Source organism: Pituophis catenifer, unplaced genomic scaffold (genome assembly GCF_029215685.1).
Source record: "Pituophis catenifer annectens isolate HBS135680 unplaced genomic scaffold, rPitCat1.0.hap2 SCAF_8, whole genome shotgun sequence".
NCBI classification, from domain to species: domain Eukaryota; kingdom Metazoa; phylum Chordata; class Lepidosauria; order Squamata; family Colubridae; genus Pituophis; species Pituophis catenifer.
In genome coordinates this window covers 66,379,710-66,451,798 of record NW_027256888.1, presented here as the reverse complement: position 1 = coordinate 66,451,798, position 72,089 = coordinate 66,379,710, and the positions used below count along the sequence as shown (strand labels likewise).

General features: G+C 38.9%; 1 protein-coding gene across 2 annotated transcripts; it reads left to right on the top strand.

The window, feature by feature from the left end:
* Nucleotides 1-22,699: 22,699 nt before the first annotated feature.
* SMARCAD1 (SNF2 related chromatin remodeling ATPase with DExD box 1) lies at nt 22,700-64,283 on the top strand. 2 transcript variants are annotated; one of them, XM_070949191.1, is made up of 24 exons: nt 22,700-22,785; nt 28,923-29,252; nt 31,340-31,514; nt 34,062-34,236; nt 34,915-34,978; nt 37,232-37,323; nt 38,369-38,452; nt 38,886-38,970; nt 41,265-41,653; nt 46,642-46,844; nt 47,619-47,709; nt 48,356-48,455; nt 51,221-51,280; nt 51,453-51,528; nt 52,462-52,597; nt 53,416-53,553; nt 53,953-54,048; nt 54,184-54,301; nt 54,498-54,619; nt 56,994-57,182; nt 61,143-61,261; nt 61,715-61,897; nt 62,641-62,750; nt 63,827-64,283. In XM_070949191.1, exons 2-24 carry the CDS (start codon nt 29,012-29,014, stop codon nt 63,886-63,888), a joined length of 3,108 nt encoding a protein of 1,035 aa, XP_070805292.1. In that variant the 5' UTR covers nt 22,700-22,785; nt 28,923-29,011; the 3' UTR covers nt 63,889-64,283. The 2 variants fall into 2 exon arrangements, with proteins under 2 accessions (XP_070805292.1, XP_070805293.1); XM_070949192.1 differs by lacking the exons at nt 61,143-61,261; nt 61,715-61,897; nt 62,641-62,750; nt 63,827-64,283 and adding an exon at nt 59,295-59,479.
* The last annotated feature ends 7,806 nt before the right edge of the window (nt 64,284-72,089 follow it).

The window sequence follows — 72,089 nt, the reverse complement described above, 5'->3', positions numbered from 1 at the left end:
ATGATTGTTGGTCAAATAAATAGAAGTGTTTTCTTTCAAACCCCAGCATAGTGGAATCTTCTCTCCCCAGAGATAGGGTTGGCCTCATCATGCCTGAGCTTTTGAAGGTCCCCCTAGACCTGGTTATACCAATAGGCCTGGGAGTCCCAGGAGATGGGTGAACTAGTGAAGTGACTCATTATTAATATTCCTATTCCTAATACCTAATACCTATGCATGGCGTGCTGTTGTGGATAGCTATAAACACAAACCAGGCAGGCAGAAAAGTAAAGTTCTAAGGGTTTCAACCTGTCAGAACTTTCATGAGAATGGAGAAGAGGAGGTTATTACAAGTTTGCATAGATCCAGAGATTATCCTTGGACATGCTAAATCTTTTCATGATCGAGGGGTCTAGAGCCACGTGGAAGTAAAGTGAGTTTGGTCCAGTGAAACCAGCTAGAGAGCTTCATGGAGGATGCAGAACTTCTCTGACACTGGCCTTTCCAATTGGCAAAAGAAAATGGTATTGGATGCCTCAAAAAACAGGTTTTGATACACTAGAAAGCAACAAACTGTCAATTATTTGATTTATTGCCAAAGTTTTAGGCCAAGGTCAATACTACAGTATTTAGATATATATCTACTTTAAAAAATAAGAGCGAATTTCCAATTAATTGCTAAGACTAGGCATGGTGCCAACTACCAATAATTTCATGACAGGAGATTTGTAACATTATCTATTATCTCATAAAATGCATGTCACATCTTAAAAGGTTTCTGATGCCATTTAATTTAAAAGATGTTAATACCGTTGGCTAGATTAACAATTCCACTGATTATTCTGACCTTTATGTGCCAAATTTTCAGGAGCAAACTGGTATAGTTTTGGCTTTGTTATGCTTACTTAAACTGAATGTCATTTCTAATTCTATCCTCATTCTGAAATTACAAAGGCTGTGTTCACACAATACAGTTACCCATGAGTTAGTCTACAATTAGATCAGTTGACTTAGCTTAACATGGAACTAGAAATAATTTACATTGGCTGGGTTTGCACATTCTAGGTTTTAAAGTGGTTGGCTAGTTAGCTGTTCAATGTGTGATACATAAACACAGCATATGCCTTTTATATGTAGCTTGCCTCTGTTCAAAACATTTGTGTTCATTAGCACACACTTTCAAGTCAGTATATGGAGTACTGCAGCCTTAGCCAGTTTTCCCCTACTTGATTCCTCATATTTTCAGGATACCAAGGAGAAATCAACTCCTAAGCCAGTAACCAATTCTTCTGAGGTATGGAAGGAACTGAATGAAATTATTATTGATCTCACATATTCGCACAACCTTTGAAATAAGAAGCCCAAATGTCATATTCTTGTAAATCACTGGAAAATTGCTTTGAAGAATATGAAATTCATCTCTTTTGATTTCAAAATGAGGTTAGTACAACAGCACTTTTGGTGTGGTGTATTGATTCTCTGAGAGAACGTTTAATAATATTTGGTTGCAATCATCCTGCTGTTGGATATGCAATTATGAATGGGAAAGTTAGCTAGTATATTTTGACCTTGTCTTATTACTGACAGATTCAGGGACGAAATATACAGGTTTATCGAATACACATGACTTTAGACTAATAGTTGCATTGTCAAGGATGTCCTTCTTGATATTATAGTATTTGAAATCTGTCAAGGAATGTAAATGTTTGTATTTGTCTGGATCTGCCTTTCCCAGCCTTCTACTGCCCTAGTCTTGGGACTCTAATGGCCCAGCAGGAGGTGAACAATAATTCTGGAAGTTCGAATCCCAAGAATTTGTAGAAGCAAGGCAGACTGGCCAACCTTGATTAGGAATGGCTGTCTAGGATTTCAGGTGAGAAATTTTCTAAGCAACTGTTAGGGATTCCAGGTGTTTCTTTTACCTGCATAGCAATATGCTCTGCTCTAGCAGTTTCACTGTGTATTCCAGTAGATACGATAAGTGGGGAGGAAACGAAAACATATTAACCCACCACTTGTACCTTCAGCGCTTGCAATCAGTAGACTACCTTGAAGGCTTCAGCAATTGAGATAAGAAAGACAAAAATGCCTATTGTAAGCACGCACAGGTGTGCTTTCCCAGATATCTGATTTAAAGGCCATCTATGTGCTGCAAGGAAGCATGTGGTCAATCCATTCTGGGCCCAAATCCATATGGAATGCAGGCAAGAATCACATCTTTAAATTATACTTATGATTTTTTTTTTAGAAAAAGCCCTTACATTTCATTAAGCATGTATACGTGGCTAGTTCCAACACATCAATTTCACTTTCACTAGATTTTCTTTTGTAATTATTTACTTCAAATTAGACCCTATTATTATTATTATTTTTTGTAAACCCATAACTACTAGTAGGAGTTTTCAAGAAAAAAAATCGCAGTGAATTGTTAATTCCTTAAGTTTAAAATATATAAATTTATTTGTTTTTTCCAATGATACTCTAGAATTTTCACATGTTGATTGTTACAGGCTATTTTATTACATTCATTGTAGAATTTCTCACCCGAAATCCTAGACAGCCATTCCTTAGCCAGTCTGCCTTGCCTCTACAAATTCCTGGGTTTTGTATTCTAAATATGAATAAGTGTAGATCTGACCTAATTACTAATTAATTCAACATTTTAATTAAGTCTAGCTGATTTACATAAATGTTCTCTACTTTGTTAAAGGGCAACTGTGTGTTGGTCTCTAACCATGACTGAGGCTTGTAGAATCAGTACGACGTAATTGCCTTTATGCTTAGAATGGCTTCTCTTTAATAGAGTTACCAGCTATAACACTAAATTTTCTCACACATGAGGAGAAAGTTCAGGATATACAGGGGAGCTATAACACATTCCTACAGATAATATTGGGAGGGGAAAAAAAGCTGGAGATCTCACTCAGGTTTGAAAAGAGTTATGTGAGCAGCTTTAAAAAAAAAAACACAGTCAGCAGTTCGATATATTGTCCGCTTTAGGAGAAACCTCAAAAATCCATTGCTTTTGGCTTGCAGAAAGACTTAACTCAGCCTCCTTTTCTCTAATATACATTAGGTTGCGTTTCCAAATGCATTGAACCATACGATATTTTGTACTGGTGCATTTATATCAGATGAACTGTGACTGGAAATAAAGCTCTGGGAATTAAAAAAAAAGAAAGAAAGAAAGAGACCTGTCCCTGATCTAAATTCCAAAAACAAAAAACAGACAGACGTATTATATTTTTTTACTGCCAGTGGTTTAGAATGACCGTTCTTTTTCTTCCTCTTCTTCTTCCTAAGTGAAGGCTAGCATAAGGACAATTGCTGAAGCAGCCATCATAATATCCCACTACTAGAGAAATCCAGACTTACGGCTGCTCAAAGGAGAAATACATGACAGATCCATTGTTCTCTAGTAGCAGGATATTGGCCTAGCATAAAAACGCATGCAAACTTTGAAGGCTTTGAATATTTAAGGCAGGACACTAGTGGCTCATCTCAGTGGGAACTACCGAAAAGGGGAACCTGATTAAATTTAATGTCATTGTCACACTTTTTTTTTCCATTGCGAAGAATTATATAGGTAGCCATAGCTACGGCACTGTTCAGACACCATGACCACAATATTCTCCCTCAGAGGTTGGCGTCACGGGCCGAATTGTTCCCTCAAAGAATGTAAATTCATTGTGGGATATGATTCCGATCATTTAAAAAGATTTGTTGGTACCTGATCTGTGTTTGTTGGGTGGTTGGGAGACACTGAAGTTGAGAAATGAGTGCAATAGCTGGCTTAAAAAAAAACACCTTATGCAAAAGATTCCAAGTAACTCAGCATAAATTTGTGTTTTCCTTGGAATCAACTATCACGTCACATGCCAAATTATTTTTTCTGTCAATAGCACCTCTTGTGAAAGAAATCACATTTTGGAAAAGCAAAATGCATTTATTGCTGAATTAGTACCTTGGAAGAAAAAAATTCTCAAGCTAAAACTAAAGCAATAAATAAAAGTGAAAACCACGTAGCCGAATTCAGTGCCACAAATAAGTTGATCACAACTCTAGGACCTGAAAACGTAAGACAGATTCTGCATTTTCTTTGGATAAAAGTGAATTTATAATGGGAACTTAGTTCCACCTAGTGTGAAATCATCACAAAACAAACTTTTCTTCCAACTTTGGTTTATGTGATAAATGCTGATTTACTTGCTTGTGCATTTTCACTTCATGAAACCTTGCTACAGAGGGGATTTCTGGTTCCAGAAGAACAATAGAATGGCTGTAACATATCAGCTATAGCAAATTTGCTCCATTCTGGAATATAACAACTATTCTTTAGCCGGCCGGACTAATTAGACTCATTTCCATCCGAAATAAGTTGGGCAAGCATGCCTCATTTACCACTCACTGAGATGCATGAATAAAGAAATGTCTCTATCTCTCAGGAATGGCACTAGACAATAAATGAAGGGGCTGAAAGTAAGACCTCTATGCCTTTCTTTCTAATGGTTTGGAATGGTTAAAACACTAGTTCATATTTTCTGTGACATACAAGTTGTTTCAGAGCAACTATGCTTCACTGATCACAAGGTTCTTAGTAAACAAAACCCAATACACTGAAAATGAAATCGATGTCTTTAAATGGTTGACACAAGTCTAGGAGCTATAGCAATAACTGTTCCATAGGATAAATACATTCTGGATCTGCATAAGCGTAGCATGAATTGTGCAGAAAAATTCTAAGAGGGGATAACCTCTAAAGAAGAGGGCGTAGTTACTCATTCGCAGCTTTACAACCGTATCTGTGCCATCATGACCCTCTTTCATAAGTAGTAATTAGTGAATGTGGACCACAAAGAAATCACTTACTTTAGTCATAATACCCCAATCTTCCAGTAAAAGTTGGCAAGATAGCAGAAATGCACCATCTTTATCTCCTTTAGATTGTTTGATGGGTTAGGTCTTAAGGTGAAGAGCCTGTAGTACAGTGGACTAAGCACTGTTATTAACATCTGCTGCTTGCAATTACTGCAAGTTCAAATCTCACCAGGCTCAAGGTTGACTCAGCCTTCCATCCTTTCAAAGGTAGGTAAAATGAGGACCCAGATTGTGGGGGCAATAAACTGACTTTGTATAAATATACAAAAGTATGAAGGCTATTGCTTAACGCATTGTAAGCCGCCCTGAGTCTCCGGAGAAGGGTGGCATATAAATTAAAGCAAAAAAAAAAAAAGATCTTGTGGTTCCAGCCCCTCTTTTTTCAAGTCACATTTGGAAAGTCTAGTTTGTAACTATTTTTGGAATCACGGTCTTTGGGGCCATGTTAACCTCTATTTTACTCAACATTTATAGCACACCAGGGAGAGAGGTCATTCAGAATTTCAAGGGAGTTTTCATCAATCTCTCTGATAATGGTTTCATCCTTGTTGCCACCTAACTCAAAAGAAGAAGCAATAATTTTCATGGCGGTCTGAGACTGATAATGGAACTGCATTTCTTTTTAACCTCTTCTTTAAGAGCTTAAGGCTAGATATATAGAGGGAAGTATTCTCGCTTTTCCCTAACAAGAAATTTGTAGGATAATTTGGACTGAGAGAGAACAGGTCCACAATTACTGTACTCCATGAATTCCATAATCAAATGGGGTTCTCTAGTCCCAATACAAAATATACAGTAATCCCTTACCTTATCCTACTATGTACCTGGCTGTTCCTTCTCCTAAATAATGATGGTGGAAGGGGAACTACAAGTAGAATTTTAAATTCTATACTCATTCTATCTTTGTTCACTGGAAACTGACCATTCAAAGCTACCACCAGTCCTAACAGGATGACTATGTTACTTGGAATACTTGGTCAGCATTCTGTGCTTCCCTTTGTGTTTCAAAATGTAATTCCTGCACACAGTAGAAGTAGCCCTATTTCCAAAATATTCTTTAAGTATTTAGTCATTTAATCCGAAGCCATACATAAAACTTATTTGTGGATTTGTTCCTGAACTGAAGACTCTGAAAAAAGAAATTCTCTCCATTGCTTGTTACAGGTGTGGTGAAAAGAAACTCTTTTGAATTTTTCCTTATCAATTCTTAAGCGAGAATTTGGTTTTTTTAGCTTTCATTCAAAGAAAACGATTTAATCTATAGGGGTTGGTGGATAGAGTGCTGAGTTCTTACTCTTTAAAAAGAAAAAGAAAAAGAAAAAGAACTCAGAACTAGTGGCTACCTGAAAATAAATTCTTCTTATTTCAGCGTGACCTTAAATTTGAGATGGATTGGATAACCCTTCAAGTGAAGGACTGCCATGTCTGAGCTCTATTCCCCAGGGAAGTGTGGACAAATCTGCCAAGTTCTACTCACATTCCCACACAGAGAGACACAAAACGATGTGCAAAAATAAATGTAGAAAAAGACAGCTGTTATTTGAAAAGCAATATTATTTTTATGTGTTGATCTTTTCTGAACTGATTTCAAAAAGAGAATATCTCAATGGTAGGCATTATGGCAACAAATCTCCCTTTATAAATTTCCTGCATTCCTTTTTTAATTTAATTAATTAGTTAAAAGTGACAGCCATTAGGAAGCTACCATAGTGCAATACAAAGCATCTACCTCCACCTGTATTTTCAAGAATGTATCTGGCCTCCTATTGCCACTATACGTGTTCTTAGAAGTGAAAAAGCAAAAGTTAGAATATTTTGGACATGTACTATCACACCCGGAAAAATACATCATATTTCACTTAATCCTCCAGGGAAAGACTGAAGGCAAACGAGGTCCAGACAGAAGAAGAAGAACATCATGGCTTCAAAATCTAAGGGACTGGTTTGGACAAAACTGAGCAGCACTTTTTTGTGTGACTGTTGATAAAAATAGGATCGCCAACATGATCGCCAATGTCCAATGACCGATTTGGAAGAAGAAGAAGAAGAAGAAGAAGAAGAAGAAGAAGAAGAAGAAGAAGAAGAAGAAGAAGAAGAAGAAGAAGAAGAAGAAGAAGAAGAAGAAGAGGAGGAGGAGGAGGAGGAGGAGGAGGAGGAGGAGGAGGAGGAGGAGGAGGAGGAGGAGGAGGGGGAGGAGGAGGAGGAGGAGGAGGAGGGGGAGGAGGAGGAGGAGGAGGAAGAAAAAGGATGTTCTTAGAAATAAAAATAATGGTAGACTGCAGGGACAGCAAAAGATACTTGCCTTGTGTGTGACAGGACAATCAGTGCTCTTTTTTTCAGATACGCTGCATGCATTGCACATACATAAAAAGAGGCAAATCTTCAGTAGCCTGGTTGCACCCATTATTTTTAAACCAACTCTGCCACTGTGGACATCCTGGGCAGCCGAAGTTCAGAGCTATGTTTATAGGTGGCAACCATTCAGAGTTAAGATGGACCTCCCAAAAAGGTACTTACAACCTCGTTCCAAAATCCTGATGGTGGCACTCCCCCTGCTGTTGCATAGCCACATTTCGGGTGCTTTGTAATTGACTCGCTATTGCAACTGTGACCACATTCTGTGATCATATGACCACAATTTATAAAAAATTGTTTTGCCAGTTTCCCTTGTTTGGGGCTGGTTTTCCACCAAAAAAGAAAAAAGAAAGAAATGTGCATAAGAATGAATGGACTTGCTTTATGATTACCCTGATCGCTTTACAATTGGCATGTTCTCTTTACAGCTGCTGCAAAAAAAGGCTGCAAAATCAAGTTGCTCACACAGGTGCCTCAACATATAACCATCACGACTTTCAGTGGAAATTCCAGGCTCCATTACAGTTCTTATTAGAGAACTACCTATTCAAGTATACCCAACTGGACAGAAGGAAAATTAAAGCAGAAGAGGAAACAGAGAGGGTAAAAGAAATGATAGGACAGTGATTGCTAACCTTTTCCAGACCAAGCGGCGAAAGTGCCCACATATTCGTGCGAATGCATGTGCGTGCACCCAAACCCCCAAAATGCAATGTGTGCATGGCCCTCATGCATGCGCCCGACCCCCTGTGCATGCACACATGTGCTCACGAACCCCCAAAATGCAAACCATGTGCGGCCCCCCGCACGCCCCTGCCTCGCTCATGCACGTGTGCCCTCCCACATGCCCCCGTGCATGCGCGGCAGAGACCTGAAGACCACCTGGTCGACAGGAGGCGCGCACACATGTGCAGCACAGCTGAACTGGGGCAACAGCTCACGTGCCATCAGAGAGGGCTCTACATGCCACCTCTGGCACGTGTGCCAAAGGTTTGCCATCACTGAGATAGGATATTATAATCTCACTACTTTCCCTTTAGAAATTGATGCACTGTCACAGGACATGACCATCATGGCTGCCATTTTATAGGACAACAACATTGTTGTTGCCTCAACATCGTCTCGAAAATTCCACGTTGGATTACCTGCCTAACCAATTTCGTATGGATGGCTGTATAATTTTCAGTTCTATTTCTACAGTTGCCGGACTCTTTCGGAACACAAATGTGGTCATGTTGCTCAACAACTGATATAGGGAGCCCTTTTCTTCCTTTCCAAGCATCCCCAAATCTTGGAAGTGAAACATAATTCTAGTTGTAAAGGCCTGCTTTAAAGCTCTCCTGCATCAGTCTAAAGACGCATTCCTTCCAACCACTGCATAAAGCTCTCTGGTCTAAAACCCCCTAGGACAGTGTTTCTCAACCTTGGTAGCTTGAAGATGGGTGGACTTCAACTCCCAGAATCCCCCAGCGCTGGCTGGGGGATTCTGGGAGTTGAAGTCCACCCATCTTCAAGCTTCCAAGGTTGAGAAACACTGCTCTAGGGCTCCCATTCTCTGCAAAGGAAGTCTGGCATCTAGTGGACATTCTGTGTCAAAAAGAAAATTATGGACACCTGCGACACAATGAAAGAAAAACCACACAAACTCTCAAACTAATAAAACAGTCCATTTCTGGCCATGCGTTCTAATGCAAAAAAGAATCAGAATATGAATAATGGTAGGCAAATGAAGTTCTGATCCCTGAATGAGTTTAATGGTATACTTTCTTATACGATAAGTAAGAGAATATGTACATCTGTCTGTGTTGATAGAGGCAGTCTCTTTTTTTATTTGAAAATATTTTAAAATGCCTTTAAAAAAGAAAAATAGAAAAGAATAGAATTCTTTATTGGCCAAGTGTGATTGGACACACAAGGAATTTATCTTGGTGTATATGTTCTCAGGGTACATAAAAGAAAAGATACATTTGTCAAGAATCATAAGGTACAACACTTAATGATAGTCATAGGGTACAAATAAGCAATCAGGAAACAATATCAATATAAATCGTAAGGGTATAAGCAACAAAATTACAGTCATACAGTCATAAGTGGAAGGAGATGGGTGGTGGGAACAATGAGAAGATTAATAGTAATGCAGACTTAGTAAATAGTTTGACAGTGTTGAGGGAATTATTTGTTTAGCAGAGTGATGGCATTCAGGAAAAAACTGTTCTTGTGTCTAGTTGTTCTGGTGTGCAGTGCTCTATAGCATCGTTTTGAGGGTAGGAATTGAAACAGTTTATGTCCAGGATGCAATGTAAATATTTTCACAGCCCTCTTTTTGGCTCGTGCAATATACAGGTCTTCAATGGAAGGCAGGTTGGTAGCAATTGTTTTTTCTGCAGTTCTCCTCATATTAGAATTTAAAGCTCTAGGGAGGATTACCACTGACTAGATATAACTTTTGCATGCAAATGATAGAAGCATCATTGGAAGAAAGCAGTTCAGCTAAGTTTAACTTGGCATAGCTGCCAATAATTCATTAGTTGAGTTATAAAAGATTAAAATTTGTTACCAAATCATAAAAATCAAAACGATCAATAAATAAAATGTAATAATAGTTCTCTTAAGTTTAAGATAATGCAGTGTTTCTTCACTTCTTAAATTACTTCATGTCTTGCTTAGCTTCCCATACAGTATTCTTGAAACTAGTGAATATGATGCCAAAATCTTTTTTGAAACTTTCCAATAGCTTTCTTGCCCATTCTTTTGATCTTTTGAAGTTTTTTTTTTTAAATAAAATTTCTGGTAGTATTTTGAGTTATTTATCATTGGCGGTGGCAGGTGGATTACTTTTAAAAATCTTTCCATCCTTCTGAAACCAATCACTTCTTAATCTGAAAAAGACCCATTTGAGGATAATTTAATGCTTTATATATTATTTACTTATTAAGTCTGATCCTGCCTTGGAGAGATTTAAGGCTACTATCCCATTAAGTTTTCCTTTCAAATGGGAAAACTATTGATTGCTGGCAACAATTGTATAATCAAAAAAGTACATTCCTAAATATATCCTGCCAGCTGATAATTAAACAGAAGAAAACCAAATTTCAGCTGTGCAAAGTTCAATGCAATTCCTTAATGAAAGTTTAACTATTGCTCTAGAGAATAAAGAAATCAATTCATAAGTGTGTTCTGAGTAACTGGAAAACATGTGGCAGTATAAAAATAATCCTTGTTTTCTATCTATCAAAGCTTAGTTGAGAAAGAAACTTACTGCAGATCAGAAAACTCTGCCAGAACTATGTATAAACTTGTTAATAAATTAGTTGCTATTACTCATTAAAACTTTTATGTTAGGGATAAGCAACCAGTTGCTTCCAAACAATTCAAGGTTGTAGGTCCCATAAAGGTAAAGGTTTCCCCGCACATGCGTGCTAGTCGTTCCCAACTTTGGGGGTGGTGCTCATCTCCGTTTCTAAGCCGAAGAGCCAGCGCTGTCCGAAGATGTCTCCATGGTCATGTGGCCGGCATGGCTCAGCACCGAAGGTGCAAGGAGCGCTGTTACCTTCCCATTACAGTGGTCTCTATTTTTCTACTTGCATTTTTTTTACGTGCTTTCAAACTGCTAGGTTGGCAGAAGCTGGGCCAAGTAACGGGAGCTCACTCCATTACATGACACTAGGGATTCGAACCGCTGAACTGCCGACCTTCTGATCGACAAGCTTAGCATCTTAGCCACTGAGCCACCGCATCCCTTGTAGGTCCCATAATCTCCGGCTATTAGCCATATCAGTGACCACAGAGACTTGGAATTCTGAAACTCCTGGAAGAATCAGGTTCCTTAGCCAGTTCTAATTCATATCTTGAACATATGCTTAGTATAAAGTTAAGTACCAGTCTTCTGAGAATGCCCATAATAATTTAAGGAGAGATCTGAAACAGAACTAGATTAAAGTTTCTGTGATCCCAGAGAGTAGCAACTGCACGCAGTTATTTTTTTTAACACATTAGATATACCAACATGATTAAACAACATATTTTGGTGATTTCAGCTAATCCTCAATTTACAACCATAATTGGAACAATATTTCTGCTTCTAAGCTAGGCAATTGTTAAGTGAGTCATCCCAATTTTATGACTTTTGTTCTCATGGTTGTTAAGTGAATCACCGCAGTTATTAAGTGAAACACACATTTCTTTCACCACTGATTTACTTGTCAGAAGTCAGCTGGAAAAATACCCAAATGGCGATCATGGGTTATGCGGTAACCATTGTAAATGCATGCTGGTTGCCAAGCACCAAAATTTTGATCACAACTATGGGCACAGTACGACAATCATAAGCACAAGGACCATTCATAAGTCACTTTTTTCAGTGCTGTTGAAACTTTAAATGGTTGCTAAATAAACAATTATAAGTCAAAGACTACCTATAGTATACATGCCTCTCAATAATGAATGTTTGTCCCCTTAATACAGTAATGGCTAACCTTTTTGTCATCACGTGCCGAAAGTGAACGCATGTGCGACTGCGTGTGCGCGCATGTGCCAGCACCCATAATGCAATGCATGTGTGACCCTCCCCTGTGCTCCCCCTGACTCCCCTGCACATGTGCATGCTCCCCCCTGCTCCTTCATCCCCCCCACATGCGCGTGCGACCCTCTCACGTCCTGTTTTGGGTCTAGCAGGCCTCCCTGCAGCCTCCTGGAACAAAAAATGGGGCACTGCACTCCCCCATGCTCCCCGCACCGTGTGTGCAGGCATGACCCCCCCCCGTACATGCACACGCACCTCCCGCATGTGCTGCATGTATAGCAAGTGACCAAAAAATATTTGCGGTCACAGTAACTACTGAACAAGGTACTACTGTTATGATTATATTCAAATAGTTCATGTGATGCATTGGATTCCAAATTTCAAAGTGCAGAGGTGGGAATCAAAATGAAGGTTCATACCATAGAATTAGAGAACTGGGAAAAACTGTGGGGGAAAAATTATAAACTGACAATGTTGGGGGCATACAAAGAAAACTTATGTAAAATGTTTTATCGCTGGCATTTGCCCCCAGCAAGATTAGCAAAAATGTTCCCAAATAGACCAGCCAATTGTTGGAAATGTAAACAGAAGCAGGGAACATATTACCACATGTGCAGGTATTTTTGGAAAAATGAAAGTATACCTTCTGATGGAATGGTGATAAGAAAAGTTGTTCTGTCCCCGTCTCACACATGCACACCAGCAGTCGACCAAGAGTTAAAATAAACCAGCAGACAAGAATTTCCTTTGATAACATAATTGGCAGCAACCCAGTGTCTGCTTGCCAAAAGTTTTTACTTACTCCTACGACCGAAACATCAAAGTAAGTCCACAAAAACCAAAGAATAGTCAAGTCCAGTCCAAAAATCAATCCAAGCAGAGCATATAACAAAGTTCCAGAAATGCAGAATGACTTGCTAGCTTTCAGTTTTGTCCGTCACAAAGCCTGAATGGCCACCACACCCCCTTTTATCCCCTGTGGGGTGTGGTCCAGTGACTCAGCTTAATCTCTGGCACGCCTCCTTCTCTGCTGCACACGCTTGTCTTTCCGACACTGTCGGGGATCCAGCCAAGACTTATCTCTGTCGCTGTCTAATTGCGGCTGCTCAGAAGTTCCTGGCTCCTGGCCTATCTCTTGGCCTTCGGAAGATACCTGCGGCATTGCCAGAGAGGAGGATCCTGGAGAGGGAGGCCTTGCCAACTCCTCTCCTTCACTTTCGGAGTCTTCTCCCTCCGATAAGGCGGGCTCAGGGGTCGGAGTCACAACAAAAGTGCTAGAATGTGTGGAGATGGATAGGCTGACAATGGAAATAAAAGACAGAGGAGAAACTGACTACTATTTGATTTGGACTTTATGGTACAACTGGTTAGAGAAGAGAAGTAAAGATTAAGGATGTTAAAGTAAGATAAGATGTGATAAAAATGAATATAGATATATTTATGTAAGTATAACAAGCACACAGTGTACAGATTAATGTACGTTGCTAATTTATAGTCATTAACTATAATGTATATAAGAAAAGTGGAATAACCGGTATGAACATATGAGGAATACTGATACCGAAGTGCTGTATTATTTTAAAAACCCAAAAAACCCAAAATGAAGGCTCATCAACCTGGTATCAGATTGGAAGGGGACTTTCACGCATATTCTTCAGTCAGGAAAAAAAGCAGGCTAGTAATTCATAAACTTAGAACAATTTCATTTTTTTAAAAAAAAAAATCTGTCTCAACAGTTGCTGCCCTGATTATTTTATATCCATCTAAAAAAAAAATCAGTTTTCAATAGAAAATTGCATTGATGATTCAAGATTATGAATTTGAACTGTAAACCTTTCTCCCCCTAGTGGACAAAATAGTGTATGACTGTGAATTGTTTCTGTTTTTACATTTTACCACATAAATTCTACTTGAAGTCATAAAACATTAGAAACCTACAATGATAAGGAAAGCTTACTTATTAGTTACTGCTTTCTTAAAGTGCTGGGTTTTTTTTTCAAAGGAGAATTAATGACATAAACCTTGCTGGTAAATAAATGAAAACTTTAACCCAGCAAGTCAGGCCTTTTAAATACTTTAGACCTACTTTCCATTCGTCTGGATCCTGGAGAGAACCAATTAGGTCGGCCACAGAAAAACCTAATAGGTGTACAAAGGTTACACTTTTCTCTTCTGTTAATTAGGAGGCTATTATATACCAGTAGCTATTAAGTTTATTGAGGCAGAGACAGCTCCCCAGGTACTGTAGGGCACTAAAGCACATGGAAATTATCTAATCAAAATCTTAAAAGCCTTATTTCAAGTGTCCTGCTGTGCCTCTAACTGCACATCTGCAGGAGTTGAACTGTGCTAGTCTCTCCTGCAACAGCCTATATTTGTCAATTTAATTATGGGCTTAAACTAAGTTTTGCTAAGGTTCTTGTTTTTAGCAGCTCTGATTCTTTATAATTTCAACTCAGCAAGAAAGATCTAGTCCCATAAGGATGTTCATCAGTGAGAATCTTTGATCCGAATTTGCTGGGGCCAAAGCTGGAATTAAACATCCAGCTCAAGATACAGCCCTCCAAAACCAGCAGGGAGATTTACTACACTTTGTGGGTTGAAGATTAATAGAAAGCTATTCATTCTGATAATGTTCTCCCCGGTTTATTTTAAAGCTCTGCCCGCAACAATATTAGAAAGCATGATAACATCACCATTTTGGGGCATAATGCCCATGGGCAGTTTTAAAAACTGAGTCCCTAGTCTTGAACTTCTACTGTGCCCTCTCTTTAGTTTCCATGTTCTGATCTTATTTCCATTACTGTTTATTCACCAGACATGATAAAAATATTATATCTATCTCTTGCTTATGGTCTAGCGCCCTGAGATCATTATCTACTGTATCATCATTATACTGTGTTAGAACCTATCATAAGCAACCTATCATGATATTATAGGCAGTCCTCAATGTATAACCTTTGTATGGCTGCTAAATGAGGATTACAAAACTTTATTCTGTGGTACATAGTGCCATACATGCCTGATCCATCTGGCATTCAAGAAAGGCTTAAAAACATGGCTGTTTTCTCAGATGTTGAGTTGGGAAGTTAATGGGGCCTGGGTCAGTGGTGAAATCCAATTTCTTTTACTACTGGTTCTGTGGGCGTGACTTGGTGGGCATAATGTGGCTTGGTGGGCATGGCAGGGGAAGGATACTGCAAAATCTCCATTCCCACCCCAGTCCAGGGGAAGGATACTGCAAAATCCCCATTCCCTCCCCATTCCTGGGGGAAGGATATTGCAAAATCTCCATTCCCATCTCACTCTGGGGCCAGCCAGAGGTGGTATTTGCTAGTTCTCCGAACTACTCAAAATTTCTGCTACCGGTTCTCCAGAACCTGTCAGAACCTGCTGGATTTTACCCCTGGCCTGGGGGTACTACTGTTGTGATTGCTGTTGTCCTTGACTGCCATTATGTGTATTTTCATTTAATTCTTCTTCACTGTTTTAACTTTGTTACCTATCCAGAGCAAGTATTATGGGATGATGGCCACACAAATTCATTTAAGTAAATAGATTGGGGAGGGGGAAATACTGTCCTTCCAACAATGTAACTTTCAGGAGTCCCTGGAAATATTCAGAATGGATTTTGGTCTTCCTTATTATTGCACTCACTGTGTACTGCAATTTACAGGTGTTGAATATCATGTTTAAAGCACCACATGGATGGGGCCAGGTTATTTGTGGGACTGCCTCTCCTTGAGGTTATCTGCCTGCCCCATCACGTCAGATACAGTGAGTATTCTCCAGGTCTCTTCCATTAAACATCACCATTCAGTGGGATCTGGGAAGGGCATATTTCCCATAATGGCCCCAGTCTTGTGGTACACCTTTTATGCAGTGATCCAGCAGGCTTCCAATCTTTTTAACCTTCCTGGCTCTTCCCCCAGGAGCTAGAATTGAGTAAAATGGGAGCCTATATATTGTTTTGTCAGATTCATCCAAGAAAAATGGCAGAGGTGCCAGGTTTGTTTCATGGCTTCGTTTGTTTCTTGTTTTCATTATCAGGAACTGCCCAGAATTGCGTTCTAAAATGGGCAGACATACAAATCTTTTAAACAAATAAACTGTAGAACTAAGTGTTCCTTATGTTTATATCCTGCACTTTTATTTATTTTTTTATCAAGGAACCTAGTAACCAAATCAGTAGTGTTGCACCAGGCACCTTCAAATCATAATATTTTTCCAACTAGACATCCTTCAAATGTGTTGAGTTATAACTTGCCAGATTCTCTCCTAGCAATCTGGACCGGAAACATTTAATCCAAAAAACAGGTTTCTCAGAGCTCTAACTAGCAACATTTATTAGAAAAAAAGTTTAAGGTCCCAATAGTACAGAATATATGTAGCTCAGGGATGACCTGTTGGGTTCTTGGGGTTCTTTGAACTCAGTTGTTGTTTCCTGAAGTTCCTTCATTACCAGGCTAAGTAACATGAACAGTGCATGGAACAGTAGACTTGGCTGGTTGGCATGGGAAAAAACAATAGCCTAGTCAGGAACCATCATGGATACTATACCCTCAACCAAGATTGGCAGGGAAAACTACTATATGTAAATAAATCAGCAAATTCCCCTCTATGAATGTGTCCAAAAAGATAACCCAGCTCAAGGTATACCAAGAACCCAACAGAAATCTAAGATTTAACATAGTAAGTTCAATGAATATTCAAATTTGAAATGAAAAACTTAAAGCAAATCATTGCAGTTGTTATGTGACTTACATGGTCAATGACCTGTCCCATTGACTTTGCTTGTTGGAAGCTGGCTGGACAGATTGCAAATGGCAATCCTATACAGGGGTGAAATCCATCAGGTTCTGATAGGTTCTGGAGAACCAGTAGCGGAAATTTTGAGTAGTTCAGAGAACCGGCAAATACTACCTCTGGCTCGCCCGAGTGGGGTGGGAATGGAGATTTTGCAATATCTTTCCACCAGGAGTGGGGTAGGAATGGAGATTTTGCAGTATCCTTCCCTTGCCACACCCACCAAGCCATGCCCACCAAGTCACACCCACAGAACCCTTAGTAAAAAAATTTGGATTTCACTGATCCTATGCCCTGGGACATTGCAGCCCTTTTAAATACATGCCAGTTGTCAGAGACCGATTTCTAATGTCGTGACCATGGGGGATGCTGCAATGGTCAGAAGTGTGAAGACCAATCACAAGTCACTTTTTAGTGCCGTTGTAACTTTGAATGATTGCTAAACAAATGGTTATGAGTTGAGGACTGCCTGTATGAACCAGATGTCTGTTGATTTCTAGATCTCTTAAACTATCTAAAGGCTAGACAGAATTTCTGAATTGATCCTATATATTTGTATACAGTACTAATCAGGGGTGGGCTTCAAAAATTTTAGCAAGGGGTTCTCTGTCCGGTTGCTGGGTGGGCATGGCCATGGTGGGCATGGACTAGTTGGCCTCCTGCACCACAGCGGGGCATTTTTGCCTCCCCGGGCTTTCCTCGAGCCTCTATATGGGGAAAAATGGCCTCCCAGGTTCCGGAGGCCCTCTGGAGGCTGGAAACGGGCCCATTTCCGGTCTTCGCGAACTTCCAGTAGGCCTGTTTTTCACCCTCCCCGAGCCTCCGCGCACCCTGCACTTACCTGCATCCAAAATGGGCCGCGTGGGGACTCCTGGGAGGGGCGGGGTGGGGTGGAAGGAGCCAGCCAGGAGTGGGATTTGGGGGTTCTCCAAACTGCACAGAATCTTAACTAGAGGTTCTCCCAAACCGCTGCAAACCTCCAGCAGCCCACCCCGGTACTAATCCCCCACTCTTTTTTAAAAAAGATCTTAAGCAAGAGAATGTGCCAATGTGTTGTGCCTCTCCTAACTGAAACGCCAGCAGATGTTTCTATCTGCTAAAGGAGTTTTTCTAAAGAATAGACCTGGAGATATTTTTTATGATAAATATAATTATTAAATCCTTTGGCTGACTAAAAGTGAATTTTAAGAAGATAAGCATTTCATCAATCACTTTGGACTACTTCAGGCTAGTAAACATTCATTTTTTAGAACATTTAAGAAATAAAAACAAACTTATTATCACAAAGTGTGGTTCACTGGGTAGATTAAAAGCAAGCACTGATTGCTGTTGTTACTTAAAATCTTAACTCTAACTTTTAGTGGAAAGAAGCATTTACTGCTGTTTCTGAGCTAATTCTCGGCTAATTCTATTATTTAACAAAGTATTATTTTTGCTACAAATTGTAAAATAAGTAAAAACAAATTTCTGGAGCAATGTCTCCAAGGAAGTTTCTTTATCCCTACAGACTGTAATATCAGTCAAGAATCCGAGAAATGACCCTGTAAAATCAGACATATTTTTCCCAGAACACCCAAAGAAGATATTTTTTTAAAAAAACCCAACTGTGAAACCTGAACAGTTTGCTTTGATGTTGGCATGGGCTTACACTCCTCTATAACTACTTCACAATTGCCATGTTTGGAAGACTTAACAATATCATTCATAATTTTCTTAGCAGATTGCGGTAAAGTTGTAGCTGTAATGTATCTAGATTATAAAAGTTTCGGACAAAGTATCCATGATATTTTTTTATGCAAGGTTGTTAAGGGTGAATAGCAGGGCAAACAGATATACAGCTACCTGAACATTGTATTGAAAGAGTAATCAACAGTTTCTCATCCAATTGAATATCAACTGGGGTGCCACAATGTTGTGGATTTCTGAACATTTTTATTAATGACGTGAGTGAGGAAGGAGAGAAAATGCTTATCAAATCAGCAGTTGACATAAGATTGGTCATTAATACCCTAGAACAGAGGTTTTTGACCAGTGGCAGGGAAGGGGCAATCACGCAAAACTCCATTTGCACAGAACCATCCCGTCTCCGCCCCCCCTGTTGCCGCCACCACTGCCACCGATCCATAGAGCCAAAAAGATTAGAGACCGTTGTCCTAGAAGACACAGATAAAATCAAGAACAAACTTGATATCTATTTAAAATAACTCAAAACCAACTACTCAAAAATGGAACATTTAACAGATATATACTTTTAATGAACCACAGTGGCGCATTGGTTAGAATGCAGTACTGCAGGCTACTTCTGCTGACTGCTGGCTGCCTAAAATTTGGCAGATAGACTCTCATCAGGCTCAAGGTTGACTCAGTCTTCCATCCTTCCGAGGTCAGTGAAATGAGGACCCAAATTGTTGGGGGCAATATGTTGACTCTGTAAACTGCTTAGAGAGGGCTGCAAAGCACTGTGAAGCGGTATATAAGTCTAACTGCTATTGCTATATATACTTTTAAACTTAGAATCAAAAATCAAATGCAAAGATATAGGATAGAGGCTAACTAGTTTAGCAATGGAATTTGTGAAAAATATTTTGAAATAGTAGTTGATTGCAAACTGAATATGAACCCATCTGATACGGCTGCAAAAACAACACATGAAATTTTAGGCTGCAACCATAGAAAGAGGGTTTCCAAATCCATGGATATAGTAATTCCAGGATAATTTTGCATTGGTCAGATCCCTTCTCAAATACTGTGTTAATTCTGGGCATCCTACTTAAGAATAACCAGCAGTTAGATCAGGTTCAAATAAAGGCAGTGGAAGTCCTATGAAAACTGCAGAAATCTGAAATATTACGAAGTTTCAGCCCTTCAAGATAGACCAAGTCAAGAAACAGACATTACAAGAACCATTGGAGTTCTATTATGGCTAACCTTTTTCTCGTCGCGTGCCAGCACCCATAATGCAATGTGTGCCTGCTATGCATGCGCGCACGACCCCCCACGCCCCTGTGCATGTGCACATGATCCCCCAGCTCCCCATGCATGCACACACGACCCCCGCCCACTTTTGGCCTAGCAGGCCTCCCTGCAGCCTCCTGGGCCCAAAAACGGGCTGTGGGGAGGCAGGCCGCACCCCCCCCCATGCCGTTTTGGGCCTAGCAGGCATCTCTGCAGCCTATTGGGCCCAAAAACAAGCCATGAGGGGGCTGGCTGCACACGCCACGGCACGCCACCCCTTGTTTTGGGCTTAGCAGGCCTCCTTGCAAGCCTCCTGGGCCCAAAAACGAGCCATGAGGGAGTGGGCTGCACCCCCCATTTTGGCCTAGCAGGCATCCCTGCAGCCTCCTGGACCCAAAAATGGGCTGTGGGGGGACACGCCATCCCCCACGCTCCGCTTCCACCCCTTGCATATGCACACATAACCCCGTGTGTGCACACGACCCCCCCGTGCATGCACATGTGCCTCCCATATGCGCCCTGGCCCCCATGCATCCAGAAAATCAGCTGGCCGGTGGGAGAGGCGCGCACACATGCGCAGTAAAGCTGAGCTGGGTGACGGCTTGCATGCCCGCAGAGGGCTCTGTGTGCCAGCCGTGGCATGCGTGCCATAGGTTCGCCATCAGAGTTATAGGTTATAAAGACAAATCCTTTATTTTATTAAAAAAGAATCACAAAACTGAATTCAAAAGTTAAATGCCTTGTAAATTGTCCACTACAATATTAAAATAGGCCCAAACAGGGAAAGCTGTTTTATCTGTTTCGAATATAAGCCAAACGTAAGTCCTTTTATAAAACAAAAACAGATGCATCTGTCTCATCTATGGGCACATCTGTCTCATCATCTAACTATAAAATAATATGTCATTTTTGTTGTGGTATATGTTCAAATCAAGTTAGAAATCTACATTTACAAAAGACTGATGACAGATTGTCACTTCTACAATAGTGGAATTCGAAGTAATTTCTACAGGTGCAGTTTCTTTTCAGTCTATCTTGACTTTAATGAAAGTTGGACAAATCATAAACTTCTTAAGAGCCAACAACCAATAATGACAATTAACAAATTATCTCCCGCTTTTTCTCAAGTCTTTCCTTGTTTGTTTTTAATTTGTTTCTTTAGGTTTATTTTCACAGTAAAAAACACATTAAAATACACATTCTGTTCAAGGAATAGGATAAACATCCTGGCTTGTGCTTTACATTTTCTACTGTTTGACAGCTTACCTTTAGAGCAGAGTGACTAATAATCCTCTCCATTTTAGTTTGGGTTTTTCTCTTCCTCGCTTTATTGTTCTATTGCTCTGCATCTGCTTTTGGTATAATCTTCAATTTCTCAATACTTTATAAAAGTGCTTTTAATTTTTCAACAGTTTTTCACATTTCTTGATTGCTGCATTATGTTTCAATGCATTTTCTGGTTGAACATATACAAAACATACCAGAACAGAATATAAATTTTGTTATCTCAGGTAAGTGCCCTCGGGTATATCAAAAATTGGCTGGAAATCACCAAAGTCTAACATCTGATGAATCTGAGTTTTTGATCTCTGGCGTCCACATGCACGCTGGCCAGCTGGTCTTCACACACCCATGCGCACCAGAAACCGGAAGACCAGGTGACGAGTGGGCATGCGCAAGCCGGAAACCGGAAGCTCAGCTTCCCGGTGCGCGCATCCCCCACTAATTTTTGCACCTCTGGAGTTTGCGGATACCGCCACAAACAACACAAAACTTAGTGGGGAACATTCCTTTGTGACTCATACTATCCAGCACTGAACTGAAATCCGACCACTTTTAAATATCACAAAAGATTGTAAATCAAGGAATTCTTCAAACTCAACTGAGGGATAGAATCAAAATCATGTGAAGTGTTAATACTACTTGATAACACCTTGGTAAGGCCACACTTGGAAACTGCATCCAGTTTTGGTTGCCACGATGTAAAAAAGATGTTGAGACTCTAGAAAGAGTGCAGAGAAGAGCAACAAGATGATTGGGGGACTGGAGGCTAAAACATATGAAGAACAGTTGCAGAAACTGGGTATGTCTAGTTTAATGAAAAGAAGGACTAGGGAAGACATGATAGCAGTGTTCTGATATGTCAGGGGCTGCCACAAAGAAGAGGGAGTCAAGCTATTCTCCAAAGCACCTGAGGGTAGGACGAGAATCAATGGGTGGAAACTAATCAGGGAGAGAAGCAACCTAGAACTAAGGAGAAATTTCCTGACAGTCAGAACAATTAATCAGTGGAACAACTTGCCTCCAGAAGTTGTGAATGCTCCAACATTGGAAGTTTTTAAGAAGAGGTTGGATAATCATTTTTCTGAAGTGGTGTAGGGTTTCCTGCCTGGGCAGGGGGTTGGATTAGAAGACCTCCAAGATCCCTTCCAACTCTGTTATTCTATTCTATTCTATTCTATTCTATTCTATTCTATTCTATTCTATTCTATTCTATTCTATTCCTATTCCTATTCCTAACTGTACAGAAGGAAGTTTATGAAGTACTTTCAATCTCTTCTCGAGGCAAGCGGGGCTAAACAACAGGCAGGGCTAAACATACGAACATGTGAATGATTTTTTTTAAATGTAAATTCTAATTCTGGGTTTTATTTAATTGACCAAACTAAGTAATAATTTTAATTAGCAATTTTATGATGTTTGTGTGTCTATATTTTTCTTGACTGTACACCGCCTTGAGTCCTACGGGAGAAAGGCGGTATAGAAATATAATAAATAAATAAATAAATAAATAAATAAATAAATAAATAAATAAATAAATAAATAAATAAATAAATAAACGCGGAGAACTGCGCCTGCGCACTCCGCTTGCGGTTCGGCCGTTCCGCGCGCTTGGACATCATCCTCACCATTCAATGTAAAGAAAAACCTCCTCGGCTATTGAGGTGGGGAAAAAAAAACCAAAACCTGGACCAACGGGATGCTTATCACAGGAAACGGGCCAAGAGGGGGGGGGGGGGAAACACACCAATGATGTCATCACTAAGCGTCGTTTTGATGGGGGGTTAGCGGGCTTTCTGGAAAAAAAAAATCCAGGGCCGCCTGGCTCCTGGCAAAAGGGCTCGGCGCGTCCTTTCGATCGTCATCACTTGTCGCTGTTGTCGGCGTCATCGCTGCCGCTGCCGCTGCCGCCGGGTTCCTTCTCGCGCCTCACCCCCGCAGCTCGTTCTGCCGCCGCCGCCGCCGCTCTGCAAGCGCTCCTTTGCCTGCCGGGTCGGCGTGGGCCCGCGGTAAGGAAAGCGCGGGAAGCCGGAGACTTATCTGGAAGGATGCTCGCTCGCTCGCCGGCCCGCCCGCCCGGCTTCCTCTCTCTCCTTCCTCCCCTCCCCCTTCCCGTCTTTGTCTCCATCTCTTTCTCGGCTCTGCCACGGGAGGCGTTGGGGGAAGGAAGAGAAGCAGGCCGGGAGGAGTCGGGGCCGCTGGCGTGGACGGGGGTGCCCGAGGTGCTCTCATGATCGTGGTGGGCTGGGAACCCCGGATTGGCTGGGAACCCCAGCAAGCGATCCCGAGGAAAGGCGGACGGGGAGGCTGGGAGAGATGAGGGAAGATGGTGGAAAAGAAAGGGGAGGAAAACCCGAATAAAATAGGGAATTAGGGATGGGGGGCCGGGAAAGCGGTGAGGGGGGGGACCCTCGAGAGACGGGGTGGAGGGGGGGGCACGATTAAGGCCTGCCCGATTCTGGAGAGAAACGGTGCTGCATCGGAGAGAGAGGAGAGTTGTGTATTGATTGATGGAGGAGGAGAATAATGATGTGAAAAATCTGCCGTTAGGAGATTAGATGTGCGGGAGGAACCTGGTTTCCTAACCAACGATGAAGCAAAAGGGAAAATAAATAAATAAATAAATAAATAATCATGCCAGAAGGGATGATCTGCCCTCAGGCGAGGAGGAGGAGGAGGAGGAGGAACGCCTTTATGATGAGATCAGAGAGAGATGCCCTTGTGATGGGTGGGAAGTTATCTGCCCCTTTTCACCAGGCAAGCTGGAGGAAATAAATTTTATCTAACAGCAGGATTAAAAAAAATAATAAAATGTTCTGTAGCTATTAGGCATGCTTTTTTTTTTTAAAAAAAGAACAAAACAAAAGGAGAGTGCTGACTGTGTAGTGAAATAATGATCCATTGGTCATGGATGGGAATGCAAGCCTTGAAGCGACTTGATGAATATAGAATAGAATAGAATTAGAATTCTTTATTGGCCAAGTTGTGATTGGACACACAAGGAATTTGTCTTTGGTGCATATGGTGTCAGTGTACATAAAAAGACAAGGTACATTGGTTAAGAATCATAAGGTACAACACTTAATGAAAGTCATAGGGTACAAATAAGCAATCAGGAAACAATATCAATATAAATTGTAAGGATACAAGCAACAAAGTTGCAGTTATACAGTCATAAGTGGAAGGAGATGGGTGGTGGGAATGATGAGAAGACTAATAGTAATAATAATGCAGACTTAGTGAATAGTTTGACAGTGTTGAGGGAATTATTTGTTTAGCAGAGTGATGGCATTCGGGAAAAAACTGTTCTTGTGTCTAGTTGTTCTGGTGTGCAGTGCTCTATAGCGTTGTTTTGAGGGAAGGAGTTGAAACAGTTTATGTCCAGGATGCGAAGGATCTGTAAATATTTTCACAGCCCTCTTTTTGACTCATGCAGTATACAAGTCCTCAATAGAAGGCAGGTTGGTAGTAACTGTTTTTTATAGGAAGTCCTCTTTGCAACTGCCTCATCTAGAGAGTTAGGGTGGTGATGAAAACTTTGCAACCGGTCCTTGCGTTGATGACCTTTGCTGGTTGTAAAGCAAAGGAAAGCTGAATGAAGATCGTAAGCACAATGACAGTTTCATTTAGCGCCCACTTAGATTGGCGGCCTGAATTCCTGATCCCACTTGTGATCACTACTAAATGAGGACTACCTTTACATTGATCATATGCAAACTGTTATGCAATATAATGATCTAGGTTTCCTGCCATAGCAGGATGTGCAGTCTTGGTTTAGTTGTAGAGACGATTTGAAATAGTTTGATTAAATGATAAAAATGTATTAATGACTATTTGTAAAAATTAGTGGGTTTGAATTATGGGATGCTTTTATATGCATACAGAGTTGAAGGTTGGTTGCAGACTGTTTTATAGTAGAAATAAAGTACGTGAGAATAAATTCAGTGCTTAACCAATGATTCAATATTGAGAGCACATAAGGCAATGCCCCTTGATTTTTTAATATGTATTTTTTAGATAAAACTTTTCTTGGGGTGAAGTTAGAGGTCTGTTGGTTGAAGGCATGAATATACGTGTACATTCAGAGGATGCCGTGTTGGCTAAGAGTCAATAATTATTTTCAAAAAATGTTAGCATATGAAAATATTAAGGGAATATGGAACTGCAAATTAATGTTTCAAAAAGATTGAGGGAGTTGTATCAGACAGAAAAAAAATGGAACAAAATGTTGCAAAGTAAATGTTAATAGCAAAATATACAGCAAATAAATGGCTATGTGAATCTTCGTAGATTGTTCCCTGAAAATAGAAAAATGAAGGAATTTTAAATACAAATGCTGATAATAAAATTCTAGGTAGTTTGTGGTCTGTAGCAGGGGATCAACATTTATTAAAAGAATTTAAAATGCGTATAAAATCATGCTTCCGTCTACCTTATATGAAAATAAGAATTGATCATGTCATGAAAAATATAAAAGTAACTTTAATGCAGTGCGGATGTAGTATAGATAGTCCTCGACTTACAACTGTTCATTTAGTGATCATTCAAAGTTACAGTGGTACTGAAAAAAGTAACTTATGACCATTTTTCACACTTACGACCGTTGCAGCATCACCATATTCATGTGATCAAAATTTGGATGCTTGACAACTGGTTCATATTTATGACGGTTGCAGTGTCCTGGGTTCCATGAACAGCTTTTGCAATCTTCTGACAAGCAAAGTCAATGGGGAAACCAGATTCACTTAAGAACCATGTAACAAGTGCAGTGATTCAATTAACTGTGGCATCGTAAAATGGGCCAAAACTCACTTAACATAAATTTTGGGTTTAATTGTGGTAGTAAGTCGAGGACTACCTGTACTTAATATGAATGTGATAAAATAAGTAAAGAGATTCAAGAATGAATAGGGGATGAATCACTAGATTGAAAAGTGAGTGACCACAATAGAAAAGTACCTTGAAATTGTTTAGTCAAACTGAGAGAATGAATAAGATTTCAAGTACATGAATGGAGAGTTAATGGTTCTATAGGAAGTTTGGGCATGGTGATCAGATGGAGGAGGTGTTGACATCCTTAGAGAGGACTGAAAGTTTAAAATGTGGAAGGCAATGTATATCTATTGTAGAGGAAATGGTTTGAAAGGATAAAAAGGTATTGGATAGAACAGTTAATGGTGGCATATTGTAAATTAGATTTACTTAAATAGCATTTTCTTTTCTGTGGTTAATTTCTTTCGTCCACTATTTCTCATTTGCTTGCTATACTTTGCATTACATTGTCTACCGTGAAAGGATAACTTAAAGCAGTGGTTCTCAACCTGTGGGTCGCGATCCCTTTGGGGGTCGAATGACCCTTTCACAGGGGTCACTTAAGACCATCGGAAAACACATATTTTCAATGGTCTTAGGAAGGTTGAGAACCACTGACTTAAAGCATGACAATAGTCTGCAAAGACTCATGTTGCAAGCCCACCTTGCAAAAATGTACATTTGCGAAAGGCTACATTCCCAGTCAAAGCACATTCCTGCATAGAGCTTCTGTAATGGGTGTCAAACTCACGATGACATGTCGTCACATGACGTATCGCAACTTTTTTCCCCCTTCATTAAAATGGGGGTTGGCGTGGCCAGCGTGTGACGCATCTGGCCCGTGGGCCATACGTTTGACACCCCTGTTCTATAACTGCAGATCTTGAATATGGGAAGAAAGCTCATGATGCTGTTAAACTGCTGTTCTTGGAATCTCAGAATCTCAATAAGATGAAAGAAAATGATAGCTGGAATGACAGAGGATAAATGAAACTCTTCACCCTCAAATTCTCAGGTGTTTTCTAGGCATACAAATAGTCACTGTCATTAAAGTGAAGCGAAGCTCTTTGTACATACTTCCATAATATAATATATTCAGCTTTGCTCTTTCTAGGGCCTTCCATGTAGGCTACTCAGATTAGAAACATAACAATTCTATTTAAAGGGCCTCAAGTGTTGAGACTAACAGTTTTGTGAAGGGAGATGGTGAACTTATACAAACACATAAACTTCTTTGTGTTATGCAGAAGGTGAATGTTTTTTTAAATGTTTGGACATTGTACTAAATTGTGCCACAACCTTCATAGTCTGGGTCAGAGTTTCAAAATAAAAACTTTGTGAGTGCATTTGAATTTTATTTATCGGCAGCACTTTCAGAGTTAGAACATTTGCTTATATACTCCTAGGCTCCACAGAGGGAAAAGGGTGAAATTAATTGCGGATTTATACATACAGTAAGTACAAATGAATGATTTTGTCAGATCTTTTATAGTCTCTAATAGGAAGGTTAAAAGGTGAACATGATCATTCTGAAAACAATGAATCTTTTTAGCCTTCAGAACGAAAGAGGGCCTAGAAGATTTCTAGTCTTCAGAATGATCATTTGCAACTTTCCCAGCTGGCTTACAACAAGCAAAATCAACGGGGGAAGCAGGATTCACTGAATGACTGCTTGATTTGCTTAACACCTATAGTGATTTGTTTAACAATTGTGGTAACAAAGGTTGTAAAATTGGGTATGACTCGTTTAATAATCTCCTTGCTTAGCAATAGAAATTCTGGTCCCAGTTGTTCTGGTCCCAATAACTCAAGGACCACCAGTATAAGGAAATTTCCCTGTAGTGGTTTCTTAATGTTAGTTTCTATCTTTATTTCATGCTGACACCCTTTTGACTAACTCTGTATGGAGATTCTCAGTCATCCAGGTCATGGTGTCCCAAAGGTGCTTTTTCAGGAGGCAACTGGACATTCTTGGGGGGGGGGGGTTGTTTGTTTTTTAAGACGTTTTGTTTCTCATCCAAGAAGCTTCTTCAGCCCCTGACTGGGTGGTGGTGAATAGAAGGATTTATATTCCTTGCAGATAGCTGAACATTGGCATTCTTTTAGAGAGTCTTTGAGCCCACTAGGAGGTTTATCTGTGTCCTCAGGGTCACCAGTGTAGTACAAACGAGTGTGGAGCCTTCTTGGCTGCAAGATGTTTTCTGCCCTGACTCCCTTCACTGTTGTAGACGGGTGCAGGCTGTTGGGGATGAGCTTGTGTTTTCTGCATCTCAAACTGAAACCTTTTAACTAATGTAAATATTTTGGCTCCATAACATTGTTGACTGAACAGACTGATATTGCATCAAGACAATAGTTCAGTACTCTATATCTATTTAATTATCCAGTCTGGCTGCCAAATAACTGCTTGAGATAAGTAGCTGTGCAAATTCTTCAAATGAAGCTTTTTTAATACTAGGCAAGAACATGTACTTTTCTCTCTGAATCACAAAAGTAGCCAAGGCTTTCTCCAGACTTGCAGAGATTCTTTTTAAGCTTCTCCTGTCAGATTCGAGTGGGTATCATATTCTCCTGTCTGGGTATGGGAATATGATGAGTATGTATGTACAAGATTATTGGTGGAATGGCTATCTAATGACCCAAATACCAGATTTCACAATATTTGTCTAAATTTTACCCTGATTGAAATCTTAAATGTTTGCAGAGGAATGAATTGTACTTATATTTTTGTCTGTAAAAATGCCCAAGGGGATGTGTTTATTTGTTTTTGTTTTAGAGTGCTCTTTGGAATCATGATTAGGGTTCATAAATTATGCCTAATGGCCTAGTATGATATATTAACTAAGTAAATTCTACCTTAGTCAACAAACAGATATTTTATCTTGGCTTAGTGTGACATGTGCACGCAAGAATAGTAGAAGTGGGAAGAAAAAGCTAATATTGATTCATAGGGACTCCTCCGTATTCATCTAAAAAAAGATCTATACTGCTTTTTCAGGACTCATGCTTTAAAAGGTCTTATAAAAATAGGATTCTATGGTATAAAAATCACTAAAATTAATTTAATGTTAGAATTAAGAATTAGAATACACCTAAGGAATGTATGAAGAGAATAAGTAAACATTAAGCATTTTCCTAGCATCTTGCAATGAAGGAATTTGTCTTAAAATGTACAGCATTAAAACAGTTTGGAAAGAAATGTCTGAAAAAACTAAGACAACCATAGAGCAGTGCTGACTGTTAAACACAGCTGAAGCTTGGTAAAATACACGCCTGACACGACATTATATCGTTGATTATCTTCATTAATAACTTGCCTTATTTTTTTCTCCAGTTACACTTTATTTATGTGGGGCTGTTATAATTCCCAGCAAATTTAAAACTGAACATTATAAACTGTGGCAAAAGTGAAGCACGAAAATCATGAATTTGTTTAATCTGGACCGCTTTCGCTTTGAGAAGAAGGCCAACGTTGAAGGACAAAATGCTCCATCTTCAGATTCTCCTGAAGATCAGAAAGAGCCCACTGCTTTCAGTACTGTAAGAAAGAATTCTACAATTCCTTCTCCTTCAGAAGATCATGCTATTACTGTTGGTGGAGAAGATGATGATGATCATACTAGTGGACCAACCTCTCCAGCATCTGATGTGTCTGAGGAAACCGGTAAATCCTGTTTTTTTGTTTTTTTTCCCCTAATTTATAAATTACCGTATTTTCCGGCCTATAAGACAACTGGGCGTATAAGACGACCCCCGACTTTTCCTGTTAAAATATAGGGTTTGGGCTATACTCGCCGTATAAGACTACCCCTCTTCCCATGCACACCAAATAAAAATTAAAAAACATCAACTCACACAGCCACAAATAGCCCAAAAAAACAACTTTCACACTTTACACACACACAACACAACACAACTGGCTCACCCACAATGTAAAAGCAGCTGTGCTAGACCCAAAATGGCCCCTGCAACAAGCAGGAACGTCACACAGCCACAAAAAGCCCCAAAAAAACAACTTTCACACTTTACACACACAAAATTCCACATACAGCTTTGTGATATTTTGTGTGTTTGTGTAGTTAGAGTGAAACTACAGAAACACACTAAATCTCAGAAAGCTGCACAAGAACAACTAAAAAAATCCCCAATTAACTATTTTTTTAAAGCTCCCAAAGGGGAAAAAAACTTACCCAATAGAACAGGGGTCTCCAACCTTGGCAACTTTAAGACTTGTAGACTTCAACTCCCAGAATTCCTCAGCCAGCTTTGCTTTGCTGGCTGAGGAATTCTGGGAGTTGAGGAATTCTGGGAGTTGAAGTCCACAACTCCCTACCTGCTTGATTGCAGGCAGGGAGTTGCTTGCTGATGGAATGGATTCAGGCAAGCGTTGCGACTAGCAACTAAGGTAAGCAAGCTGGAGGGGAAAAAACTTCCTTTTACATGGCTCTGGCAATCCCAGCTGAGTTGCCTGATTAAGCAGGCAACTCAGCTGGGATCGTCAGAGCTTGGATCGCCAGAGCCATTTAAGGCTTGTCAGAGCCTTTCGGGCTGGTCAGCCTGGTTACAGAAGAACGACACCCAACTTTTGAGAAGATTTTCATGTGTTAAAAAGTCATCTTATATGCCGGAAAATACAGTAATCAAGATCCTATGTACACCACTTTACTGATCTACTTTAAAATAAATTAGTCCAAAACAAAAATACTGGTATTCTCTAGAAAACTAGTTAGTTATTAAATTACAAGATTCAATCTGAGTTGGTCACCAGGACCAGAGGTTTTTTTCCCCGAGCCTTCAGACTTGTGCTGGAGCCCATCTTTAGGGAACTTCTCTCTGTAATCTATCGAATCCCCTGCATGGATTGCCCCTGTGACTATATAGGACAGACGGGAAGGACATCAGATTGCCTGTCTCTGATTTCAGAACATGTTCAATGTAACCTAATATAAATTATTTAATATGTCTGCTGTTAATTCCTTATAAATGATTGTATATATATATATATAAGTAACCTAAATATTCAGGTAAGATGGAGTTTTTATTAGAAGATGATTTTGTTAGTAGGCGGTTTTGCCAGTTAAGTGGCATTCAATCTCTTCTAAATGGAGCTTGTTGCATTGATTTTTTTAAACAGAATTTTCCATTTCCTTGGTCTCATATTTTACATTACAAGTCAAAATCATAAAACAATTATTTTATTTATAAATTTTGTTAATCTTTAAAAACATATTTTTTGTTCTTGTTTGATGAGATGTCTGTTTCTAATCCATTCTGAATTTATTGAATGCTTTGGTACACATATTTTAAAATCAAGAGTAAAATATTCTTGATTCAGGCTTGGTGATAGTTATATAAATCAGAAAATTTTGGGAAAGCACATATTTCATTGGAACTGTTATCAAATATAGAGCATATATATGTAAGCTATGTTTTATTGAGTCCAGTGTACTTCAAGTTGCAAGTTCTTTCTTGATTTCCATTTTGCTATATCAGTAAATCTTTCTAGCCATTTGTTACTATTACAGCTTGTCAATAAATTTTCATTATGCTTCAGGGGAGCATATCAAATAGGCCACTTTGTGTGTTCACATTTGTCTCTGCCATCAGTTAAGAATTCTCTGTGTTAAGAATTCAGAGTTAAGAACAAATTTTTATTTGTCATTGTATCACAAAATACAGTTAGTTACAAAAAGCATTATAATCCGGTTTATGAATAATGTATATTTTGTATCATTCATTCTGCTTCCAAAGATGACTCCAGTATTCCAGAAACTCCTGAATCCAAGAGGACAGGGCTATCAAAGTATTTTAAATCTAAGAAAGATGTTATTGAATTGTCATCTGACAGTGAAGATGAAGAAGAAGTACGAGGGAAATGCAAAAATACAAAGCAATCCTCAGTTTCTAGAAGGGATGTTATTATAATGTAAGTTTTATAACTTCTTTCAGATTAATTGCTTATTTTAAAATTAAAAATCAATCTGGAATCTTTAGGATTTGATGTTCAAGTTTCCTGTGATGATCTGGGGCACGGCACAGAGATAATACATGCAGTTTGCAGTTCAAACCACCCCTTTATTGCTCCAAATTTCCCCAAACGCTCCCACGTTTCTGGCAAGTCCCAGAGCAAAGTGATGACAAACACACACACACACACACACACACACCTCAAGCAGCCTCTGGCTGCAAATAGTCCAACCCAACACTGTGACCACCGTGGCTGCACAGCAATAAATCCAGTAGGGCAAGTTGAAGAGTGCAGGAAGCAAGGGACCACAGAAGGTAATCCAGAAATCTAGAAAGACTTCACGAAATCCAGGAAAGTTCAAATATCAGCACTCAACACTCCAGGAATTCAGGTTTATTCCCGACAAATGTCCCTCCCCACAGAATTTCCTTAAGTCTCAGTCCCCAGGTGTGCCTTGTGAAGCGGGATGGGGTGCTCGCCTCCTGAGTAGCTGGCTTAGTCTGCGCTGTTCTCGCCTTCTCTCCACTCTCCGTGCTCACAGATCAGGACAGGATGGTCCTCATTGCTCATTGCCTGAGCTGTGTCTCTCATGTTCACAGTTTAGCCTCTCTTGGTCATCCAGCCCCTGTTCCTCCCTGCCTACAAGCCTAATTCTGAAAATCCCTGGCCTGACTGGCCCTGCTCCTCCCCATTTTCCTCCGAAGCCAATGAAGCTGCCCCCTCAATCTCTGTTGGCTCCAGTTCCAGATTCAGTCGTCTTCCTCCGCGGTTGCATGCGCCGACATGGGCATGACATTTCCTATGATACAATACAAAATTTTCAGCTTAAAGGTAATAAGGTGGTAAACCAGGAATTTTTGTGAACTTAATGGATATAGTTCTGAATAAAATACAGAGATTCACCATAAAGTTGTTTTTAATGTCCCGGTGCCTGGAGGCCGTGCGGGTCTGGATGGGGAGGAACAGGCTTCGACTCAACCCTTCCAAGACCGAGTGGCTGTGGATGCCGGCGTCCTGATATAGCCAGCTGGTGCCATCGCTGGCTATTGGGGGCAAGTCATTGGCCCCCACGGAGAGGGCTCGTAACGGATGCACGGCTGTCTTTAGAAGAGCATATGACGGCCGTGGCCAGGGGGGCTTTCTATCAGGTTCGTCTGATACGCAAGTTGCGTCCCTTTCTGGATCGGGACTCCCTATGCACGGTCACTCACGCCCTCGTCACCTCTCGCCTGGACTACTGCAACGCTCTCTACATAGGGCTCCCCTTGAGGAGCACTCGGAAGCTCCAGCTGGTCCAGAATGTGACACCTTGCCTGCACGAGCTGCACTGGCTTCCAGTGGTCTTCCGGGTGCGCTTCAAGGTACTGGTTCTCACCTTTAAAGCGCTCCATGGCTTAGGGCCCAGTTATTTACGAGACCACCTTCTGCCACGATAACCTCCCACCAGCCAATTCGCTCCCACAGAGAGGGCCTCCTCAGGGTGCCCTTGGCCAAGCAATGTCAACTGACGACCCCCAGGGGGAGAGCCTTCTCTGTGGGGGCACCCGCCCTCTGGAACAAGCTACCCCCAGGAATACGACTGATCCCGGACCTCCGGACCTTCCGTCGAGCTTTGAAGACCTTCCTATTTCAGCAAGATGGGCTGGCTTAAAATTTTAATGGGTTATTTTAAGGGTAATGGGTTTTAACTTTTGGGAAGCCAATTTGATTTAATTCTGTTTTTAAATTATTTTTAAATTTTATATTGTATGTATTTTAATTTTGGCTGTTCACCGCCCTGAGTCCTTCGGGAGAAGGGCGGTATACAAATTTAAATAATAAAATAAATAAATAAATAAATAAATAAATAAATAAATAAAAACATTGTGAAAGTTGTCAAGGGAGATGCTAATATGATAAGATACATTAAGATACATTAGATCTTTCCAGAAAAGTTTTGCTTATTAATGTTCAAATGTTCTTCCCATAGGTTGACAATCTGCCTTTCTGATATATTGGTCTTGAATATTTCAGGTTTATTTTTTGCTTGTTTTTCTAAGGAGGTAGGTTGAACATGGAATATTGAATCAGAAATGAAATCAGAAAAAAATATAACTAGAATAAAATATTCCAAAATGGAGCTTCACGTGTGAGTGCTCACCACTCATGCAAATAGAGCTTCTTGTGCAAGTGCTCACCGCTGGCACAAGTGGAGCTGCGTGCACACACCTGTTCACCACCTCATGGGTGGCCTGTTCCGAATAGGCCACAGCCCATTGCGGGCTGTGGCCTGGGGGCTGGGGACTTAAAATCCTGATCTAAAAAAAACCCTACTACATTTTAAAAAGAATGCAAAAAAAATAATAATCTTAGATTAAAGAAAATATAAAAATTGCTCCTGCTTTTATGATTGAGCCCCTTCTAACCACTAACCATTGTTACCTAATGTCTGTTTATGTATTGTATGATGTATTTTTTTAATTCTACAGTAAAAATTGTCATAATATTTTATCTCCACATTTACAGTTCTGAACCTTCTGATGATGAAAGTGAGAATGAATCATCACAATCTCTCCATAGAAATAGTCCAGCTGAAATGTCAGAATCCACAGAGGAAGAGGAGGAGGAGGATCTGAATTATTGTAAACTCCAAACACTAAAAGAACTTTTCCCACAAAAAAGTGACCAAGCATTATTAGAGGTACAGCGTTATAATATAATTATCAGGAAATATCCATAGACATACCTTGAATGTCTGAAGATAAATCTCTGTCAGAGATTTCTTGTCTTCTCTTTCCCTGTTTTTCAACAGCCTTAATTAGAATGTAAGTAGTCACTAAATGAATGGTTATAAACTGAGGACTAGGGATGCAGTGGCTCAGTGGCTAAGACGCTGAGCTTGTCAATTGAAAGGTCGGCAGTTTAGCGGTTCGAATCCCTAGTGCTGCATAATGGGGTGAGCTCCCATTACTTGTCCCAGCTTCTGCCAACCTAGCAGTTCAAAAGCACATAAAAAATGCAAGTAGAAAAATAGGGACCACCTTTGGTGGGAAGGTACAGCATTCTGTGCGCCTTTGGCATTTAGTCATGCTTATCACATGACCACGGAGACATCTTTGGACAGCACTGGCTCTTCAGCTTTGAAATGGAGATGAACACCGCTCCCTAGAGTCGGGAACCTTGTGCAAGGGGAACCTTTACCTTTAAGCTGAGGATTGCCTGTATTAGAAAGAGGATAACAATGATGTATTCAGCGTCTCTGTCTCACACACACATATACTGTATATTGCATTTCTGAATAAAAATGCATAGAATTTCGTAGCAAAATTTTAAAGCAATAATAATTTAAATTTAGAAAAATATTTTTCTCTTCTTGTAGCTCATAAAATCAACGAATACTATGGATGAAGCTATAGCTGCTGGTCTAAAATTGTTTGATGAAGGTATATGGCTATTTTTTATTTATTTTTCTCATTTTTTTTTGTAATTGACATTTTTGATATAACTATTTCATCACATCATCTTATTTATTATTGTTCAAATATATAGACCTACTGACAAATACTAACAAAAAACTTACATAAAATACTGAAACTTGTATACAAAGAGAGTCAAAATAGTAACAACTCTGTTACATACCTAATGTCACATGTTCTTAAATTCTTTTTTCCAAATTATGAGAAGTCACTAAGTGTCGCTCATTGCTAAATACGCACAAACAGGTGGTTAGTTCCTACTGTGCATGTAACTTTTTTCAGAAACCAAACAAATTAAAACCATCATTTTACGCATATAAACGTATCCTAAAACTAAAATATATTTTATAATATACTGCATGTACAGAAATCTATTAAAATTGCTTAAATTGAGACCTTGTAGATGTACTTTAAACAAAATGCTTTTTCAATTTTACAGTGTTTAAATACTTCACAAAGATGTTTGGTTTCGATCTGGTTCTTTGTTTCCCCATTGCCCTCAGCTTCTGTTTTTTTTAAATAGAGTTTTAACATAACACTAAAATTTCAGATCTTTTTATAGTAACTGACAAAGACACTATAGTGGGTATATTCACGTGTACAAAGAGTCAGGGAAGAATAAACAAGTCTGTAAACAATGGCCAAGTTTTATGTTCAATTATTGAACACCTATTTGTCGAAGGGGGAGAAATTATTCATTTCTTCTGAAAGGCGACAATTGATTACATTGTGAAAATGAAACAACGTAAAATAAATGTAATTAATTTGTTTGATTAATTTGAACTAATGGTACTATTACCATGTAATATTTTCCATATTATTTATCATATTAACTGAGATTTAGAATTTGTATGATGGTTGGTCACACAGTCTGTCACATACATTTGGCATTTTTATCTATTTACAATGTCCTTCCCAAGACTTGGGGACATGCAGATGCTGTTTAATAATATTGCCTGTATCATTGCAGGACGTAAGCTATTTCAAGTAAAGCTGTAGTTTGCAATTGACTAATGGTGATTTTGTCAATGCCAGTGATGTTCAAGTGAATGAAGCAGCCTAATGTTTTTACTGCACATTGGACTGTGACTTAATTTGAGCAAATGTGTTTATACACACTAGAATTTATTATAATTTTAACTTAAAATCAAGAGGGGGGAGTGTAATGAATAGATACATGACATTATATATTGAAGATACTGAGCTCACACACTCATCTGAATTGTAGTTTGTGAGAAGAGAAGACAAAAAGCTGTGTTTGTGGCAATATTTGCCATTAAATGATATACAACTTTCACACTGTAAACTATATATTGCCTGTACATGAACAGAACTAAAAATACTGTCTAGAACATGGATCTATATATATATAAAAGCGAAAACCACTCACGCCGTAATCACAAAATCTCCAGAACCGTAAAGCCTACAAACTTGAAATTTGCCAAGTATGTTCCTCTTGGCTTCTAGGTGCTCACTAAGAAAGGATTTTTCGAAATGACCATCAGAGCACTAGTATTTCCTATATTATTATAACACGCTCTGATGCTAAGTAGTTAGACGTTCTACTCCCCCTCCCAACTTGAAAATAATTCTGGAGAGAACGGGATAGCATAGGACAGGCTTCTGTGGGGCAAGCCTGAGGGAGAAAAGGGGCTAGAAAGCCTGAAGGAGAGAAGGGGATAGGATAGGAGACATTTCCTAGGGCAAGGCTGAGGGAGAGAAGGGGATAGGATAGGGGAGGATTCTGTGGAGCAAGGCTGAGGGACAGAAGGGGATAGGATAGGGAAGGCTTCTGTGGGGCAAGCCTGAGAGAGAAGGGAATAGGGTAGGAGTTGTTTCTGGGGGGCAAGGCTGAGGGAGAGAAGGGGAGAGGAGAGGCCCATTGTAACTGCTCATTAATTTTCAAGCTGTAAGTTTCGATTTATCAAGCCTGATCACATAGTTTCATAGCGGAGCACGGGTATTCAGCTAGTAAGAAATAAGTGTTTCAAAACATGGAGGTGGGAGGCTAATCTTAATTGTTCTACAGTACTATTCATTTTAAAGAGAGAGTTATGATTGTGAGTTAAGTTTACATTTTTAAATAAGACAGCCAGTCCAACATAATTTTATTATATTATTTAACTATTCCTGAAATAATACGAATAACCCTAATCACTTAGATATTAGACAGAAAGTCCTTTCCAAATATTAATTCAATGTACTTTTTACTTATAAAAGGAGGATCTCGAAAGAGAAAGATTGAAGAAGGTGCAATGAATGATTCTGAAGATAAGGATGACCAAAGTGCAAAAAAGAAAAGACTTGATCCTGTGAGCATTTGGTCATATTTTCTATAAATACCAGAACCCAAGCTAAGGGAGGAACTCAGTAGCAAAAGCAGAAGATAGTAAACTTCACTAAACTTCTGATAACTCTATTCAAGAAGTGGAAAAATTCCTCTTTCAGATCCAGAAGTCTTTGTTGATGATACCGGCTTAATATATAAGGATCTTGCTCTGCTTCCTGTACTCCTAAGTACATTTTTCATCTATTTCATGTCTTCAGTTTATGGTGATATGGCTGCTTGGATTTAATAATGCTAAACATTGCCTTGAGCCTGATTGCACATTTTTTCTGTACCATGGTCTGTATTTGATAGCGATGATAGGCATGGGATACAATGGCTGGATAAAGCAGCAGGTGGAGCTAGGACAAAAAACTGATTTAAAATTAATTTAATTAAATAACTGGATGTTATATGATTACTCTGGATCTATTTTAGAATTTCCTCCTGTTACATTCTAAAATATAATTTGGCATCAACTTGAGGTGTTTTCTGACGGGTTCCAAAAGTCCTGGGACCCTAGAGTTATGTAGCACCACTAAAGATTGCATATCAGTCTGTCACTAGACTACCTACACCTGTCTTTGATTAAAATCTTTTTTTTACTGAATCAGTGGAAAGTAGAGAGAGAAAATAACATATAGTCATAACTCCAATTAAGCTACAGCTTTTAGGTATAGTTACAGCTCTCTCTCCCTCTCTCTCTCTCTCTCTCTCTCTCCCCCTCTCCCTCTCTCCCTCTCTCTCAGAGAAAATTGAATTTCAAAATTTCACCACCTTATCAGAAATGCTAGTTTAATTTTATGAAAAATAATGTATTGATGCAACCATTAAGCAGTGCTAGTTTACCTAAATGGGTTTTCTGGTCACTGATTTTTTTTTCATTAAATGATGATGTATTTGTATTATATATTTGTAGGATTGTTTGAATTCTTTTATAAAATGCATAAATGTACATGTATTTATTTACTAATCTAAACGGTAGAGCTGAATTGCAAAATAAAATTGATCTTTTTTTTTCTCAACCATAGTTGCAAAATCCTGAAAACGAGGGGGAAAAGCATGAACATCTAGTAAGCAAATTGCACAAAGAATTTCCAAGTTTACATAAAGAGGTATGGTTTTACTTGGCATAGTATATGTTTTAGGCCAATATTACAAATAGATCTGTAGCATCACTAAAGATTGCATATCTGTCTTATCTGTCACATATACCTTTAGGAACTTGGAGCACTTTAAACTGTAAATAGGGACATTCCAATTTTCCCTAACCAAGTTTTCAGTCTGACATAAATTTTCACTGAAATTGAGACTTTTTTTTTTTGTACTGCTATAGCATCTCAGTCTTAATTATTAGATAAAATATAAAGACACTTGTAGATATAGCAAGCTGTACATTATAGTTCTCAATACCGGGATTCTTTCTTGAACTGCTTTTTAGATGAGACTATATACTTTGGCGCAGTTTTGATAACAAGATCTCTGTATGTGTTTTATATGGTTTATTAATCCTGTGATCATGCAGGATTTATTTATTTTGTGAATTAGGAACTGAGAGATGTACTTCAGGAACATAACTGGATATATCAAGAAGCTTTGGATTCTTTAAAAGCATTTATGGAAGATCAAGAGGGTAAAGATACTTTTATTTTAATTAGTATATATCATTAACTGAGTAAGCATGCATCTTTCTTATTGCCCACATATTCAGCGAGATCCATGCTCTGTTTCTAATAAAAGGTTTGAAAGATGTTTAAAAATTATTCTGTATGGATTTTGTTTAATTTAGTGAATCGGGACTTAACATAAAAGAAGCAAAATAAATTACAGTAATGCAATAAAAATATAAGACGTCATAGTAAAAATATACACCTAATAAATGAAGAAAGGAAAATCCTTACACAAATAAATTTTAACCAGACACTGTTTCGTGACATGGTGTTGTTAAGTGAGACTGAGCGTCATTATGGAAGAAGCGCTCTGTCTCATTCTAACAAAGAATTGGCTAAAAGAATTGGTGGCAGAGCATATTCTGGTAATCTTTAAACACGAGTGACTTAGAGTAAGAAGAATTGGTATTTTAGGTACTGTGTCCCAAACCATTTAGGACTTTAAAGGTAAGCTCCAGCATCTTGAAGTAAGCTTGTAAGCAAATATACTGCTGTTTTATCACTTTAATATGTTCTCCTCTGATTGAAGATTCTTGCTTCTTCTTTCTGAGGCATTTAAAACTTCAGAAGATTGAACAAATATAAATATATATATATAGCTTACCTATACATAATGAGTGTGAAGGTTCTTTCTCCGAGCTTGTGGGTTAGTTTCCAATACGTTTCGTTACCAGGCTAGGTAATTTCTTCAGCGAGGTTTAGGGGATGTCAGTGTCAGTGTTCTTCTGCTTATAAGGGCCCTTACTTTGCTGGAGATGTTACCTGGCCTGGGAATGAAACATTTGGAAACCAATCCACAAGCTCAGAGAACGAACCTTCACTCTCATCCTATACCCGAGCGACAGCTATTCGCCAATATTGCATATCTATACATATATTTTTATGCATATATTTTAGAGACGCGATAGCTAAGAAGCTGAGCTTGTTGATTGAAAGGTCAGCAGTTCAGCGGTTCGACTCTCTAGTGCCACGTAATGGGGTGAGCTCCCATTACTTGTCCCAGCTTCTGCCAACCTAGCAGTTCAAAAGCACGTAAAAAATGCAAGTAGAAAAATAGGGACCACCTTTGGTGGGAAAGTAACAGCATTCCGTGCACCTTTGGCGTTTAGTCATGCCGGCCACATGATCACGGAGACGTCTTCGGACAGCGCTGGCTTTTCGGCTTTGAAACGGAGATGAGCAACGCCCCCTAGAGTCAGGAACGACTAGCACATATGTTTTTATGCTTTACATATATTTTGAAACCTTTCTTGTCTCAGGGGGTTCTTTCTTCTCAAGTTCAGCGAGGCCTTAATTGAGAAGCTATGTACTTAGTATGCTTTTTCAGAAATGTGGTAAGTCATCTAGAAGAGAATATTCATCTGATTCCTAGATATGAGGACCACCTATGTTCTCCATCTTTCTGAGTTCAACTTGTGTTTATCCTATAGCCCAATACTGACTCCAGGCACTAGAACGACAGCTGCAAAGCTTTGCTTGAATATGATAATGTAGAAAGATAAATATTTTCACCAGAATGATAGAATGCATACGATAGGGCTTCACAGCTTTGTATAGATGGCAAAAAGTATGGCAAATGAAATAATGCTTTGTGAGTCCCCCAAAGGCTGTGGAGTTGAAGATTTTTTTCCACCTTTAAAAGTAGACATTTGTGACTCATATTTAAATGAGGAGGCCTTTTCAAGAGGAAACTTGAGTTTTTGTGCCTGGAAACTTTACCCATTTTTAAAGAAAGATTCCTGGATTCCATCCAATCAGTCTCCATTGACTTACTGCGAAAATTCAAGCGAAGCAAATATTCAAGAACGAAGGAAATTTCTCAAACCCCTCTCATGTATTTTACCCATGTTCTTTTGCTAGGATTGAAACTCTTCTATGATCTCTAATAAGCACTTATTTAACGGAGTAATGTGGTGAAGTAAAAATACTTCATGCTGCAAAGTAGAAAAATAACATGTCCTCCCAATATCCATTCATTGGCAGTGTGATACTCACAATGCAAGGAGGATTTTCACTGCTTCTTGCAATGCTTTGTCAGATAACATGTCAAATATTGCTCTGAAATGTTCTCTTGACTGTTTTCAATCATTTTGATATGATTGACATGGGGCAAGACAGCTGTACTGAGTCTAAAAAGTTATTAAATTTGAACAGAAGCAACTTCATGATGCTTTTTTAGACTCCTGCTAGATTCAATGGGTTTTGCTATTGTCCTCGTTTTTCAAATTGTCTCCATCCTTTTATGTTATATATACAGATGCACCTTCAAAGAGTGAAGTTTCAAATGGAAAGAGCGTCTCAGTTAATAATGCCGCTCCCCACAAGAAAGATACCAATACGAAGCCGAAAGAGAAATCATCCAAAACCTCTGAGAATGGCTTCAGGAAAAAGGAAAAAAAGAAGAAAATTTGGAGTACTAAAAAGGACTCCCAGGAAGTGCAATACGAATCTGCTTCGGAAGCCGGTAGCTCCCTTGATGAGGACTATAGCAGTGGTGACGAAGTGATGGAAGATGGTTATCGAGCTAAAATTCTTAGTTTTCTTCAACATGCTTCTCTTAGTGAACTCACTTTGATTCCACAGTGTTCTCAGAAAAAGGCTCAAAGAATAATGGAGCTCCGTCCCTTTAATAGCTGGGAAACTTTGGTAAGTCTGAACTCTTTCCTTATTTTTTTAAAAAAATCGATAGCATATAATATATTCTAGGGATGTCTTCCTACTAAGAAGGCATACATGTGTCGCTTTACCAAGCTAAAACACTTTGCTTCTTCTAAGCCAGTAGCATTTCAAACAGTGTCAGATGACCTCACTTTGAATGCATTAAGGGATGATTTTCTTGAAAAATAGAAGCTGATTGGCTGGCAACACTGTCATTAATTCTTGAGCTCGGAAACTTGGTTCACTTTACTGCAGAAGAAGAATTTGGAGCTTTCATTTGTGAAGCTGCTGCTTGCTAGTAGTGTCTCCTGATCTCCTGAAAAACCATACAGAAATGAAGAATATGGCAATTTTTTTAATCTGCAGTTACCTCAGAGAATCGGTAACCAACTTGCAGAGTTTCTCCATGATTGAGATGCCAGGATAATAAGTGGGTTAAGCAGTTGATGAAGAAACTTTTCTTATTTCTTTTGATTCCTTCATTTTAACTCATTGCTGATTTTTTAATTTTAGTATTCAGCAATTTTGGTAATTTTCTTGAGTGTTTTTTTAACTTTCAAAAACAAATTTGAGGTCTTGACATGGAAATGAAAGAAAGAAAGCATATGTGTTGGTGAGTACTTTTTATGCTGCTCCAAACATAATTTTTAAAAAATGTTTTCAGTAACTTTATTTCATGCTGTTCCACCAAAACGAACAATCTTTAGTTTTAGAGGTGTGACTTTGTGATTGGGTTTGTTTGTTAATTTTTCAAAGGAAAAATTGTGGTATTTTGGTATTTTGTCTCTGTGAGTTTTATTTGTCATTGTTTTAGATAAATTGTTGGAAGTAAACTACATTATCTAATTCTTCTGATGTTCCTTAAAACATTATTTCTAGGAGTTGAGACCACACCATTTAAGCACTTTTTAAACCCTACCTCTATACATGCTGCTTTGTTCTGAAGTAGGCAGTTAAGCTATTGGACCCTAAATTGTTTGGGTCAGGTTTTTGAATGAAAAAATATATACTTTTTTTTGGTATATTTTAAAGTGCGTACATGAAAAATACATGCAGATAGCTTTACAGCAGTGTTGCCTCTGAAGTTGTTTTGCCTGAAGTCTTAAACTTTGAACAGAACATCTGTCCTTTAGAAACATGTTGAGTTTTGTCTCAACAGCAATAGTAATTGCTAAAGGGCTGCCATTCTTTGAAATAGTTCCACAGAATTAAATTGTGTAGGCCTGTTTTAATTTAAACCTCTTTCATAAAGGATTCATTTGTCAGTACCAAAACATTTACTTAGCTTCTGTAACAACATGCCCTAATATTAATGAAATTCAGCAAATTGTATTCTTGGGAGTTTTCAAGAAGAAATAACTTCTAAAAATGCTGACAGCGGACTATTCAGCTATCCAGCATTTTTGTTACTATGCATTAAGGCAGTGTTTGCGGGGGAAGGAAAAAGTCATACTTCGAAGCGAAATATCAATAAAAAATGAAAGTATTCCAGTTTTTTTTAACAAAGATGTTAAACAACTTTAATTTTAAATGTGAAGTCTTAAGAGCTGAGATGGATTTGATGATTCATAATTTTATATGTGGTTTTTAAATTTGAATAATGCATAAATATGCCAAAAGAGACTATAAACTTACAATTTTCATATGCCAGTTTTGCTTTATAAATTGTTCCGTTATCAAGTAAAATTGCTTGCAATATTTTTTTAAAAATCCAATAAAAGAATCACAATGAATTTATGTCACAGCAAGAATTTGAATTGTATAAGTTAGTGGACAGTTATTGTATGCAAGCTTAATCAGATGTAAACCATAGGTTAGTTTTGGATATGGCAAATACATTTTTATAAAGTTTCTGTATTAATTATTGCAATTGGCAACATATGGAGATAAATCATTCCACTGATAACTGTCAGGAAATTTCTCCTTAGTTCTAGATTGGTTCTGCCCTGGATTAGTTTCCATCCATTGCTTCTTTTTGCCTTCTGGTACTCTGGAGAATAGGTTGACCCCCTCTTCTTTGTGGCAGCCCCTTAGATATTGGAACACTGCTATCATGTCACCCTTAGTTCTTATTTTCATTAAACTAGACATATCCAATTCCTATAACCATTCTTCATATCTTTTAGCCTCCAGTCCCTTAATTCTATTCCTCTATTAATGCAGTCACAAGGACTGTGTTGGCTTTTATAGCCATTGATATTGTTTTAGTTAATATAATTTAAAACAATATTTAACAAAATATTTCATCACCAAATAAACATTACCTTAAAAAATAATAGGTTAAGAAACTTAAGATAATATATGTTGTTAAAAAGTCAACAGAACTAGAAATGAAAAAGCAACTTGAAATAATTTTTAAAGGGCTGATTGAGTGCTTGAATCAAAGTAGGCACAAATCTATTAGAAGGTTATTCATCAGTTGGTGCACAGTTGAATGAAGAAATTGGATTTAAAAATTTCACTGGCCCAACCTACAAATATGGCTGTTAGGTATATCTAAAGCACCGGTGTCAAACTCAATCATGTAGAGCTGAGGTGTTCGGCCCGCAGGCCACCAGTTTGACAGGCCTGATCTAAAGGGATAAATAAATCTGATCCTTTAGATAACTAGAACACAACCTTTGGATATATAAATGCTCAGTTTCCAATTTAGGGCTCAACTGTCTGTTCAGTTGATTGTCTATATCGGGTCTCCAAAATTGGCAGCTTTAAGACTTGTGGACTTCAACTCCCAGAATTCTCCAGCCAGCATAGCTGGAATTGAAGTCCACAAGCCTTAAAGCTGCCAAGTTTGAAGATCTCTGGTCTGTATTGTTATATTGCACTAGATGAAATCTCAGAAACTGATTTTGTTGTGTCTTTGGGTGCTTTTATATAGAAACTTTTATTTACCAATATATTATCACTTTCATTGTAGTCAATGGAAGATTGGAATGCATAATTTTGACTTGGGTTGTGTGCATACAAAATGGAATTTGTTTAATCTGCCTTAAATTTGTACAAGATGAATGTTTCAATGATTAATAAGATTTATTTTGGAGAGTGGCTAAAGATGTTCCTTGTTTTTACTCAAGACTTGGAAACAAATGGCGATAATGCAACATGAAACAAACTGGGTGGTTTTTTTAACAGATGGTTTCACTTAAGGTGTAATATTTAAAAATTATAAATCTTCATAACATCAATCTGGCCTTAGGCATTTAAAATAATTATTGAAAATGTTAATTAACCTATTAAACCATCTTTATGGGTAAAATAAATTCACTTTTAGAGGTTCCATCCTACTTAAATTCAAGCATATTTCATAACAATTTAAGAGAGTTCAAAAGAATTGCCAAATAAAAGCCACAACTTTCTAAGGAAGAACTGAAATGCGCTTCACAATAGGTTAATTAATGAATATTGTTGGTATAAATTAAATAATTAACATTTTACAAGATTAAATGGTGTATATCCCATTATTCTGTTATTTTGCTACAACAATCCATAAAATAAGATGCTTTGCTATAATTCATTAGCTTTGGCTAAGAGCTAAATAAGCTTTGGGATTCCCATTGTTATTATAGCTCTTGTTCCCCATCATAACATTACAGCTGAATTAGAATGAATATTAATCGGTTTTAATTTTTAAACAAGCTTCAAGATTAGAAGGAAGTGTTTCCCTAAACTTTCCATAGGACCTTACAAGCTTTCTGTTCTGGTTTTTATCAAATGTTCAAATGTTTTAATTTTTAAAAATAGGAAACAGGCATGCTGCAAACTAATAACCTGTAGCATCAGATTTATTTCCAAGGATGGTGTTAGAAACAGATGGGCTTTTTAATAAATTCTTGATGTTTCTGTAAAATGCATTTAACTTATGTTCTTATTATGAATCTGTACAATACCAAGATAAAAATAAAAGGACGCCTATTTAGCCTGCACACTATGAAGGAGATTATCTCCTTTAGAAGCAGAGAATAGATGCTTTTTTTTTTTTTACTGATTTACAATCATGGATTAAAAAAAAAAAAGACCTTTATAGCTTTAGGATTAGGAAAATAAATCTTACTTTGCATTCTGTTGCATATAACAAGTTATTTCCCTGTTTAAACAAGCACGGAGAGTATTTCTTAGTGCTGGAGGCAATCATAAAATTGCAGATAGATTTTTGACAGGTATTGTCCAGGTTGATTATTTTGGCTTTAAAAGGGCATTCCATCTTTTCCAGGTGGGTGGTGAAAAACTTTAGCTTTGAAAACTTTAAAGCAGACTTTAGCTGTTCTTTCTCTTTTAGAAATAATGGTTTGTATATAGCAACCTTCTGCCAAAGTAATTTATCACTGCGAGCCATGGACAGAGCCTCAGCAGTTCCCAAATAAGTCCTATGAATGCTTTGCAGCTCTTTATTTTGGATTTTTTTTATCACTTTGTTAGCTTTGGTTTGGACCTGCCTAATAAATAAAATCACATCAAAGAAATTAAGTATATAGATTCTAATAAATTTTCAGCTCCATATTAATAGCGCCCCCTTTTGTTGAAACATGATTTTACAGTTTTTATACTTTGTGACAATCAAATGTAACAGCTAAAGCAGTTTGAAAAATCCTGTTTAGGGTTCATGGTGTCCATGAATTGATTCTAAAAATCCACAAGAATATTAATTACTTAATATGTGTTATTGGGGCAGGCCAGAAAATTGTGATCATATGCTACTCCAATATTTAATGAATAAGACAATAATTCATTAAATTATTGTAATAATTATTAAGTTAATTCAGTTTTGTCCAGTTTTGCTTGGTTTTTGAACTTTTTTTCCTTTTTATAGATTGTATTTTAATGTTTTGAATAAAAAATGAAAAAAAAATTAGAATAACCAAAAGGTCTGAGGAATAAAACTGATGGATTCTCTATGTTCAATTTATTTTGATTTTGTATTTAAACCCAGTGACTTTTTTTCCCCCTCCTCTCTCTCTCTCTCTCTCTCTCTCTGGCAGTTCACAAAAATGTGTAGGACCAATGGCTTGTCGGAAGATATTATTTGGAATTGCAAAACACTACTAAGAGAAAGAGATGTTGTGCTAAGACTTATGAACAAATGTGAAGAGATCTCAAATAAACTGACCAAACAAGTAACAAAAATAACTGGAGATGGAGGTGGTGGATGGAACATTGCCCAACCATCCATCCTAAATCCAAGGTTAACAAGTTTGTTTATTAATAAATGCAACAACATAAACAGAAAAGAAAGACTATGATATACTTTAGTGGTTGAGATGCTAGATTAAGAGTAGAGAAACTCACATTCTAGTACAGCCGTCCCCAACGTTTCTGGCTTCGCGGATTGGCAGCGGTGGGGGGGAGGTGCTGGTTTCATGCATGTGCCCATCACTTGCACCTGGGGTAGGTTCTACTTACCTTACTACCAGTTCGCATCGCGGCCGCGCGCTTCTGCACATGTGCAGATCACCTGTGATGACGTCCGGGTCAATGGGCAGAGCCTTCCACCGGTTTTACTACCGGTTCTTGCCAACCGGTCCAAACTGGGGGCAACCTACCACTGGCTTGCACAAATGGAGCTTTGTGTGCTTGTGCGCTTCACTCACTTGCAAAGACTGTTTAGAGATAATTGCAGCGTGTTTAAATGTCTTCCATTAAAATTAAAAGGACTAATTTGTTGGCAGAGCAAGCTGTGAGCTTTGTACATCGAGACTTGTTATAATTATTGTAAATGCTTTGAAGCATTTAACATATTTACATGTTCTAATTAATCCCAAAGATGTAATACAATTTAGTATTATTTCCCTTATAATAGTGGGACAGTCGAGGGCCGCATGATTATAAACACAAAGGCAAGTTTTGATTAAGGAACTTGTGTCTTTTAGCTACTATGCTACATGTTTGGAAAATTGTGCAGGTCGGGGGATTTGAATTCACACAACAGTAACTTCTACTTTTCCTTTTCTATTGACAGCATGGAACTTAAGCCATATCAGAAGATTGGTTTAAATTGGCTAGCACTTTTGCATAAGCACTCACTGAATGGTATTTTAGCTGATGAAATGGTAAGTTGAAAACACTGCAGCTTTTATTTGCACTGGAATAATTTATAACAGATGTAGCTGACCCAAAGTCAGCAATGAATTTCCATGGATGAGAAAGGACTTAAACATGGGTCTTTTCCAGCCTTAATCTAACTCCTTAACCATTGCCTCACATTAGCTAATACAATCTTATCCTTCTATGAAAGAGAGAAAGTGACACATCTGAATGGGTTAACATGAAAACATGGGACTAAATCATACTGTGAGTGTGTCGACTGGGGCATTCCAGATGAGTTTTGGAAAAAATGTAATTTAGCTGTCTTGCAACTTCAGAAAGGTGCCACTAATAGAATCACCTATGAGACTGCAAGATATCAAAAGCTAAAAAAACTTGAGACTGAGCTTTATGGACAAAGAAGCAGTAGTCGGTAAGAAGGACCTGGCTCTTTCTTATAAGTCTAGACTTATTGCATGAATGAAGAATGAAGAAAAAGTTTAGCAGTTGTACTGTGTAGATTAGATACGTTACAAATGATTTGAAGTAGGAAATATGTGTGACATTTTTTAAAAAGTTTATCATTTACTTTTCAATATGTTTCTATATTTTAGATTTAACAATAGCACCGTGTTATAAAAATAATTCTATTTTAAATTACTTTTTACTTAGGGTTTAGGAAAAACCATTCAAGCAATTGCTTTTCTGGCATATCTTTATCAAGTCGGTGATGTAGGTCCACATTTGATCGTTGTGCCAGCATCAACAATAGGTAGGTAAAATCTTGGATCCTTGTGCTGGGAGAAAAACACCAAGGGACTTTAAATATTTAAATTTTTTTTCTTATAAATTTTGAAAAATTGGATTTATTACAGCTAAGAAAAAGCCTCACAGAGTTAAGAGTGCGATACTACAACATATTTCAGAGTAGGTAATTGAACATTCAACATCTGCTTTCAATTGTGTTCAAATCTAGGAATGTTATCAGCCCTACAGAACAGACCAGCCTAAGAATCCAATACCATTATGTTGTATGCATAAAAACTACCTTTATTAGATAGATATTGTAAAACATCTACAAACAGACATTTGTTAAGTGAGTTTTGCAAGTCAGAATGTACTTCCCTCACCTAGGAAGAGGCCTATCTGAAACATTTTTCTCCATATTTCTTGGAATGGATTTCAGTTGTACTTGTCCAGTCATTGTCTTGGTAACATATCTTTCAAGGTCCTTCAACACCATTCTTTATGCCCTTTACAGGATAGAAATCTAGCATGTTCTTAGGGCCCCTGCATATTTAAAGCTGCCTGGTATGAATTACAGCATCATGTGATAATCCTAGAAGTCACTGAAGTACAGGCAGTCCTTGACTAATGACCACAATTGAGCCCAAAATTTCTGTTGTTAAGCGAGACATTTGTTAAGTGAGCTTTGCCTCATTTTACAACCTTGCCACAGTTGTTAAGTGAATCACTGCAGTTGATAAGTTAGTAACCCCGTTATTAAGTGAATCTGGCTTCCCCATTGACTTCGCTGGCAGGTCACAAAAGGTGATCACATGACCTTGGGACACAATGGTCCTAAATACAAACCAGTTGCCAAGCATCTGAATTTTGATCACATGATCATGCAGATGCTGCAAAGGCCATATCTGTGAAAAAAAAGTCATAGGTCACTTGTTTTAGTGCGGTTGAACTCTTGAACTGTCATTAAATGAACTGTTGTAAGTTGAGGGCTACCTGTATTCCTCAAAAAGTACTGAAACAGGCTCAGAAAGAAGGCCAAAGATACTGCAAATTTCTAAAAGTGGAAAAACTACAAGATGGCTTTGGAACATCTTAGATTCATTCCTATGCTCATTTATCTTTGAGCCAATAAACTGCCTCAGGTAGTCGTTGCTTACTGACACAGTCATTCAGCAGCCATTGGAAGTTGGGATAGCACTGAACAAATGGTACTTGCAACTGGGCCTCATTGTGATTGCAACTGTCATAACACCCCTTCAATCACATGACTGCAGTTCAGCTACCTGGCAACCAGTTCACACTAACAACAGTAGCAGAGATCGCATGATCACTATTTGCAACTTCCTTGCCAGCTTCTCACAAGCAAAGTCAGTGGAGAAGCCGGCAAGGAAGATAATTCTGGTAAATCCCTCCATACCTGGCCTCCTTCCACTTGCACCAATCTGTGTCCTGTTTCCTCTGGGCTCCCTGCACTCGCACATGGTCTGTGTCGGGCCTCCGCCAACACTACACGCTCCTTACTTGGGACTCCTGTTCCTTCCTTACCTGAGACTCACACCAATTCCTGCTTAACGATCCACATATTTTGGGATTACAAGATACAAGATAAATGGAATTGCCTGGAACATTATGCTTTATCACCATATCATTTAGTATGGCAATCCTAGTCCCAATTGCTACCATAACCGGAGGATGACTGTTGTTCATGTGTATCGCTTAAAGCAGCGGTGTCAAATTCACAGCCCGCAGCCCGGATGCATCATGTGCTGGCCACGCCCAGTTTAGTGAAGGGGGAAAAAGTTGCAATACGTCACGTGATGATGTGATGGCGTGAGTTTGACACCCCTGGTCTAAAGTTTCAATTAGGGAGAGTCTCCAAAAGATTTATTTCAGGAACAACCTTTATGTTTTGAGGAAAAAAACAATGAGAGATTACCTTGTTTCCCTGAAAATATGACCTACTCAGAAAGTAAGTCCTAGCTTGATTTTTATACGTTTCCCCGATATAAGCCCTACCCCCAAAATAAGCCCTAATTAAGACCCCGCCCGCTCCAGGGTGCACAAGTAAAAATTAAGCTAGGGTGGGGATGCATGGGTGGAGCTGCCCTAGTACTTACCTTCGGATAGTTGCAGCCAGGCCTCGCACACCTCAGCCCATCTCTTCTGCAGCCAGCAAGGCTTTCTTGAAGGCCTCTGTAGCGGATAATAGAGCTCCTGATCAATCTGGAGTTCTGTTATCAGATACAGAGGCCTTCAGGAAAGCCTTGCTGACCTTGCTGGATGAAGAAGTTCCTGAAGGCCTCTGATAGCGAAAAAGAGACCAGGGGCGACACGCACAAGTGAGTTGAGTCAGTGGACGACATCCTCCGCCTCCCCCCCCGAAAATAAGACCCAGTTCCCTTTTTTGGTGGCAAAAAAAATATAAGGCAGGGTCTTATTTCTAGGGAAACACGGGTACATAAAGAATTTTAAGACTGCAGTGCAAATAACTGTCCACCCTCACCCCAGTTTCACTATGTTTAAAATTATGTATACATTAAACCCTTCCTCCAAAGAGTGTAGGGCTCTTTCCACTAATAGTGCAATCCTACATGCATTCACTCCAAGGAAACCTGATGATTGATGAAGGATCCCAAATGGCTTCGTTAGTGAGGAGAATCCCAGCACAGACAGTCACAGCTGTGTTGTAGTGTTGTACTTTAGGGTGAGCAAGTTAGGACTAATGTTCACCTGTGGGTAGATTAATAAAATGCTTCTTTGACAATTTCATGTATTTTGTTTTAACAATAGATAATTGGATAAGGGAAGTTAACCTGTGGTGTCCAGAACTCCAGATTTTATTTTATTACGGTAAGAAATTGTGTTTCAAGGTAACAACATCTATAGCCAAAAATATAGTTACATGTTTTTATGGTATAATGTTGCATACTGAACTTGTGAATTGAAATCAAATTCATAAGAATGATTTAATAAATTACCTGGAATTACTGAAAAGTCTAACTCACTTTGCATTTTTGCCTAGGATCTCAAGAAGACAGGAGGCATCTCAGAATGGATATCCATAATAAAGTAACAGATTTCAATGTGATCGTGACAACGTAAGTAGAAATCCATTAAAAAATGTAGTTCTAATCTAATAAAGTACTTCTTTTCAAGTGTTTCACTTGAGCATGACATTTTAATTTAGTCTAATAATAATTCAGACATTTTGTAAAATCAAGAGTTGATTTGCACAAATAAAAATATATTAATGCTCAGTACTTAGACTGAGGAAGGTACGTTTTTTCTTTTCTCCCACTGCATGCAGAAAGAAAATATGTTTGGGACAATAACTACAGTGGAAGAAAACACTGCTTTTGTAACAGGCAGTGAATAAATCTATTAAAAGGATTTTGTGTGGCCTTTCTACTGTGGCAGCATATTTGGAGCAAACAATTATTCCCAACTTTCTCTCCAAAAAAGATTTGTGTAGAAAAAAAGATCTTCTATATAATTCCGTCAGCTATAAGTCATATTAATGGATTATTTGTAGGGCTGAATAATTATCAGTACAGGGTTATTTTATTGGAATAAATGCATTTTTCAATAAATTGTGATATTCCTGTTGATTGTGGAGAGATATAAATGAATATATTCTTTTAAGCACACCAAATGTAATAGATGTGGCATAACCCAAGATGCGTTACTGGTTATACTTAATGCAGTAAAAGATTATCTTTAGAGATTTTGTTCTGTATGTTGAATATACTACAAGTAATCTTATTTAGTGATCCAAGTGGGACTAACAACTCAGTCCTTAAGCAACGTGTTCGCTAAGTGAAAAATCACATGACCATGGCTGTGCTTATGATTTTACACAAAATAATGCATACTAACTGATTTTTAAACAAGAAACGTGCTTTATATATTATATATCAGAACTGACTTAATGAATACTAGATATAAATATTTGTGTGTGTGTGTGTGTGTGTATATAAAAATTTATGCATGTTTGTAAAGCAACATATGCTCATAATTTGTTCTTTTGATAGGTATAACTGTGCAATTAGTAGTCCAGAAGATCGTAGCCTGTTTCGCAAGATGAAACTTAATTATGCAATTTTTGATGAAGGTCATATGCTAAAAAATATGGGTTCTGTACGCTATCAGCATCTGATGACAATTAATGTAAGGCACTGATTGTTTCTTTACTCTTGGTTCTTTTTGTCAGTTATAATTTACATGTTCAAGGATGACTAAATGTTACATCATAAATAAAATAGTCTGTTTCTCATTTTGCAACATTAAATTGCAGTGCTGTAAAGAGTTATCTAACTGAATTCTGTAGATATACAATAAGCCTTAGGTCTAAATATAGAAGCTATATAAAGCCATAGGTGTCACATCTCTTGCATGACCATCTCTTCTTATCATCTCTTCCTACCCCACAAGGTTGCATAGAGTTGAGAAATCTGTTTTTGCAACAATGCCACCTAACAATGCCATCTAAGAGGCATGGCTTCTCTGTTGCTGTACCTGCTTTTTGGAATAAGCCCTTCCAGTAACTGTGTCTGCATGTTTTACCACCAGCCGTTGTTGTGTATTGACTATTATTTTTGATTTTCTTGGTGTTTGTTTTGGCACTGTTTTCTCTTTTGTATGTTGCAGAGCTACAAATTATGAGTGAGGTGGTTTTTATTTTTTAAATAAACACGCATGCGTAATGTTGTGATTAATTGCATAGCCTACCATCATAGCTATTATCTGTCAGGTGACAAAAACAGTTGAGATTTTCACTGTATTGTTTCACTTCAGTGACATTTAAGGCTGTTATTTGTAACTTCCTGATCATTTTAAATATTGTGGGCCATTTTTAAAATGTGTAACTATGACAATATGACACTTTTCAATAGTGAGATGAACCTCACAATACAACATTTTGGCAAAATGTTGGTGATTTAAGGTTTCATCTTCTAATGCCTGCTCATTTATTTTTATCAAAACAGGCAAAAAATCGTTTGCTGCTAACTGGGACTCCTGTTCAAAATAATCTTTTAGAACTTATGTCCCTATTGAATTTTGTAATGCCACACATGTTCAGTAGTAGCACCAGTGAAATTCGGAGGATATTTTCTTCTAAAGCAGTAAGTGTATTTTTTATGTGTTTTTATTGTTTTGAAATGGAGATAAAAGTTATATGATTATTGTTAATTTTGCAGTGTAAGTTTGATGATAATTTTAAAACATAGTTCAAAAAAATCATGCAATCTTCAAATTTACAACAGTAGATACTATTCTGTACACAATGTAGCTGAACATGGACATTCTGTGATTTAACAGTGGTTTGTTTAATAAACAAAAATGACTGGGTTTAAACATTGTATTCAACTAAAACAGGACACATTATTACTTAGCATGGAATTTGAACCAAACTATTTTGAATCAAGATACTCATGTTAAGGACAAATACATATGATTTCTGTTCATGTTAAAATACCTTTCATTGACAATATGAAATATGTTTTTGATTTCTTTTTAATTAGAAAGCATCTGAGGAGCATAGCATTTATGAAAAGGAGAGAATTACACATGCAAAGCAGATAATAAAACCATTCATCTTGAGAAGAATAAAAGAAGAGGTAAGCCTTTATTCTGCAGTGACAAATAATTGTTTGATATCAGGTTACCATAAATAATTGTGGAACTTCCAGATTTGTATCTGTGGATCTAAGTTTGTTGTCCTAATACATAGAATTTCGGTCTTGGTCTGCCAGGTGCTGCAGCAACTACCTCCCAAAAAAGACATTGTTGAGTGGTGTGAGATGACTGAGAAACAGGGAAAACTATACCAAGATCTTTTTAGCTGCCTTAAGAAATCTATTGATGGTCAAGGTATGAATGCATATTAATACTTCTCAGCGATTTTTCTTTTGCGTGAGGGAGCAGAAACACTAAGCTCTATTTTTTTTTAACTGTATCTATTTTTAAAAAAAGACTTTTTAATTAACATGCATTAAGCATGCATTAAGCATTAATTAACATGCTTGAAGCGTGTGGATGTTTTCCTGATGCCTGTTTCTGTTCCTAGAAAAAAATTCTGAAATGGGTAATGTCATGATGCAACTAAGAAAAATGGCTAATCATCCTCTCCTACACCGCCAGTATTATACCTCTGAAAAACTTAGAGTCATGTCAAAACTCATGCTCAAGGTAAGAAATAGATGCATTTTAGTTTTGTCATAAGGTGCATTTGCCCCAGAAATGGGTGATATATTAAGTAAGTAAGTATAGGTAGTCCTCAACTTAACAACAGTTCGCTTAGTGACCATTCAAAGTTACAACAGCACTGAAAAAAGTGACTTATGACCGTTTTTCACAGTTATGACATTTCCAATATCCCTGTGATCATGTGATCAAAATTCAGATGCTTGGCAACTGGTTCATACTTACGGCCATTGCTGTGTCCCAAGGTCATGTGATCGCCTTTTGCAACCTTTGGACAAGCAAAGTCAATGGGGAAGCCAGGTTCACTTAACAACCGGCTTGCTAGCCTATCAACTGCAGTGATTCATTTAACAACTGAGGTAAAATGGGACAAAATTCACTTAACAAATGTCTCAACATCAGAAATTTTGGGCTCAATTGTGGCCATAAGCTGAGGACTACCTGTAAATGGGCTCCTTGAGGTTTTCTTGGCAAGGTTTTTCAGAAGTGGTTTGCCATTGCCTACTTTTTAGGGTGGAGTGAGTGACTGACTCAAAATTCCCTAGCTGATTTTGTGCCTAAGGCAGGACTAAAACTTACAATCTGCCTGTTTTGGTACATTAACCATTAAACCAATCGGGCTGTCCTGTCAAGAGTAATTTTATATTTTTGGAGAAACTATGTCAAAATCAAACATTAAAAATTGAAAAAGATTGGGAATAAGTTCTAGAATGAAAAATGATTTTATATGACAAAATAAATAAGTGTTCTAATTTTGCAGTCTACCCAAAGTTATGAATGGATAAAAAAAAAAAAACAGGTAAATGATCACACAAAGTAGATTTGTCCTGTTTTCTCACTACTGCTTTAGTGCAGTAGTTAATAGGTATTGTACCTCTCCCTGCACGATCAAGACAAATTCAGAAGGTTTTGCATTTATTTATTTACTTCATTTTATATGGGCACCAATTTCCCAATGCAATTCTGGGAGGTAACAGTTTAAACTATAATAGATAGATAGATAGAATTCTTTATTGGCCAAGTGTGATTGGACACACAAGGAATTTGTCTTTGGTGTATATGATCTCAGTGTACATAAAAAGAGAAGATACATTTGTAAAGAATCATAAGGTACAACACTTAATTATAATAATAGGGTATAAATAAGCAATCATCATACAAGGAAACAATATAAATCGTAAGGATACAAGCAACAAAGTTACAGTCATGCAGTCATAAGTGGGAGGAGATACGTGATAGGAACGATGAGAAGATTAATAGTAGTGCAGACTTAGTGAATAGTTTGACAGTGTTGAGGGAATTATTTGTTTAGCAGAGTGATGGCATTCAGGAAAAAACTGTTCTTGTGTCTAGTTGTTCTGGTGTGCAGTGCTCTATAGCCTTGTTTTGAGGGTGGGAGTTGAAACAGTTTATGTCCAGGATGCGAGGGATCTGTAAATATTTTCACAGCCCTCTTTTTGACTCATGCAATATACAGGTCCTCAATGGAAGGCAGGTTGTTTTTTCTGCAGTTCTAATTATCCTCTGAAGTCTGTGTCTGTCTTGTTGGGTTGCAGAACCAAACCAGACAGTTATAGAGGTGCAGATGACAGACTCAATAATTCCTCTATAGAACAGTATTAGCAGTCCTTGGGCAGTTTGAGCTTCCTGAGTTGGTGCAGAAAGAACATTCTTTGTTGTGCTTTTTTAATGACATTTTTGACGTTAGGTGTCCATTTTAGGTCTTGAGATATGATAGAACCTAGAAATTTGAAGGTCTCTACTGTTGATACTGCGTTGTCTAGTATTGTAGGAGGTGATAGTATGGAAGGGTTTCTCCTAAGGTCTTTCCACCATTTCTACGGTTTTGAGTGTGTTCAATTCCATATTTAATATAAATACAAAGTTTATTTAAAAAAATAAATAAAAATAAAGTACTGTTCCCACCTGACTAAAATAAAGTGACAGCCAAATGAAGCATTCACCAATAGCATTGGCTCAATTACTCTTCTGGCCTACATATGAAATCAGTCAGGTGTAAGGAGAAAAGAGTTAAAGCAGCTGAACCTCAGTCTTCTAGAACATAGGCATGGCTAAGGAAAGGGCATGTTTCCTGAGTCCTACTAGATGACAATCTGTAGTAATTGGGACCAAAGCATGTCCAATCTAATGGAGAAGGTGATCCCTCAAATACTCTGTTCCCATGACTAGCACTGTTGAGATGAAACGTCTGCAAGAAAACAAGCAAGCTCAGAGAACACCAAGGAGCCATCTTAAAAAACGGGACTGTGGGATAAAATAAATTAGAGGACAGTAGGTGTGTTTTGCATGCTAATACTATTCATTTGCAAATAACTAAGGTTTGTTGTTGTTGTTTTAGGAGCCTACACACTGTGAAGCAAACCCTGATCTTATTTTTGAAGATATGTGCGTGATGACTGATTATGAACTGCATTTGCTTTGTAAACAGTATGCAAATATTCATGACTTCAAACTTGAAATGGATCTAATTTGGGATTCTGGAAAATTTAGGACACTTATACGCATTTTATCGGATTTTAAAGAAAAGGTGCACCTTTCATACCAATCGCTTTTGATATACTAACCTTTACCGACAGAAACACATTTTAGAAAACAATAGCTGTATTAGTTAAAATGTGGGAAGCTCTCTTCTCTTCAAATTCCTCACCTTTGAAAACAAAAGAGATACAACATTAGCCAGGGCTAAAAGGTCAGCAGTTACTTGTAGGATTATGAACTCATCTGCCCTCTCAATACCCTTTATGTAGGTTTGTCATTAACCATGGCTAAAAATCCTGCCTGCTCACAATTTACCCATGGCTAGTGTAACATGCATAGGGACTCTTCATCAGGTAGGTTCCTCAAATGTTTGTGTGAAAAATAGTATATTGGGGGGAAGGGTGTAAATGCAGTTAAGAATTAGCCTGCAAAACTGCATTATTTATTTATTTATTTATTTATTTATTTATTTATTTATTTATTTATTTATTTATTTATTTATTTATTGTCATATTTATATGCCGCCCTTCTCCCGAGGGACTCGGGGCGGCTCACAGGATAAAACAACCCAACAATAAATAGAATTAAAATGTTAAAATCCGAATTTAAAAAACCCAAAATCCCCAAATTAAAATACATGGCAGATCAGGGGATTTGCTGAAAGAGCCATGTCTTTAGGTCGGCGCGGAGGTCGGGGCCATCAGAGCCTAGTGGGTAAACCATTCCAGAGGGTCGGTGCGACCACAGAGAACACCCTCATCCTGGGGGCCGCCAACTGACACTGCCTGGCCGAAGGGAGCCAGAGGAGGGCAATCCTATGTGAGCGCACTGGGCGGTGGGAGGCCAGTAGGAGGTAGTCCTGCAAGTACCCCAGGCCCATGTCATGAAGGGCTTTATAGGTGAGCACCAGCACCTTGAAGCATATCCGGAGGACCACCAGCAACCAGTACAGCTCGCGCAACAATGGTGTTATATGGGAGTAACGGGAAGCACCCGTAACTACCCAAGTGGCCGCATTCTGGACCAGTTGGAGCCTCCGGGTGCACCCCAAGTGCAGCCCCATGTAGAGGGCATTGCAGTAATCCAGCCGAGAAATAATGAGAGCATGAATGACCGTACGGAGGGCATCCCTGTCTAGGAAAGGGCACACCTGGTGCACCAGGCGAACCTGTGCAAAAGCCCCCCTTGTCACGGCCGTCAGATGGTACACCAAGGACAGCCGTGAATCAAGGAGGACGCCAAGATTACGAACCCTTTCCGAGGGAGCCAGACACTCCCCTCCCATCAGAAGCAATGGGGATACTAGATCATGAGATGCCGGCATCCACAGCCACTCTGTCTTGGAGGGGTTGAGTCTCAGCCTGTTCCTACCCATCCAGACCCGCACCGCCTCTAGGACTTAGACATCACGGAAAGGGCATCCCTGGGTTGATCCGGGGTGGAGATGTAAAGTTGGGTATCATCAGCATATTGATGATACCTCACCCCGAAACTACGAATGATCTCACCCAGCGGCTTCATGTAGATATTAAAGAGCAGGGGGGAGAGAACCGACCCCCTGCGGCACCCCACAGGTGAGGGGCCTCGGGGAGGATCTATGACCCCCCCCCGCCCAAACAAACTGCATACGGCCCGAGAAGTAGGAGGAGAACCACTGTAGAACAGTACCCCCCACCCCTAACCCCCCGAGTCGTCGCAGTAAGATACCATGGTCGATGGTATCAAAAGCTGCTGAGAGGTCAAGTAGCACCAGGATGGAGGAATAACCCCCATCCCGGGCCCGCCAGAGATCATTCACCAGGGCAACCAATGCCGTTTCCATGCTGTGGACGCGCCTGAAGCCTGATTGGTATGGGTCTAGATAATCAGTTTCCTCCAGGAATTGCGGGAGTTGGTACGCCACCACAGACTCAACAACCTTCGCTATAAAGCGAAGGTTGGAGACAGGACGAAAGTTGTTCAGGGAGGCCAGATCCAGGGCAGGCTTCTTGAGGAGGGGACGAGGCGGGGAAGACCCCATCTCTCAATGAAGCGTTTATAATTGCCCGGATCCAGTCTCCAGTCACCTTTCTGGTTGCCGCAACAAGCCAGGAGGGACAAGGGTCCAGTAAACATGTGGAGGCCCCCAATCTACTCACAATCCTGTCCACTTCCTCCATAGAAACAAGATCAAAGTCAACCCAGATGTTACCCCCAAGATCTGCTCCCATCTCGTCGGATCCTGCCCAGTCAGAATCTAAACCCATCTGGATCTGAGTGATTTTGTCTTGCAGAAATTGAGCAAAATTCTCAACACTGCCTTGCAAGGGGTCCTCCCTCGCTCCCTGATGAAGAAGGAAGTGGGTCACTCGGAACAAGGCTGCTGGGCGATTTTCTGCAGACGCAATGAGAGCAGCGAAATAATCACGTTTCGCCGCTTCCATCGCCACAAGAAAAGACCTAATATGGGTTCTTAGCTGTGTTCGATCAGATTCGGAACGGGAAGACCTCCAACGGTCCTCTAGGCGTCTCTTCTGACGCTTCATTTCCCTAAGCTCCATAGAGAACCATGGAGCTGCCCGGGATCCCTGTCGGAAGAGAGGCCGCAAGGGGGCAATTCGATCCAGTGCCCTGGTGGCTGCCTGTTCCCAGGCATCCACCAGGGCCTCTGGTGAACCGCGGGATAGGTCAGTGGGAAATGTCCCAAGCTCCATCAGGAACTTATCAGGGTCCATCAGGCGCCTGGGGCGGAACCAACAAGTCGGTTCTGCCTCCCAGCGGTGGGGGTTGGCGGACAGAAAGTCTAGTTGAAGGAGGGAATGGTCGGTCCATGACAGGGGTAGTACAGAAAGTTCACCCCTACCCTGAACATTTATCCACTGCCCAGAGATGAAAATCAACTTGAGTCAGGTCCATAGCCGTCATGGAGGCCATGAACTCCCGAACCAACTCTTGCCGGCTGACGGGAGATTAAAATCTCCCTCAACCGTCAGTTCGGCTAAGACTTCGAGTAGCACGGGCAGGACTGAAGACACGCAGCTGGGAGACAGGTACGTAATCAACAGAGCCGACTGCACTCCAGGGTCCCATTTCAACAGAAGGAACTCACACCCGCCAATCTGAGGGACTGTGACCTCCCTAAGTCTAAGACCTTCCCTAATGACAACCGCCACCCCTCCCGTGGAGTCGTGGCTGGTGTACTACACTGAAACCTGGTGGACATAAATCAGAGAGAGGAACCCCTCCCTCCGCGCCCAACCAGGTCTCTGTGATGCAAGCCAGGTCCGCACGGCTCAATGCTACTGAGAACTTACTTTCCTGGGGGAAAATCTATTGAAAGTTGACATTAAGAGTTTTTAACTTTCTGACCTCTTTACAGAAGAACATGATGGGAAGTTTTTTAGCCCAAACTCCTATTTTTTAAAGACAAAGTAGATGTATTCTTTCGAAATAAAGACAAGCCTGCCTATGTGGCAAAAGTAGAAATATCTTTTGTAGTAATTTGCTACTAAGTGTTCCAAGATTGAAACATAAAATCTTCTTTAGAAAATATTTATGCACTTAAGTTTATGTTCAGAACGTATTTTTCTTCTACTTAAAATAATAAAGTAATTTGATCTTAAAGTATTAGATTGTTCCTGTGTTTTATTATCAGTGTATTATTGTTGCACCCCATAGAGTTTTCCTTATGTCCAAAGTTACAATTCTCTAATAATAAATTCTTATTAGACACTGCTTATATATAGATTACAGCTGACAAAGACAGATGTTCATTTCATTTCAAAAACACTGTTCATTTCATGATGAAGTGAAGCCATCACACTGGCTGTTTTGTCCCTTGAAAACAATAGACTAGTTTGGCTCTCAACTTAATAAGTATGTTAAAAATTTGAATCTTGACTTTCAAATGCATTGCTTAGTTTTAAATTCAGCTTCTGTAGCCTAAAGCAGCTTTAATATTTGTGTACTTCACTTTCTGATGAAAGTAGGAGCTTTTTTCTTAAATTAACTGTATCCCTTTGTCCATTAGGGTGACAGAGTTGTCTTGTTTAGCCAATTTACCATGATGCTGGACATCTTGGAAGTTCTCCTGAAACATGAGCAACATCGCTATCTTAGACTGGATGGAAAGACACAGATCTCCGATAGGTAAGAACATATCTGCTATATGAGATTTTCTTTATATATGCTTTGATGCTATGCTCAACATATGAACAGGTACGTATGCCAGCTTTTATAATATGACCAACCAATAGGACAGGGGTGTCAAACTCAAGGCCCATGGGTTGGATTCGGCCCGTGGGGTACTTAAATCTGGCCCGTGGGGCCAGCCTGAAAATAGCAAAGGACCGGCCCGTGGTGCCTCTGGCAGCCAAAACAGGGCACAGAGGGGCCGCACATACACCACGCAGCCCGTTTTGTCCGGCAAAGTGTTGCAGGAAACGTCCATCCCGTCTTTCCCCCCAGTCTGCGGAGGAGAACTACAGTGCTGATCCGGCCCTCAAAGAAATCCAGTTTGACACCCATGCAATAGGAGATTCATTTTTAAAAAAAGACTTGGGATGCTAATGAATTCTTTGCTTTTTCTTTCCTTTTGGATAGGATACATTTGATAGATGAATTCAATTCAGATATGGATATCTTTGTTTTCTTGCTTTCAACTAAAGCTGGGGGCCTTGGGATTAATTTGACTTCAGCCAACGTGGTCATTCTCCATGATATTGACTGCAATCCTTACAATGACAAACAGGCTGAAGACAGATGCCACAGAGTTGGACAGACTAGGTATGGATTGATAAGAAAACTTTCCTGATTTTATAAAGTGCTGATTTTATTCTGATTAATTTGGTGTGTTGGCGTGAATACCTCGATTAGAGATAAAACTTTAAACTTTGGTTCATTCGTTCTTTTTTTTTAAGCCTAAATAAGACTGTATAGAGTCTCAGACAATTATAAGAATTATCTGTCCATACATCCATCTTCACACCGTTGCCTAGCAACATTTATCTTGCTTATATAAGCTAAAATTGTTTTTATATTTCTCAGTCTTGTTTTTTGTTGTTATTCCTTTACTGTTTGAGACCAAACCATAGTTTCACTTCATTGAAATTTTGGAATTAGCCGCAAATCAAAAACAGATACAAAGGCAGACTTTAGGTCACTGCTTAAAATAACTTCTTCTTTGGTAAAATATTTTTAGTGATTCATATATGGAATATAGAAATTCTCAGTGTTAAAGTTGTTTTGCAATTTTTGTCTGATAGTCTGCATGTATGATATATGGCTATGACATGTAACTGCATGTATGATACATATATGCATCACAGTTCTAATCCACGGTTGCTGTCACTTTATATATTTGTCTTTGCATGAATAAGGTTAGTCACCAAAATACATTGCTAAAAAATAAATAAGCTTCATTTTCTATAAAATTATGCTGGATGGGAAATAATGTAATAAGCTATAAATACTGTTTTACATAATTATGTGAGTAAATGTTTGATGTGGTTTGGTTTTATTTTGTTTAGAGAAGTGCAGGTCATTAGGCTTATAAGTAAAGGGACCATAGAAGAATCCATGCTCAAAATCAGTCAGCAGAAGTTAAAATTAGAACAAGATATGACAGCAACAGAAACAGGTGAGTTCTTGCAGAATACTTTTAGTAGGCTAAAAAGATAGGGTTCACAAATGTGTGAAGTAGAAAAAAATAGTATTTATAAAACCAAAGGAATATGGCAATAATAATCAATCATCAAATCTTTTGTTGCTTTTGTAAAAAATAAAAAAAATAAAATCATAAATTCAAGTTCGTATGTTCAAGCAAAACTTAATTATTTTTCAGTGCAAATCACTGTATAATAGCTATTAAAATCTTTTACCTGGTGAAATCCCCGTATGCTTCTCCTATTTAGGTACTTTTCAAAAAAGTAGTCTGAAAAATGTATCTGAATCAAACAACATAGCATATGATAATTTAGAATAAATGTTCAACCTTGTGAAAGTGATCTAAGGCCAATCTATGTTGCATTATATATTCAGAATCTAAAGTGCTAAATTGGATAGATGAAAGTACTCCAGTATGTATATTAATTCTTTTAAAAAGAAAGACATTTAGGGACCACATGGACTGGAAAGCTAGAATGTAGCATTCACTGTTGTTGTTGTTGTTTTTGTTTATGTTTTATGCTAAGGGTGTCAAACTCAGTTTCATTGAGGCCACATCAGGATTGTGTTTGACCTCAGGGGGCTGGGGGGCATGGCTGGGGGCATGGCCAGCTCGACGTCACTCGAGGCTCCATTTTCGGCCGCGACAGCCTCCCCATTTTTGCTGGCAGAGGGTTGCAGGAGGCCATTGTGGTTTGGCTTGCTCAAACATTTGAACTTGGGTTCCAGATTTAATTTAATGTATGCCAGCCACCATTTTGATTACAGCTAATTCAGACATATCAACAAGATTAATCAGAGTAGTAACTATTATGCAAAACTCCGAGAATAATTTGGAAAACAGATTAAATTAAACCAGCGATTTGAAAATAAATGTCCAAGCAAATTTTGCATTCCACTGTTTTAAAAAGTATTCCATTGCGATAATATTCTCATGTTCAGTTAGCAAGATTGCGCAAATAATATTTTGGTTGCATTGATCATAACTATTAACTTGAATGAAATCTTCTTTACGCATGAAAATCTGATATATTCCTTTTAATTCTACAGGAGAAGAAGGAGCCATTCCAGCAGATATAGCAACACTATTAAAAACCTCATTAGGTCTCTAATGCTAATATAAAAAAAGGCAATGAAGATTTTTTTTATTTGAGGGAAAATATGTGGTGCTTCAAGAAATTTTTGTTATTAAATACATTTGTATGAACATTTATAGCTTTTTAAACAAATCTTGTTGTATTGGCCATGAAATAGAATTTTTCCCACTACCGGTACTCAAATTAAAATGTACAGATGCCATAAAAATGTAGTGCATAAAATGCCATCTGTAACTATCTTACCAAGGCAGTTTTTAATAAGGACCCTAGTTTTAACAGAACTGCTAAAGGTTAAAATTGTTGCATATTTTTGTAATTATTTCTACCTCTAAATATAAATATATATATATATATATAAAAACTTGTCTATTTCACTGGATGTGTGGTTTTTTTACATGTGCCTTATTTGAAATGCCCCATATTTGTTGTCTTTTGGGTTTTTTTTATTTGAAGTACTGTAATGTTTTATATCAGATTGTTCACATAATAAAAATATTAATCTTAATTCTGTTTTTTTTATATGATTCTTTTAACTGCAGAAAAAGGAAAGAGAAATTAAAATCCCTCATATTTGTTTTCTTTTATCCATGACAGCTTTTACATCCTTCTCAGTAGTGAAGATTTAGACATTTTCTCTAAATTTTGTTGACCTTTAAGAAAGCATTTATCATTTTCCCCCTCTGCAAATAGACCATTAAGGTGCTGTTTTTTTAAAAAAAATCATATATCATTGTGCATTTGTTTGATTCCATTTTAATTGTCATATTAGTTAAAAGATGTTTATTTAATTAAATTGTTCATTAATTTAATGAATCCCTGTTAAGGTATATTTCTGTATTTGGGGATCTTAAATTTATGGGAATAGACAGGATGGTAACTGTGAAGTGCTTAAGATTCCTAATGCTGCTCAGAATGATGCAAGGCATAGGCAGCGTCTGGTCGGATTGCAATCTGTTATCAGTCTAATAAAGTGATATCTATCTTATCATGATCATCATCATCTTTTAATGACCCCATAATCCCTGGCAGGGTGGAGTCTGGACAACTGAATGGAGCTGAGTGTTTAGTGGCCAGATGCCCTTCCTGTCACCAATGCAGAGTTATATTCAGCAGATATATTCTCCTCATGCCCAGAGAAAGAAATATCTACCTCTACCTAGGTTCAAACTCACAGCCTCCAGATTGTGAGGTGAGAGCTCCACCTCTAGGCCACCGCACCACTCATATCTATCTTATCGCAATGCTGGAGTAATATGTGTTGCCTTCACCCAATAGTGTAATAAAGGAACACAAAATCTTCACAACTCAGCTGCTTAGGAAATGGTAAGCTAAATTGGTAAAATGTGTTATTAGATTTTTTAAAATAAGCTTAGATCTAACTTTCTGTATTTTTGCTAAAACAATTTATGTGGAATGTTCTTCGTTAAGCAAGGATGGACTAGTTTTGAGAACAAGGTAGTTTGCCCTGCAGATGTATTATAACGCATTTTGCATTTGATCAAGCACAACCTTGGGTTGGCTATTCAAAAGAGTTAATCCTCTTAAGTATCTGACAATTATAAATAGATATAAAGTAATAAAAGGAGATACATTTCCTACCCCCTTGCAGAGCTGAGAGATCAGAGAAGGGATTACAAGACACTAAACAGGCATACAGCGGGGAATAGCTTTAAGTGCAATGGATCAGCAGCCACAAGCACACAATACAAGCAGCTCGGTGTATTCTCCGTGGTATACCTTCTTACTCTCTTGCAATCCCTTCAACTCCACTCTCTTTGCCTTGTGGGAAGGTGAAGGAAAAACACAAGCAACTTCTGTAAGCAATCTCCTGTGCCTGATAACATCCCCCTCCAACCCCGCAGAGTAGAGAGCTTGGAGAGAAAAATATTAAAAGAGAGGAAGACACACAATGAGGAATACACCAGACTGTTTGCGTAGCATATTGCTTTCAATGCATATGTAAATACAAACATGAACTTGCTTCTTGCTGAATATCCAAATGCTTGGGTAAGCATTCCAAAAGTTGGCTGACTGATTATGAGGAAAACAAAAGTGGAAGGATGAAACTAATTAGTCTTGTCAGGAGGTAGTGAGAAGGAAAATGCAGTTCTGATCGTATGATTTCCCACTTAACAACTGCATCACTTAATGACAGAACTGCCGATACCAATTGTGGTACTAAAACAAGGACTACCTGTATAAAATGTTTGCTGAATTGCCCTGGGCCACTTAATTTCATTTAGTCCAATTTAGTTTCCAGATTGTGTAAAGGATGGAGTTTGGATAACCATTTGTCTGAAATGCTATAGGGTTTCCTGCCTAAGCAGGGGGTTGAATTAGAAGACTTCTAAGGTCCCTTCCACCTCTGTTATTCTAGTCTCAACTAGTCTTTGGTATCACAGTGAATAATTCTGACTTGCCTTCTTCCTGACAAGAACTGCTGTGCTTGTCACATCCATATTAAAGTTGCTCCACAGTGAAAGTGGAAGTTAAAACTAGATAAGGAAGCTAAGGTCATACCAGTGACAGCATTCAGCTGAGCTCTTAGAGCCTTAGTCACCAATGTTACAATCCCACCAGACCAGAACCTGAGAAAGAAACGGTGTTTCTAAACAATTATTGCTTCCCCCCCCCCAACTCTCTGTAGGTGCGCTGAAAGGTCACAGAGGACTACCAATTATAGTTTGTTTGATGCCGTGTGTTCAGTGGTGAAAAAGAAGACATTGCCATAAGTAGAAATGGCCTGTATGTATATCTAATATTGGAACCCCTTATACTCAGGATTTCTACAAAGCTCTTAAGTAGGTTTTGTTACACTTAAGGAGAGTACACTATTTACATCCCTCTAATGCTGGGGTCCCCAACCCCCGATCCATGGACCGGCCCCAGTCCTTGGCATACTAGCAACCGGTCTGCACAAGCGAAGCCCCATCCAGGGGATGCAGGCAGCATGCAAAACCACGACCCCTCTGGTTTGCGGAAAAACCTTTTTCCATGGAATTTGTCCCTGGTGACCAAAAGGTTGGGGCACATTGCTCTAATTTACTATTGGTGAAACAATTCTAAAGCTTTAAGCAGAAGCATTTTCTACAATCTGAAATCTGGAGATTTCAACTATCGAAGATGAGTCTATCTGCAGGGTTTGGCCTTCTTTATGCACTCTCTTCTGGTTGGCCATTTGTACACAAAAGAAATGCATATTCTCTTCCCCCTCCCTGCCTCAAAAAAGAGGGAGATAATACAACACTTAGCCCTTTAGTAAAATTTTACTCCTAAACATAATAAATTGTTCCTTTTGTTGTGTATCAAAGGAAGTAGACTTATGCTGAATCAAGCCATGCAGATCACGGTATTATCTTCATTGATTAGCAATAGCTATTTTTCATCCCTTTTTCCGGATGCCACAGAGTGAACCTGGCTATCTTTTGTGTGCTCAGCAGAGGTATTCAGCTGGTTCGCAGCTGGTTCGCACCGGTTTGCTGGCAGAAATTTGGCCAAGGTTGCCGAACCGGTAGCAATGGCCAGCTGGCCACGCCTCCGAACTGGTCCCCAGGTTGCCACTCACTCGCCTTGCCCATCATGTTCTTCACGCATGCACATCCCATTGCCTTGCAAGTCCAATGGGATGCACATGCGTGAAGAACATAGTGGCAATGGCAGCAGCTTTTTCCGTGACCTCCGGTACTTTTCGGCAGCCTGCAGCTAGACGCCACAGCCACAAAGCGGCTCTCAGAGAAGCTTCTTTGCCAGCTGCTTCCCAGCAACGGCAGCTGGCTGGGAGCCATCGAAAACTCCAGTCAACTTGACCAGCTCCGGACTCTGGATCAGCCGCCGCGGAAGGTAAGCAGCCCGAACAAAGAGGCAGTAGTGGGGGACGAAGCGGGGCTAGGGCTGGGGCCACTAAAGGAGGGGAAACTGGGTGACTAGTGAAGGGAGGACGGGGAAGGATAGATGAAAATTCCAGAAATTTTCCTACATTTTCCTGTGGGCGTGGCTAGGGGGGTCATCTGACTGAATGGGCATGGGCGTGAGTGACGTCAAGTTGGTCGCACTCAGTCACATGCCCCCCACCTAGCCACACCGACTGAACCGGTAGCGAAAATTTTTGAAACCCACCACTGGTGCTCAGAATGTGTTGTCACCAAGCCACTGTCTTTTCAACCAATTCCATGCCTTCCTTCAGTGTATACCATAAAGTAGGCCATTATGACAGAAGTTCTGTAATGGTTGAGAGGTTGCTTTGAGAACATAATAAGGGGAATAGCCTGTGGAGAGCCATATTAAATTATTGATCTCTGGGTTCTGCTACATTTTCTTCAGATGGTCATAATATTTCATATTGCATAAATAAAAAAATGGGCCATCTATTTTCTGCAACAGAAAAGGGTCAGTCCCAATTTGATTTCTTTTTAAGTCAGGGGCAAGTAGGTCTAATAATGCCTATAGAAGAGGCAGTAAATATTTGACTCAAAATTTTTTTTTTATTTTTAGTTTGTCAAACATGTACGATATAACAGATAGAAGGATAAACATGGACATGAGCACATGTAATGAGTACAAATAAATGTACTCATTTACTTATAAATTTTTATAAATTCATAAAATTCATTTATTTATAACTGTACACAGATAATGAGTACAAATAAATGGTGATGGTGGGACAGGGACGGTAGACACGCTGGTGTGCTTATGCACGCCCCCTTACAGACGTATTACGAATGGGGTGAGGTCCACGGTAGACAGTTTAAGGTTGAAGCTCTGAGGGTTTGAGGATGTGACAACGGAGTCAGGTAGTGCATTCCAGGCATTGACCACTCTGTTGCTGAAGTCGTATTTTCTACAATCGAGTTTAGAACGGTTTACCTTGAGTTTGTATCTATTGTTTGCCCGTGTATTATTGTGGTTGAAGCTGAAGTAGTCAGGAATGTTAGGAGTTCTTCTACTGTAAGACTCTCCTTCTCTTCTGGTCATGCAAACCATAGCAGAGTTATTATGAAACTGAGAAAGAATTCAAGAAACTATGCTATCCTTATTTATCTTTTCACATTTACAATTTTGTAAATGTGAAAAACAATCAAGCAAAACCCTTGTTCTCCACAATTTGTTTCCAGTCTAGCACACCTGTGGTCTTCCCATTTCCAGAAAATATCTGATAAGCCAGGGATGTCAAACTTGATTTCATTGAGGGCCGCATCAGAGTTATGTTTGCCCTCAGGGGGCCAGGATGGGTGTGGCCAGCTTGACATCACTTGTGTTGGGGGTGTCTGTAGCCCGAGCACTCTGCCAGCAAAAACAGGCTCCTGAGCTCCATTTTCGGCCACGACGACCTGCAACTCTCTGCCAGCAAAAACAGACCCCCCCCCCAAACTCCATTTTTGCTGGCAGAGGGCTGCAGGAGACCATCGTGGCCAAAAACGGAGCTTGGGAAGGCCGCCAGAGCCCCGTTTTCACTGGCAGAGGCCCGGTGGGCTGGATCTTTGCTGTTTCCAGGGAGGCCCCGTGGACCAAATCTAAGTGCCCAAGTTTGATATCCTTGTGATAAGCACTTGTAGCCTCTCAACAAAACAAGCCTTGGATCCAGTTTTTAAAATGGAATGATTGGGAATAAGCTTGATCAGGAAGTTCTTATTTTCTCTTACGGCCTGGCTGACATATAAAGCTAAAAGCTACAAATAGCATTCACCTCAGAGGATGACAGGTCTCCCTCATTTCCTCAGGAGAGGCCCATATTGCTTTCACCACGAAATATGCTCTAACCATTTTCATTTCCCTAGGGATCCACTTGCCTGATATATGACTGCCTTTGTGTCTGCTTATCTCTAGACAGTCTACTGTGGTTCCGAGAGACATTGCCTGCGTTTCCTTGCTTTCATTTTTAAATATTTCTCATGGAGCCTTTGGTCCTGTGCTATTTTAGGAGCCACAATGTGTGAATGCTAAGTAGGAATGGCTGATATGGGCTGTGTTATTAAATTCCAGGTAGAAACTTAGGGGAGAAAGTTTTTTTTTATTTAAGTAAATTGGGCATTCTTTGATTGCCTCTGTTTTTGTAGTCAAATGTATACAGTCATATATCTATGCACATCGCTAATAAGACAATGCAAGGTTCTTGTACAGATGTTTCATAAGCCCACAATACCTCTGTTCACTATTCTAAATACCGTGAAGAATTTACTAAAGAACACAAAGCAGCAATATAAGGTCTGTAAGTTTTATTTTACTAAAGTTATCAGAAAAGTTGGATGACATATCGTCAGCTGAGATCTAATGGCAATTTGTTCCCGTATGAGTCCTAATAGAAACAATCAAATATTGTAGTTTGCTAAATAAGAAAGTTGAGAAAGTACAAGAATAGACAAGACAGTATTCAGAAGTCTATTTAGAAAGACGAAAGTGGTGCCCTCAGGAAAGAAAAAAATGATTTCAGAATGGGAGAACAGAGGAGGCACGAAATATAAGCATTTTTTTTTAATTGAAGAATGAGGAATCAGCTAGCTAGCCAATGGAAGAAAAGATTACTATGAGTTTTTTTTTTAATAACTTCATTTGGCAATTCCATATTACAATTACATGAGTAGAAATTATGGATCCATCAGAATCTGTTCACAGTGCTGCATACTGTATGACTGAAAAATTAACAAATTTTTGTTGTGAAATAATTCATAAAGGAAGAAGCAGATATAGGGGGATATGGGATGAATAGATTTAAAACCAGGAATAATTATATTGGAATGGTGTTTTAGAACCTAATTTTTAAGGATTGTATCAATTCATAGTAGATGATTTTGTCTAGCTTTGTTTCTACATAGAAACCACTTTTGGATAGGTAGCTAACTATTGAAGTAAGTAAAAGTTACCCTTTGTCTATTTCTCTCCCCCCCCCCTTATTCCTTTATACTTTCCCCTTTATTATTTTTTCCTTTAAGTGTTATGTGAATATACCATATCTGAAATATTTTAATAAGCACTAATGCTTTTTCTAAGCTGCTGCAGGTACCAAGGCTTTAAATTGAGCAGTTTAAACTATGCTTGACACTTCGATTCAAGTGAACAAAATAATTGACCATTTGCACTTATAATAAGTGATGCAGTAGTTATAGTGTTAACTGTAGTGTTATACTGTTCTATAGGTATTAGAGAGACAAATTATAATCCAGTCTCAACCCTGGATGCCTGGTCTGAGTGACTTCAGGCCAGTCATTTGTCTAATGCTAACCTACCTCACTGTGGTAGAATATCTAGCAAAGCCTGGAAACACAGAGCAGGAAATATGATCACTACAGGACAGAGAACTCTCTTATTACAGAAAATATTCCTTAGTCCAGGGGTCAGCAACCCGTGGCTCTGGAGCCGCCTGTGGCTCTTTCATCCCTCTGCTGCGACTCCCTATCACTCAAAATATACGTCACAACCGCCAATGTGCGACACTGCCCGGCACTCAATTTATTGAGTTTTTTGACCCTGGTAGGCCAACCATAGATAAATCCAAGAAAAGAAAAGTTTCAGAAGAAAACAGAACGTTTAATTCAACTACATATATTAGTTTTGTGGCTGCTCAGGAAATAGTCAGGCATGGGAAGGGTTTTGTGGCTCCCGGTGTTTTCTTTTCTGTGAGAAACGGGTCCAAATGGCTCTTTTGAGTGTTTAAGATTGCTGACCCCTGCCTTAGACCATGAGAGCAGGGAAGCGTGAGAAAGACACTTAGAGTAACTCCTCCTTAGTTATACGACATAAAAGTTGATCAGGAGAATTGGTTTGGTAGACTTTTAAGATTCTGTACAGTATCCTGTAGCAGTAAGGCAAGGGACCCAAATGACTGCTGTTTCCCGAGTTTGCCAATCTTGGTCCTTAACAATGTCAGAATGTTTTAAGTTTCTTTAACTTGGGCCATTCCGCCAACATTGGCAGACAAAGCAATCTAAGCGCTTCTGTATTGCCTTTAATATGGGGGGTTGATGCTTAATTCAGAATTGTAGGACAGATACCAATGAACAAGAACACCAAGAGAGAAGCCAGGACAATCATAAATATTGGAAAAAAAGTTTAAAAAGAAATCACCCAGGGGTGAAATCCAGCAGGTTTTGACAAGTTCTGGAGAACCGGTAGCAGAAATTTTGAGTAGTTTGGAGAACCAGCAAATACCACCTCTGGCTGGCCCCAGAGTGGGGAGGGAATGGGGATTTTGCAGTATCCTTCCCCTGCCACACCCACCAAGC

What these genes read in the sequence shown, in the direction of transcription:
- SMARCAD1 (XM_070949191.1), top strand. Translation starts at nt 29,012, where the DNA reads ATGAATTTGTTTAATCTGGACCGCTTTCGCTTTGAGAAGAAGGCCAAC. An exon ending in TATCGGATTTTAAAGAAAAG is followed by an intron (nt 57,183 to 61,142) that starts GTGCACCTTTCA and finishes TTTGTCCATTAG; the next exon opens with GGTGACAGAGTTGTCTTGTT. An exon ending in CACAGAGTTGGACAGACTAG is followed by an intron (nt 61,898 to 62,640) that starts GTATGGATTGAT and finishes TATTTTGTTTAG; the next exon opens with AGAAGTGCAGGTCATTAGGC.